The following is a 72089-nucleotide window of genomic DNA, read 5'->3' as shown; positions in this document are numbered from 1 at the left end:
TCACTCCGCACCAAATGATGTCCAAGATCAAGCACATGAGGTTGAGCACTCTCAAGAAATTGAAGGTGCTCAAGTTGAAGGTCAAGATGGGGACCCAAATGATCAAGTTGATCAAGTGACACCTCCAAGGCCTAAAAGAACCAAGGAGGAGATCGAGGCCCGTCGTCTAGCAAGGAGAGATAGGACCCTTGAAATTCGTGGACACACACATGACAAAGTCCTTGGTGATGTTCGTGCAAAGGTCTCCACAAGAAGGCAATTGGCTAACTTTAGCAATCATCATGCTTATATCTCCGTAGTGGAACCCAAGAAAGTGTTTGAAGCCCTTGAAGATTCGGATTGGGTGGAAGCTATGCACGAGGAACTCAACAACTTCAAGCGCAACAAAGTGTGGACCTTAGTAGAGAAGCCAAAGGGGTGCCGCAATGTTATAGGCACTAAATGGATATTCAAGAACAAGCAAGATGAGTTTGGAAATATTGTGAGGAACAAGGCAAGATTGGTGGCTCAAGGTTTCTCTCAAGTTGAAGGAATTGACTTTGGAGAGACTTATGCTCCCGTGGCTCGCCTTGAGTCCATCCGTATCCTTCTTGCTTATGCATCGCATCATAACTTTAAGTTACAACAAATGGATGTGAAAAGTGCATTTCTTAATGGTCCTTTGCATGAAGAGGTTTATGTTAAGCAACCCCCGGGGTTCGAGGATCTCAACTTTCCTAACCATGTCTACAAGCTTGATAAAGCACTTTATGGTCTCAAACAAGCTCCTAGAGCTTGGTACGAGCACCTTAAAGAATTGTTGGTAGACCGTGGGTTTGATGTTGGGTTAATCGATCCCACTCTTTTTACTAAGAGGGTCAATGGGGAGCTTTTCGTTTGCCAATTATATGTTGATGATATTATCTTTGGCTCTACTAACAAAGCTTTCAATGATGAATTTTCAAAGCTTATGACCGATAGGTTTGAGATGTCTATGATGGGAGAGATGAAGTTCTTCCTTGGTTTTGAGATCAAGCAATTGAGAGAAGGAACCTTCATCAATCAAGCAAAATATCTGCAAGACATGCTCAAGAGGTTCAAGATGACCGAGTTGAAGGGTGTGGCCACTCCTATGGTTACCAAATGTCATCTTGCACTAGATCCCAATGGTAAAGAGGTGGATCAAAAGGTATATCGCTCCATGATTGGATCCTTGCTTTACCTTTGTGCATCTAGACCGGACATAGTATTGAGTGTTGGTGTGTGTGCAAGGTATCAAGCTTCTCCTAAGGAGAGCCACATGATGGCTCTCAAAAGAATCTTTCGATATTTGGTTGATACCCCAAGGTATGGTATTTGGTACCCCAAAGGCTCAAGCTTTATTCTCAATGGATATACTGATGCGGATTGGGTGGGTGACAAGGATGATAGGAAATCAACTTTCGGGGCTTGCCAATTCCTTGGTAGGTCCTTGGTTTGTTGGTCTTCTAAGAAGCAAAATTGCATATCTCTCTCCACCGCCGAAGCCGAATATGTTGCCGCCGCAAGTGGATGCACTCAATTGTTATGGATGAGGCAAACTTTAAAGGAATACGGTGTCATTTGTGACAAAGTGCCTCTATTATGTGACAATGAAAGTGCCATCAAGATTGCCTATAATCCGGTGCAACATTCAAGAACGAAGCATATTGAGATCCAGAATCATTTCATTAGGGATCATGTTGCCCGTGGTGATATTGAGCTTATCTATGTTCCTACCAAAGATCAACTTACCGATATATTCACGAAGCCTCTTGATGAAGCAAGGTTCTCTTATTTGAGGAATGAGCTAAATATCATTGATTCAAGGAGTATAGCTTGACCATCTTGCAAACACACATTTGTCTCAAAACTTTATTTGGTTTAGATGTGGGCATGGAAATAGGGGGAGTGCGGTTTAAATTATTGAGCTATCCCTCCCCCCATAATGCCAACATTAAAGATATCATTCTCGTTATATCATATGATTGATATGTGAGCTTCAATGATGAGTATTGGTTTGGACCCAAGATATATCTTCGCGGTGCCATACCATAACACTCATATATGGTGGCCTAGGCCACCACACTCTTCTTTGTGAAGAGTTGGAGTTATTTGGATCTTCATTGGTTTTTATTGTCATCTCCTTGTTTATGGGAAATCACTCACTTTTGGCCTTCATTTGCATTATTTGCAAAAATGAGTGATCATGTACCATCTCACAGTTTGGCGCATCTGTCCTAAGCCTATCTCATCTAAGCCATATTCTCTTCCCTCTCCAAGTGCATCAACTCCCTGTCAAATTCCAGTTTTTGGCACGTTTTTCTGCTTCACCGGAAGTTCCGGTCGTTTCGGCCGGTACTTCCGGCTGGATCCTGTTTGCCAGCATCTGTCCGCTGTTCCTGATCTGTTGGTGGGATTTCTGTGGGACCGGAAGTTCCGGCTCCAACGAGCGGAACTTCCGCCCTTACGATTTCTCCACTTAACAGATCGGGAACGGGGTGGCAGTTCACACCCCCCACTTTCCCCCATCCAAGATCTACTTGCTCTCTCTCTCTCCCGGGTGGCGGCTGCATCTTCCTCCGGCCGGATCTCCCTTCTCCGGCGACCCCCGCCGGATTGGCTCCGTGGATTGGCATCCCCTCCCTCTTCTCCTCCATGGCTCCCCCCGGTTTGTGCCCTCTCCCTCTCTATGTGTGGGTAGACCTCACTAGATGAACTATAGGGCATACTCTAGGCAAAGCTATGGTAGAACATCTCTAGATGCCTTTCCTTGACTAGATCTTGCATAGGATGTTGTGGTAATGCGGTTAGACGAGCCATTGCCACAGATCTGGTGAGAAACTGTGCTGTTTTTTGAACAGCCGGATGTTCCAGCTCCAAAGGCCGGAACTTCCGCCCCGGGCGGAACTTCCGCCGGTTCTCACCGGAACTTCCGGCCTGGCAAGTTTTTCTGCTATTACTCAATATCCTGTGCAGGCTCTGGTTCTTGGCTTCCTTGCTAGTGTGCACTCATCTATCATTCCTATCCTGTTGATTCCATCCCAGGTACTTCCAAGAAGAGGAACAAAGGTCCGGTGGACGAGATTGAGGAAGAACTTGAGCAAACTAGACCATCCAAGCTCACCACTCGTCAGCAAGCTGCTCAGAGGCATAAGTCACCCACTGTTCGAGGCAAGAATGTCCATGTATCCGTGAAGAACTTGCAGTATCTTGAGTACAAGGAGCTCCGTGACATGAACCCTTACCTCACCCCTCGGAACAATAGGGTTGGGTATAAGTGGTTCCACAACAAGACTCAAGAGGAGATTTTCTATGAGGTGTATGTGCCATTCAAGAAGGGGGTAGCCCCTCAACATGCTATTGACACCGGCAAGATGGCGCTTCTAGGTACTTTGAAGAAGCCTATGCTATGTGTGGAGAGTTTGGGCTCTATCCCATTATGGAGCTCAACAAGGATTATGATGTCGGGTTGATCCAACAATTCTATGCCACCGTCCACTTTGATTCAGATGCAGCTAAAACTTTCCGGTGGATGTCTCATGAAAGGCTCCTTGAGTCTAACTTAGCAAAGTTTGGAAGTGCCCTTGGATACCCTCGCCTCCCGGGCGTCGATGCAAATGGTTGGAGGTGCCATGATAGTTCATTTTCTCAACCAAGGGAAGTCTTGGAGAACCTTTACATCAAAGGTTGGGGTGTCCCGGGCAAGAGTGCGGATCTTCTCCCTACTTGGGACATTATGCTTAGAGTCTACCGGGAAACCATTGGACCAAAGGGTGGCAACCTTGATGAGTTGCATTTATATGAAGTGGATCTTATGGCAAACTCCTTTGCTAAGAGGGGCACCGGTGAGAAGCTTGATGTGATGGACTACATCTACAATGAGATGTGGTCATGTGTGATGGAGAAGAAGCTTCCCTCGTATGCTCCGTACATTATGAAGCTCATTGAGGACACTTGGATGGACACTTGTCAGACTTCTCTCGTTCACTCTATTCCGCTCAACGTTACATCCCATGAAGTGAAGGTTTTGAGGACCAAGCGCCACAACGCACCCATTGAAGATGTTCCTCCCATGGTTGAGAAGCCCCCTAGTTGGGCTTCTAAGCTTGCTCGCCGCATGAGACAGATTTTTTGCCTCACCTCTGCAGTCAACCACCGTCAGTATCAGCAGCATGCAGAAGCTAAGAAGTCTCGGGTTCGTCAGAAGAGCATCATGAGGGCTCTTAGTGTGGACGTGTCTCCTCCCGGATCCGAGGAGAACATCACTCCGGAGGCTGAGTGGGTCTCTCAGCACGGCATGCCTCTCCCTCCAGATGGCCTCGAGATCGAGTCTCCTCCGCACACTCCTTCCTACCCCGGCGCTTCATCGAACCTCCCTCCCGGCTGGGCTAACGCCGAACCTTGGGACGTGTAGTTTCTCCTATCCCTTTTTGGTGCCTTGGTGCCAAAGGGGGAGAGTGAGAACCTTATTAGGTTGCTCTCCGTTGGGTATTTGCATGGGGGAGTCACAAGCTCGTGTTGGCTTTGATTTTTATCGCTTGTGACTCTATATTTATCCTTGTGGTGTCGAACTATGTTCTCAGTTTATTTGGCTTGTAAACTCTATCTATGTGTTTGGAACCTTATCTATGTGGATGGTAAACTCCGTATGTGAGTCTTCCATGGTTATCTATGTGTGCATGATCTTTTTATCCATATGCTTATCACTATGTTATATTGCTAACCCATGGAAGACGGATGCAAGATTTAGGGGGAGCTTCATTTGTACCAATGCTCATATCTAGGGGGAGCTCCTCTATATCTTTCACATTGTTGGTTTACATTATTCATTCCTTGCAAATACTTGTGTTGTCATCAAACACCAAAAAGGGGGAGATTGAAAGAACATTTCCCGCCCTTTTGGGTTTTGTGTGTTTGATGTCAACACTAGTCATATTTTTATGTGTGTTGATGTAGACAGGTACAAGTTTTCGAGAAATATACTTGATCGGTGAAATGGTATGGCTGTTATGAAGTTCTGAAGGTCTTTTTATTTCTGGCGGAAGTTCCGGCCCCAGCAGGCGGAAGTTCCGCCCAGATGCTTCCGGCAGAGGCCAGTCAGCGCAGTTATGTTCACAGGTTTTATTCTCTGGCCGGAAGTTCCGGCGATGCTGGCCGGAAGTTCCGGTCAAGCGGAACTTCCGCCCAACTTCCGGACAAGTTCCGAAAGTCAGCGATTTGTGGCTCAGTATGTCCAGTATGCTTTTTCTGGATTTTCGGAACTTAGCCGGAACTTGGCCGGAACTTCCGGTCACCGGAAGTTCCGCCCTAGTTCCACCCCTATCTTTTCTGACAGGTTGCCTGACGAAGAATCTTCCTGGCGGAAGTTCCGGCCCTCCTGGCCGGTACTTCCGGTGCCAGCCGGAACTTCCGGCCCTCCTGGCCAGAACTTCCGGTGTTACGAGAAATGGTCCAAACGGTCAGATCTGAGAGCTCCAATCATATAAATAGCTCTCTTCTCCAAAGGGACAAGTTGCTCAATCATTGCAAGAAAAATCTGCCAAGCTTCACCACCATTAGAGCCACCTCAAGAAACACAAGATTTGCAAGATCTCCTTCCTCCCCCAACCAAAGCTCTTGATCTTTGGAGATTCGAAGGAGAAGCCACCGATCTACATCCTCACCGAAGCGATTTTCATTTCCCCCTCATTTATTTGAGGGATCTCATGCTAGTGTTCCTATTTGGTTCCCTAGTTGATTTGTGTTGATGTGTTGTTGTTGATTGTTGTGTTGTTACAGATTTGGGAGCCTCCAATTCGGTTGTGGATGTGTGCCCCAAGAACCTTGTAAAGGCCCGGTTTCCGCCTCGAGGAAATCCCTTAGTGGAAGTGGGCTAGGCCTTCGTGGCGTTGCTCATAGGAGATCTGAGTGAAGCCTTCGTGGCTGTTGGTTTGGCTTGCGTAGCAACCACACTCCTCCAAACGTAGACGTACCTTCTTGCAAAGGAAGGGAACTACGGGAATCATCTCCGTGTCATCGCGTGCTCCACTCTCGGTTACCTCTATCCCATTCTATCTCCTATATATTGCGTAGCTATATCTTGCTTAGTTGATAACCTTGTCATATAGGTAAATTCACTTAGTTGCATATCTAGAGAATTTACCTTTGTGTCAAGCCTAAATTGAAAAAGAACTAAAAATTGGTTAGCACCTATTCACCCCCCCTCTAGGTGCGGCATACGATCCTTTCACCAAGCTTATTTTTCCATGTGTATATGTCCTAAACAAACCTAAAACAATGAAAAAGTACATTGGTGGAACCTCTCGCGGAGAAATCTAGGAGGGTAGACCCACCGGGGCACACATACCGCTGTTTTTTGGGGGAGGAGGGGGTGAACAACCACCGGAGCACCGGAATCCCACCAAATCTTGCATGTGGACCTATGATATGTGTGAAAGTGTAATGGAAGGTGTAATGGTGCAAAAGTAGCTCCCCGGTGTGACCTTCCTCACATTTGGGCGATAACACTTAGCAGATTTTCCGAAGCGCGGATTGCTCCGAAACTCTGATATATGTGGGGGGATGAAGATGGAGAGTACTTTTGTATTGCACATTGTCTTAAATAACACTTATAAATAGTCATCGAAAAGTAAAACTAACTAAAAAATAAGTATTAGATGAAATAACATAGAAAGAAAAACGAAGAAAATGTCATCACGCACGGCAAAGGCAAAAAAGGCACGGCAAAGGCTACTTTGCCGTGCAACCAAGCTGCACGCACGACAAAGTTTGTGCCACGGCAATGCCCAAAGCCTTTGCCGTGCTGCGTGCTGGGTCATTACCGTCGAGACTTCTTTGCCGTGCGCTGTCTACAGACTTTGCTGTGCGCTCCATTCAGATGTTGCCATGCACATTTTCTTTGCCGTGCGTTCTGCTTGATGCGCATGGCAAAGAAGTCTTTACCGTGCATGGGCGCACGGCAATGATCTGCTGCATGGCAGCCCCTGTGTTTCCCGTAGTGTATAGTCTATGCTGTGACCGTTGATAACTTCATGAGGTTCGTCGATGAGGTCGAAGATGTCTAGGTCAAGAAGCTTCAAGGTGATCTTGGAGAAGGTGTTTAAGAGGGAGCATATCTCGTCACGTGAGAAGACAAGCCACTTGCTGCAGGAACTATGGTTCTGAAAAGTTGGAGCTGCTCTAATTTTTTATTGAAATACGTGGAGTTGGTGCCACACGACCAAAACATAAAACACTATTGTTCTACTTTCTCGTAATGGGAGAGTTCAGTTTTATTCTCTCGCATATGATGGCACACGACATGGATTGCATAAGGATGGAGTATCGGAGATCCATCAAGACGAGAAGTTATAAATCTGAATGCTGTTTCCGCATGCAGCATAGACAAATCCACGTACCGATTGCATGGACAAATCCACGTACATGACAAATGCAGTGGCAATGAAAATTTCAACGACTTACCGATTGCATGGACAAGATCGAAAATTTGAGGAGTTTTGATAAAATTTGAAGAACACGATGGACAAGAGATTCACAAGGTTATGTCATATTTGGGTTCAAACTTGATCTCGCACTGAAGCCGATGACAAGACATCAACCAGCTGCTGATGACACCATCCTTGTTCTTGAAAAAGATTTGGATATGGCAAGGAATTTGAAGTGGCTTGATTTTAACCTGCTTCGAACAAATGTCGGGCATACAAATTAATTATCATAAAAGTGACTTGTTGACTATAAATGTGGAGGATGAAGATTGAAGAGGCCAATCTGTTTGCACATATTTTTGGAGAATGAAAGACTGTTCAGTGATGGGGGGTAATCTGAGATGTCTGATTAGGAGCAGTTGTATATTATTTACAGTCATCCGGAATGCAGGCTGTTTTTGTGGGATATGCTCTTCAGATCCAGCAACTTTTCCCCACTTGGTTATAATTAGATAGTACCTCATTTTGCTTGGTCGTGAGGCATATGACCGTACTTGCTCTCTTCACATAACTAAGAGGAATATAGATTCCAATATTTTGCATATGGCCGTGCTTACTCTCTTCACATAAGTAAGAGGAGTATAGATTCCAATATTTCTTGATAAAATTCAGTAATGTTTGAGAGACCTTCGCCTGTTCAGATGGTGTTGTACTTTATTCTAGTATATCATTCCAAATGAATTTGTCGCCAGATTCTTATTTATGAGTCTCTGGATGTTCATAGTCTCTTTTTCTGTCTCCTGGAAGTAGTATACCTCTTGCTCTCTGAAGTTCTGCACCGAAAGATTTTTTTCCAGTTCGTCATTCTAATGCTTTACCAGTACCAAAACGGTCTCTGACTCATCATGTTGGGTTAATAACAATGCAGATGCTGTTGAATCAGATAAAGGCCGGCAAGGAGGTGGTGTTCACAGGCCACTCCCTCGGTGTGGTGCCATCTCTGCTCTTGCCGCGCTGCACTACCTCTGCATCTCATCGTCAAGTTCAGCATCCGCCCCAGTTCCTCCTGTGCTATGCGTCACATTTGGGAGCCCGTTGCTTGGCAATGAGGCTCTCTCCCGGGCTATCCTTCGTGAGCGGTGGGGCGGCAGCTTCTTCCATGTTGTCTCGCAGCACGATGTTGTCCCGAGGCTCCTCTTCTGCCCTCTCGATGCTGTTCATGTACGCATTATCGTCGGGATGCAGCTGCAGCAACGGGCGCGTGTGGCGGAATCCGAGCAGGAGGCGTTGCGGCAACTGATACAGGCACACATCCGCTCTGTGGCCATGGAGCAGAAGCTGGCAGCTCCAGAGACACGTGGTGGGAGCCCTTACCGCCCGTTCGGGACCTATGTGCTGTGCTCACTAGACGGCGCAGCGTGCGTTGACAGCCTGACCGCGGCGCGGTCCAGATGCTCTATGCCACTTTTGCTGCCAGGTGCATGCCAGGCAGCGTGACGTCCCTGGAGGCTGCACACTCCTGCTATGGTGATCTCGTGCTTAAAATGCCGCAGCAGTTGCTCTTCAAGCGGCGTCCGCACACCATTGACGCACCAGTGATGGTGTTCAATTCCAACTTCGACGCTGGCATCTCCCTTGCGCTCGAGGCTTCCGACATCGACGGCGAGGCAACAGAGGGCACCACGGCACGGCACTGGCTGAAGGCATCGAAGCGGGCTGGCCGCAGCCCAAGCCTGAATTGCGCGGGGCTTGCGACGCGGCTGGGTAAGATCACGCCGTCCCGGGCGCAGATCGAGTGGTACAAGGCGTCGTTCCATGCCGACATGGGGTACTATGACACATTCAAGCTGCAGAGGTCAACCAAGAAGTTCCACCATGCCAACATGTGCCGCCACAAGCTGGCTCAGTTCTGGGATGGCGTGCTGTCCATGCTCGACAACAGCCAGCTCCCCTATAGTTAAACAACGTAAAAGTGTTTAGGGTTTTGCATGGGGCAATGCCTCTCCACGTATATCTTTATATAGATCAGATGTGTACATACATCGTACAAATATACATGATAGGTATAATACATCTAGACCTATTTTAACATCCCCCTCAATCTGAACTTTTACTCTGTACAAGATTCAGATTGGTACTAAAACGGTCTAGCATCTATCGAGTAGCTGGTTTAGTCAACACATCAGCTAGCTGATCACTGGAAGAGATAAACCTAACCTGAAGAGCTCCAGACGCCACACGCTCACGCACAAAATGGAAATCGATCTCAATATGCTTTGTTCTTGCATGGAAAACTGGATTAGCGATCAGGTAAGTCGCCCCTAAATTATCACACTACAATATGGGGATTCGCTGCCGAGATACTCCTAACTCCTTGAGGAGAGACTCTATCCAAATAGCTTCAGCAGCGCCATTTTCCAATGCTTTGTATTCCGCCTTAGTACTTGATCTCGAGACAGTAGGTTGTTTCTTCGAACTCCAAGAGATGAGATTCGGCCCAACAAAGATAACATAGCCTCCTGTGGATCGTCGATCATCCACACATCCTGCCCAATCTGTGTCAGTGAAGACACTAATACCAGTCGAGGTCGACTTGCGAAAAAGCAACCCTGTATTCAGCGTGCCCTTAACATAACGTAGGATGCGCTTGACTGATTCAAAATGAACACCAGTCGGCTGTGACAAAAACTGGCAGACTTTTTTTTACCGCAAATGATATATCTGGTTGGGTGAGAGTCAAATACTGAAGGCCTCCAACAACACTGCGGTATCGGTAAGAATCCTCAATACCTAAAGGAGTGCCAGACTCACGTGAAATATGCTCCGTCACATTCAGCGGCGTAGAAGTGGGTCTACAATTCTCCATACTCACATGGTGCAAAAGATCCAATGCATACTTCCGTTGAGTGACAGTCATCCCCCCTGAATTGTATGACGCTTCAAGACTTAGAAGAATTGTATGACGCTTCAAGACTTAGAAAATATTCCAGTGCGCCAAGATCCTTAATGGGAAAATTGACCAACATAAAGTCGAAACACCAATGCGAATCCTACCTTTATCAGTTTTATCAGTTCCATTAAGCTAATTCCCAAACACATTTATGATATTGGATGGAGGTGGAATATTATATGCAGCAAAAACCACCCGCCAAATAAGCCTAGCAAAAGAACATAAAATAAACAAAGATTCCACTGATTCCTCAGCGTCACAGAAAGAATAGGAAAAACAAATCCTTGAGAATGCTACTGAATGTTTGTTGTTCCGCACTTCTGTACTAGCGTGATACCTCCTCGCAAGACATGATCGACATTTTTGGATCAAACCAGAAACAAGCACATGCAATTTCACTTTTACCCGAAGGCTGATATCTTCTTCTTGATATTAATATTGTTGACGTGTACAAGTAGATTGCCTAGCCGTTTCCATCAGTTCGGACTTTTGGTTCAAGTGGCTAGTGCATGAAGTTTAACATGGTATCAGAGCTCAGGTCTCAAGTTCAAATCTTGACTTTCACAATTTATTCTAAAAATTATCTCCCCCTTCTCGCAGCCTCCTGCCGTGTGGTCCCGGCCTCCTGCTACCTCTTTGCCTCTCTACACGTGTTGACTTATCTTCTCGTTTTCCCGTCACACGTGAGAGGGGGTGTTGATGTGTACAAGTAGATTGCCTAGTTCTTTTCATCAGTTCGGACTTTTGGTTCAAGTGGCTAGTGCATAAAGCTTAACAAATATAACATTATCCTTTATAAAAAATACGCCATATACGAATGGGAGATGTTATTTGAACCGATACCTACGGTCAGTTTCCTGCCTTAAAATGAAAATTAGATGAATTAGATACTAGCACTCTCCGTTGCTTCGAGTCAGTACAACATGCTAGCTTTTTGGTAGATCGAAAATTTGAGGAGTTTTGATAAAATTTGAAAAACACGATGGACAAGAGATTCACAAGGTCATGTCATATTTGAGTTCAAACTTGATCTCGCATTGAAGCCGATGACAAGACATCAACCAGCTGCTGATGACACCATCCTTTTTCTTGAAAAAGATTTTGATATGGCAAGGAATTTGAAGTGGCTTTTAACCTGTTTCGAACAAATGTCGAGCATACAATTAATTATCATGAAAGTGAATTGTTGACTATTAATGTGAAGGATGAAGATTAAAGAGGCCAATCTGTTTGCACAGATTTTTGGATGCAAATTATCTGATTTCCCCTTTATTTATCTTGGGGTTCCTCTTCATTTTTGAAAATTAAGAAAAGAGGTTTTACAACCCATTTTGGATAAAATTATAAACGTATTGCTGGCTGGAGAGGTAAGTTGCTCTCTTATAAGGGAAGGCTTATTCTGTTGCAGGCATGCATTGCTAGTATTTCTATGTATTTACTGTCCTTTGTTAAATTTCCTAAATGGGCTATTAAAGTTATTAATTCTCAAATGTCTCATTTCTTTTGGGACAATATTGGTGATTCACATAAATATTATTTGACCAGTTGGGATCTTGTTTCACAAAAGAATAAGTTTGGTGGTTTGGGTATTCAAAACATCAGGGATTTTAATCTCTGTTTGTTAGCTTCTTGGATTATAAGATATCACATGGATAATAATAAAATTTGGCGTATGATAGTTGACTATAAATATGATTTATCCCCTAATCTACTTAGCGCTAAGCATGTCCTGTGTTCCCCTTTTTGGAAAGGCCTGTTCAAGTCCCTCTCATGCAACGACGATCGCTCCTGCTCCACACTGGCCACCATTATAAAAAACACAAACAAGGAAATTAAACGAGACACGACAACCTTACATGGTCACTAAGTCCATCTCATATTTAGAAACTATTGCACCATTGTTACTAGCTAGTTACCACTAGAGCCCAATTAGTTAAAATACACTTGTTAATTCGCCTCGCGGTGAGGATTACTGAGGACTGGTAGACTGTCCTGGTCGCTCGTTGAATGTAGATTTCGTAGAGTGCACGTCTTCTTATTCTATGATCACGATCTTCCATATAAACCATGTCTCTTCCTTCCAAAACAGCAACAAACTTGGCTAGTGTGGTTGCTTACAGAGCTAGCAATGACACTCCCACGAGCCTGCTTCTTCCTCCTTTGTTTTCACTTACTGTCTCCACTGTTATACAGAACCTCCGGTGCAGCTTTCAGCTCATCAGTTCTCCAAGTTCTTAACTGCTCCACATCTGGTAACTATACTACCAGCAGCACCTACGCGGCAAACGTGAACCACCTCCTCGCCGCGCTACGGGGGAACACCGTCTCCAAAAACGGCGGCTTCTATAACGGCACCGCCGGCGAGGGCCCAGACACAGTCTATGGACTTGCCATGTGCCCCGCCGACTACTCGCGTGCTGACTGCGGCGACTGCCTCACGGCTGCTGCTGGCAGCAACGCTGATGGTCTGACCAATCGCTGCCCCGGGAGCACCACCGTGCTCGCCATGTTCGACCGGTGCCTCCTCCGCTACTCCAACGCCAGCTTCTTTGGTACACCTGAAATAGGTACTATCTGCCACAGTTCTTAAAAAAAAAAAAATCTGAACCAAAGACTTTCAGCCGGCCAGAGAACCCCCATTTTGTTTTGAGATAGGTGAAGACGTTTATTGTTTTCTGGCCTATGCAACGAAATATTCGCGCTGGCCGCAACACTTTAGATGTGTGAATTCTATCAACAAATGTGAAAAGACTATAGTTTAGCGATAAGAATAACCTAAACTACTATTGATTACACAGCCCCCATCCATATCAGAACGTAAATTTCTTTGCAATCTCCTCAACGTCCTAGTCATCCCCTCCCGACTTTTTGCCCACCTTCTTAAATAAATAATGGATAAAAAAATATGTAGTGGGAATTTTCATCGGTCATAAGATGGTCAGGCATCAACTATCTTATTAAAAGTATTCTAAATGGAACACATATTGCAAAGGAAAATCCATATCATGAGCTTATTAGTATTTCAAAGTTCAGACTACTTCATGAGAGAAAAAAAAAATTCTCCTTCACCAAATCCTCCAAAGTTCTTCTCCCACGGAATCTAATACAAAGACAGCCATTACACATATCCTTAGAGACACCATGAAATCCATTTTCATATGCTATCTATCTAGTTTTCTAAGAACTTCCTACATGCCTTGTTTTGAAAAACTGGAGGGAGTAGTGAAGAAACCCTTGTTTTGCTCGTACAGGTATCGTCCAGGCGTTGGGCGGTGACATGGTCAGGACATCGGCGACTTATGGCCAAACGGTGGCGCAGACCCTGAATGACAATACCAATGAGGCGATAACCTCGCCGCAGCGTTTAGCAGCAAGTGCAGGGGCTCCATATGTGTTTGTGCAGTGCACGTGGGACCTGCAGGAGGACAAATGCAAGCAGTGCCTAGACGCACTGTCTGCCAGTGCGACGAACCTGTTTGCCATTAGAACAGAAGGCCAGCCGAAGAGTTATAGCTGCACTGTCAGGTACAGCAACACGAGCTTCATGGTTGTGCCGTTCACTGCTGCTTCTTCAGGACCTACGCCGCAATCTGTAGATCAAGCGGGTACGGGGACGAGTACATCAGCTCCTTCCTCGGGCTCCCATGGTGAGAACTGTACATTTACATATCTGAAGATTTTATGATAATGATATTCTGTAGTGTTAGCAAGTATCCGTCCCGTGGCTATACATTTGGTATCTAAATATGGAACATTTTGAAGATTTATTTACCATGGATATCACCTCATTTAATCCGAATGCTCACCCTGCGAGTAGAATCAGGATGAGCATTCGAATTAAATGAGGTGAATAGTATTTAACAACGTGTGTGCAGATATCAGATATCAGTAGAGATGCTGAAAAGAGCAGAGAATTCATTGAAGAAGTGCATAAAATGGTGAACTCTAGCTACCAATTCAGTGCTTGGGTGTCTACATATATTAATCACATCAGTACACATGATAGCTAGAGACCGAGTCTAACATAAATTGACTATATATGGAACTATTTACGATCGAGCAGATATTTATCAATTCAAATATTTTGCCGGATCGTCTGTGTCCAGCTGGGTCTAGGTTCGACACCGTACATCAAGAAAATAACTTATGCAACTCTTTTTTCTTACCAGAAAACACTAGGTGAGGCTCCTCATGTCATATTATATGAAAACACACAAATATTTTCATAGTTAGGTTTAAACACCTGTTTTACAAGCTTCAGAAGATAAAAAAAAGATAACTAAATGCTCTCTATAAGACTATTGATGGTGTCTATCAGGTTTTGAGGTACATTGAACCTAAGAAGCAGAAGATCAGCTTGTACTCTAACTCGTTTCTCTACCTCAACTGGTTGTTTGTGTTCCTTACAGGTTCTCGAGCAATTATTGTCGCTGGAATTGTCATTGCCGTTGTTGTGGTGTCTTGTCTAGTAGCTTCGCTTTGGTACATGCTTAAACTACGACGATGCCACCATACATTCCGTAGAGGAGAAGGTATGATGTCCGTAATTTGAATTAAACTACACACCCAACTTCCTATACAAACCAATTTAATTCCAATAATATGTTTTACATTATATCCATCTAGTTTCTTCGAGCTGTGTCAAAGTACACGATGGAAGGTTCACTTATCAGCAATTGCAGCATGCAACGAGTAATTTTGCAGACGAAGAGCGGCTTGGACAGGGCAGCTACGGCATTGTCTATAAAGGCAGACTGGAGGTGGAGGGCATAGAAAGGCATGTGGCTATAAAAAGGATTATAGATACGGTGTCAGATCAATCGAGGAAGTACTTTGCTAATGAGATAAGTATCATGAGACGGGTAAACCATAGGAACATTATACATCTAGTCGGTTTGTGCGAGGAAGGTGACAATCTCTTGCTTGTCTATGAACTAATGGAGAATGGTAACCTTGAGAACAAACTTTACCCTAGGAATGGTGCCATGGATTTGGAAGTTTACAGCCAAATGGATCCAGCAACCACACCTCTATTGCTAGACTGGCACAAAAGGTACTGGAGCTATCTGAATAAGCACATGTTTTCTTTTCCTTTTCTGTTGTTTCCATGAATACACACATGCTTATCTAAATTTTCTATCTGCTTCAGGTTAAACATACTAGCTGGAATAGCCTCTGGTCTTGTATACCTCCATAGTGAATGTAAGGAACGCCTCCTGCATAGGGATATTAAGCCAGGTAATGTGATGCTGGATAACAGCTTCAATGCCAAACTATGTGACTTTGGGCTTCTGACGCAAGTGAGCCATACCAAAACATCACGCACCACAGAGCACATATGTGGGACACCGGTTTACATCGACCCAGTATATGTGGACACCAGCAGGGTATGCGAGCAAAATGACGTCTACAGCTTTGGCATATTAATGCTTGAGGTTGTATGTTGTGAGAAACCAAAACTACTTGGTACCAGAAATAGCCTCATTGAAAAGGTCTGGACATGCTATCAGAGTAACGGAATTCTTAATGCAGCCGACCAACGTCTGAGGGGCCAGTTTGATGACCAAATTACACGAATGCTGATGATCGGACTCTCGTGCGTCCAGCCAGATCGCCGTCTACGTCCACATATCAGAAGAGTGATGGAATGCTTGACGAACCAGACGGCTCGGTTACCTTCGGTCTCCACCTCAAGTTATATAACTGTCACACTGTGGGAGAATGGACCAGTTTCCTCAACCTCCGATAACTGTGCTTCAACTGAAGATGGGTACATCACATGTCCCACTGTGCTCCGTGCGCAGCCAGGGATTGTTGAAGACGCTACTGGCACGACACCCTTCCTGTCTGGCCCATGATGGCGTGATAATTGTCGACCATATGCTAAATGGTCTGTCTATATACAGATCTTGTTTTATCTGTTTATGTGCATTTTGAGTACTACTCTGGTGAGATGGTGGAGAGCAAGGAGGTGTTCTCATCGATGTCCTCACGCCACAGTCGAGCTGCACCTTACGGGTGGAGGAGTGGGATGAGCTAAGTTTAGAGACGAAGTCAGGACAACGTCATTGTTTCAGTTCTGAACTTTGCTGGAACATCTCAAGAATTTAAGGTTTTTCCACTCGTTTTAGGTAAATTAGTATAGACATATAGGTGATTGTAAATATGCATAGACTTGCAGTCTGCAGAGGCACAACATTATGATGTACTTCCTCCGTCCCATGAAGCTTGTCTGAAGTTTGTCAAAATTTGGATGTATCTAAATGCTATTTAGATAAATCCAGACAACCTTCGTGGGGCGAAGGGAGTAGTATCTATTCTTTGTCTTGCATCTTCATGCTGATTGACCTAGTTGGTTCTTCATCGTCTTGGTCAAGAGGTTACATTAATCTGCTTGGTTTAGCATCAGGTGGTTGCAGTTGTATATAGCTGCCCTGTATAATCAGTGTGCTGTTGTAAGTATCTTGCATGTTTTTATGATCAAGCAAAATGTTGGATTTTCCGTACAAAAAAGTAATATTTATCATGGCAGCTGAGTTATAGTTGGTTTAGTTAGAAAGACCAAACAAACTTCTAGTTGATCTTATCACAAACTTACGGAAACACAACATATTCTGAATTAAAATGACATATTGGAACACAACATGGGATCTGATTTTGGAACACAACAGAAGTGTTCTTGAGAATGTAAAATCCAAACCAGAGGATCTGATTTTTCAGATTAGAGATGGGCTGCTCAAAGCTGCTCACAGAGTAGCCACAGTTTTGTTTTTTGCTTTTTCGATAAAGGGAATATATTAATATCAAGAGATACAAATTACACCCGGCCTCTGCAACAACGCACCACCCTAATAGCACTACGGATGCACACAACAAAAATAAAGAAAAAGAAAACTAAGAAACAAAAGTCCCGCTACAGTATCTCGGGCCTAACAACAGCAATACATCCACCGCCATGACAACACCTGAATTACAGACTCTTCAAAAAAACGACGCCTCCAAGATGGGAACAGTGCTCAAACACCGTCATCGCCCGATCAAAGATCTTGGGTTTTCACCCTGAAGATAGTCCCCGCTCTCAAAACAATGCCTCCACCAAGGTCATTGCCAGGCACAACCAGTTAAGGCCAGACCTTGGGTTTCACCCTGAAAGGTAGGACTCTGCACTTCACCTGTGTTGTCGCCCCCACTTTCATACCATTGCTGTGAAGCCCGGAACACCAAGCAAGCCCCTCAACAGCGCGGAGACTTGAACCTCCCTTAGCTAGTCCTCCCCTCCGGACTTCATGAAATTATCTTCTTCCGACTTTCATCATGGATCCATAGTCACTTGATGTCAACACAGAAAAAGAGCTTCGCGCCGCTCCCTCCAGAACCAATCGGTCGGAATAAAAGTATGGGTGCGCACGACCGAATACCTCCGATCCAGCAAACTCCAGACAAAGCACTGTTACATTCGCCGGCGGAGCCTTCCGGAACTCAACCCCCCGGCCAGATCACGAGTCCAGGCCTCCGGTAGGTCCTCCTCTTCACGCAAGAGAGGCCCTAGGACCGCCGCCTTTATTCAGGTCGGACCCCCGCGTCGACGACCATCCCGGGCTGGCCAATCCAACCCTCCACCGGCGACACCATCGCCGGCTTCCATGTTGGAGATATGCTCAAGAGGCAATAATAAAGTGGTTATTATAATATATCTTTGTGTTTATGATAAATGTTTGCATACCATGCTATAATTGTATTAACCGAAACATTGATACATGTGTGTTATGTAAATAACAAGGAGTCCCTTGTAAGCCTCTTGTATAACTAGATTGTTGATTCATAGATGATCATGGTTTCGTGATCATGAAGATTGGATGTTATTAATAACAAGGTTATATCATTACATGAATGATATAATGGACACACACCCATATAAGCGTAGCATAAGATCAAGTCATTAAAGTTCAACTTGCTATTAGCTTCCGATACATAGTTACCTAGTCCTTCGACCATGAGATCATGTAAATCACTTATACCGGAAGGGTACTTTGATTATATCAAACGCCACTGCGTAAATGGGTGGTTATAAATATGGGATTAAGTATTCGGAAAGTGTGAGTTGAGGCATATGGATCAAGAGTGGGATTTGTCCATCCCGATGACGGATAGATATACTCTGGGCCCTCTTGACATGGGTATACCCTTCGGGTACCCATTATTGGTATACCTGGATCGGCTCGGCCCAATATGGAGAAGGCCCAACAAGGCAACCCGAATAAGTAGTCGACTAGGACTCTTGTAAAACCCTAGGCTGGTTGCATATATAAACTAGTCAGGGCACCCGAAATAAGGGGACAATAGATAGACAACATAGCTCCGCCTACGACGGCACCCTGTAAATATACTTGTGTTCATATAGTGGATTGCTAGCAGCACGTAGGGATCCTCCACCGAGGGGACCCGAAGCTGGGTACGTCGTCGCTCTCTCCCAAAACCCAAGTCTACAATACGTAGGCATTGGCGAGGTGATCCCTCGTCAATTGGCGCCGTCTGTGGGAATACGCGACGACTGGATTTTGTCATCCGGGCGGGATCCGTCGATTTCTTCGTCAACAATATTCAGTCCGCGAAAGCTGGAGCGCCATCTTCGCCTTGTGAAGACGCTAGTCGCATCAATTGGAGAAGGGCGTCTGATCTATACCGAAAAGAGAAGCACGCGTTTTGTGTCTGGCTGGATCGCAGCAGGAGAAAACATCTCACGATTCTGCTTCTTCATGGTTCTTTAACTACTAGGAAACAACCGCGCGTGTCAGCCATGGCGTGTGCGAATTCTGTCTAATATTTTTCTTTCTAACTTAAACTAATGGTTTCTTCTCTTGGTATTTTGCAAATCTGATCTGCTAGTGATTCCTGGCTGAATCCGTCTACGGTGGCGACACGGAAAAAGTATCCAGGTTGTCGCCTCATTGTCAACCAAAGCTGAATACTCACAACCATCAGAGACTCGGCCGATTCAACGCAGTCGAATAAAATCCAACTCAATCGCCGCTCAGATTTCATCCGACACAACAATCAGGTGATATATTTCTAGTTAACTACTATTTGCAAAATTTATCTCGCCAAATATTTTTTGGCTCGTACTATTATTTGCTCGCGGAATTTTTTGCGCCGTAATATCATTGCAGATCAGAACAAACTTCGACTACTTTGCTTCGACGACCCTATTTGTCATTGCGCACTCGCCACGTTCGGGGGCTCGCCCGCCGTGAACTCGACGATTCTCTCCTCCATGCCGACTACTTCCACCGTGTTGAATATTTTCGGTTAAATACCGCACGGATCTTCCACATCGACTGTGTGCTCTACATCGACTACTTCTGGCCAGGCGCCGTGCGACTGCAACTTCCGGTCAGGCGCCGCCGCAGCCGATAAAAAGCTAAGTGTTCCTCTTCAAAGAGTCAATTATTATTTACTTTCGTCACACCCGACACTCGGGGGCTGTGCCATTACTTCGTTACCACAAATATACTCGGTTACTTGGTGAATTTCTTTTCTTCGGCTCTGGATATATCTTCTCCGGCTCAGTGGAATTATTTTTTCCAAGCTCAGTGGAATTTTGTTTTTCAGCTCTGGATATATCTTTTCCGGCTCGGTGGAATTATTTTCTTCGACTTAGTGGATTTATCTTCTTCGGCTCAATGGATTTATCTTCTTCGGCTTACCGGATTCGTCTTCTTCGGATTCCTCTTATAAGGTTATCATTGATTTCTTATATAATACTACCCGATACACTTCCGAGTCAATGGATTTATCATCTATGATTATTACTGGATTTAATTTCTTCAGGTCAGTGATTTATTTTTTCCGGATTCATCTATGTGGATACTACTAAGTTTACACTTATACAATACTACCCAATGTGTTTCCGGGTCAATGGATTCATCCTCTACGGTTATTATTGGATTCTTCGGGTCAATGTATTCATCCTCTATGATATCGGCGGATTCATCTTCAATATATGATTCATATTTGATGGTGTAACCTTTAATGTGGATTCATCTCAAATACCTCATCTTGGATTCATCTTCGCGGATTTATATTATATTATTATTAATGGCTTCATCCTAAATGGCTTCGCCAAATATGATGCCGCGACTCCATCAACTTAATTCGGCGTCACGCCTAAACGCTCGGGGGCTCGACAACGATTTCGCCTCGGGTCACGACTGCGACACAACAATCATGACATCACCTCAGCAACGCTCGGGGGCTCGGCTATTTCTTCATCAATAATTTCGCGGCCTCCACTTTTGCTATTTGGTGGTTTCTACTTTGGCTAGATTTCTTATCTACACTCGAAGACTTCATCATGCATCGACTTCGTCGTGTCCAAAAAGCTAAGTGTTCTTTTATTTTGCACAAAGTTAATTATCGTTTACTTTCACCGCACCCGACACTTGGGGGCTGCGCGGCATATATTCACTTTACATGTCATCGAATCTGAGCATTTGACACCGCATGCGAAAAAGAGAGTCAAGGAAAAGATAGAAAAAGTTTGTTTATTTGTGCAGGAGAAGGCCCAATTATACAAGTTCTTGAGCCTACGTCCAGATGCGCGCACCCGACCATAGCCTCGGGGGCTACTCCCATCGGGAGCCTGACCGCGCACCCGACAAAATCTTCTTCAGGGAGGAACCCAACGAAATCAAAAGTGCACCCGACAAAATCTTCTTCAGGGAGGAACCCGACGAAATCAAAATAGCACCCGACAAAATCTTCTTCAGGGAGGAACCCGAAGAAATCAAAAGTGCACCCGACAAAATCTTCTTTAGGGAGGAACCCGACGAAATCAAAAGAGCACCCGACGAAATCTTCTTCAGGGAGGAACCCGACGAAATCAAAATAGCACCCGACGAAATCTTCTTCAGGGAGGAACCCGATAAAATCGTGAGAGAACCCGACGAAATTTTCTTCAAAAGAGAACCCGACGAAATTTTATTCAACGAGGACTCGAAGAATTATCTTTAAGAAGGACCCGAAGAATTATCCTTAAGAAGGACCCGAAGAATTATCCTCAAGGAGGAACCGAAGAATTATCTTCAAAAAGGTCCCGAAAAATTATCTTCAAGGAGGTCCCGAAGAATTATCTTCAAAAAGGTCACGAAGAATTATCCTCAAGGAGGACCCGAAGAATTGTCCTCAAGGAGGACCCGAAGAAATTTTCTTCAAGAAAGAACTCGACGAAATTTTCATCAAGGAGGAACCAAAAAAAAAAAGATGGACAAATCTTCGGGTCCATTGACTCGTCATATTCATCCGAGCAAGAGCATCGGTGATGAACCCGACAATATAGAAGAATCCAATATATTCGGCTGTCTCATCAAGCCCGAGAGAAAAATAGAAGAACCCGAAAATGGGTCATTGCATCAGCCGAACAAGGCACTTAACAAAATATTCTCAGAGCGCCAAAATCGCGAATAATCTCTGAATGCCGCAAAACTCTGCGAAGGTAAGACCCCGGGTCCGTCCTGAGCGGCGTGGCACCGTCTCTGACGTCGGTTTGCTACTTTTTTCCGTATCAACAGATACGAAGAAAAATCCTAACGGACGCGTTAGGTACCCGATAAAACAAGACTGGGACTCGACAGAATGGTAAGACCTTAAGCGGCACCTGTCGAGTTAACACCAGTATCCCGGGATCATGTCCAGGGACGTGATCTTGAAGTAGGTTTTTGCGAATTGCCACTAGAGCAGTTAACTAGTACCTGATTCGTCAGATGAACTAGCCCCAATTACCATTATCCCTGTACAATATAGATATGGATGTCAAATAAAAATAGCAACGGCCTGGAGTCGATAAAAAGAGGAGCTGCGCCCAGAAATATAGTCAAGTTCTTTATCGAGTAGTACAACTTGAGCCTATGCCTAGGTGCAAGCACCTGCCCATAGGCTCGGGGGCTACTCTTATCGAGAGTATTGTTCACCCTCCCGATAAGATACAAGAAAGAGGAAAAATTGTGGTGTCGATTAAAAGCAAGTTAAGCCTACACCCAAGTGGAAACACTTGGCTGTAGCCTCGGGGGCTACTCCCATCGGGAACGCTGGTCGCGCACCCGATAGAAAGATAACTTCGACAACATCTATGGCAATTAAGGTTTGTAGACTCAACTCGATTCTACGACTCGAGTGGAGCCTACTCCCATCGGGAGCACATGGATTTCATCAAGTCTTCCAGAAATATAGTTAAGTTCTTCGTCGAGTAGTACAACTTGAGTCTATGCCTAAGTGCAAGCACTTACCCATAGGCTCGGGGGCTACTCCCATCGGGAGCGCTGCCGCGCACCCGATAGAAAAATAATTTCAAGAATCGTCGACATCATCTACGCTACACATGATCTACGACATTGACCTCGCCTTTGGAGATGATTATGCTTGGAGTCTCTACGCAAGTCTTCGACTTCCCTAGACACTCGGGGGCTACTGACATGGGTATACCCTTCGGGTACCCATTATTGGTATACCTGGATCGGCTCGGCCCAATATGGAGAAGGCCCAACAAGGCAACCCGAAGAAGTAGTCGACTAGGACTCTTGTAAAACCCTAGGCTGGTTGCATATATAAACTAGCCAGGGCACCCGAAATAAGGGGACAATAGATAGACAACATAGCTCCGCCTACGGCGGCACCCTGTAAATATACTTGTGTTCATATAGTGGATTGCTAGCAGCACGTAGGGATCCTCCACCGAGGGGACCCGAAGCTGGGTACGTCGTGTGCCTAATCTCGCTCCCGGAATCTCCATCGTCGCTCTCTCCCAAAACCCAAGTCTACAATACGTAGGCATTGGCGAGGTGATCCCTCGTCACCTCTCGGTGAAATGTCGTCTGATTAGCTTGCAAGCATGTGACTATGTCACAAGAGATGACATGCCACGGTACGAGTAAAGAGTACTTGTCGGTAACGAGGTTGAACAAGGTATGGAGATACCGATGATCGAACCTCGGACAAGTAAAGTATCGCGTGACAAATACAATCGGTATCGTATGTAAATGGTTCAATCGATCACTAAGTTATCGTTGAATATGTGGGAGCCATTATGGATCTCCAGATCCCACTATTGGTTATTGGTTGGAGAGGAGTCTCAACCATGTCTACATAGTTCATGAACCGTAGGGTGACACACTTAAGGTTTGATATTGTTTCAAGTAGATATGGAATATGGAATGGAGATCGAATTTTGTTCGGAGTCTCGGATGGGATCCAGGACATCACGAGGAGTTCCGGAATGGTCCGGAGAATAAGATTCATATATAGGAAGTCACTTTCCAAGTTTGGAAATGATCCAGTGCATTTATGGAAGGCGCTAGAATGTTCTAGAACCTTCCGGAAGAAATCACCATGGAAGGTGGAGTCCCGGTTGGACTCCACAAACCCTAACCAGCCAACCAAGTGGGAGGGTGGAGTCCATGGTGGACTCCACCTCCTTGGCCGGCCAAGCAAGGGGGGAAAGGGAGAGTCCCTGTCCCTCTAGGTTTCATCCATATGGCAGTTTTGGAGTTGGACTTCAGATTGGTTTTGGGGCAAACCCTAGGGGGATTCCACCTATATAATGAGGGAGAGAGGGAGGGAGCCAGCCACCAAGTTGGCCGCACCACCCAAAGGGGCATTGAGGCCGGCGCCCTAGAGCCCCCCCTCTCCCAAACCCTAGCTTCTCCCTCCTCCTTCTTCTCCCGCGGCGCTTACGGCGAAGCCCTGCCGGAGATCTCCACCACCACCGTCACCACGCCGTCGTGCTGGCGGGATTCCGAGGAGGATCTACTACACATGCTGCCCGCTGGAACGGGGAGAAGGACGTCGTCATCAACACTGAACGTGTGACCGAGTACAGAGGTGCTGCCCGACTGTGGCACCGTCAAGATCTTCTACGCGCTTTCGAAAGCGGCAAGTGATCGACTACAACAACAACGAGATCTAATCTCGTAGGCTTTGGAAATCTTCGAGGGTTAGTCTCATGATCTTCTCATTGCTACCATCTTCTAGATTGGATCTTGGCTTGTTATTCGTTCTTGCGGTAGGAAATTTTTTGTTTTCTATGCTACGAATCCCATCAGTGGTATCAGAGCCGTGTCTATGCATAGATTAGTTGCACGAGTAGAACATAATGTTTTTGTGGGCGTTGATGCATTTGTTGTCTTTAGTTAGTGTACTTTGCATCTTGCGGGATGGTGGGATGAAGCGGCTCGGGCTAACTTTACATGACCGCGTTCATGAGATTTGCTCCACGCTTGACATGCAACTTGTATTGCATAAGTGGCTTTGCGGGTGTCTGTCTCTCCCACCATAGTGAAGATTCAATCTACTCTTTCTATTGACAACACTAGTATCACCGTTGTGGTTCATGTTCGTAGGTAGATTGGATCTTACTCGAAAACCCTAAACCACGTAAAATATGCAAACCAAATTAGAGGTGTCTAACTTGTTTTTGCAGGGTTTGGTGATGTGATATGGCCATGATGTGATGATGAATATGTATGAGATGATCATTATTGTATTGTGGCAACCGGCAGGAGCCTTATGGTTGTCTTTATATTTCATGTTATAGTATTATTTCAAAGTAGTTGTAATAGTTGCTACACACGGTGAACAACCATGAAGACGGCGCCATGGACCTTGACGCTACGCCGACAATGATGGAGATCATGCCCATTGATGATGGACATCATGTCCGTGCTTTGGAGATGAAGATCAAAAGCACAAAGACTAAAGGGCCATATCATATCACATTATGAATTGCATGTGATGTTAATCCTTTATGCATCTTATCTTGCTTAGATCCCGACGGTAGCATTATAAGATGATCCCTCACATTAATATCAAGATAATAAAGTGTTCTCCCCTCGTATGCACCGTTGCTACAGTTCGTCGTTTTGAAGCATCTCGTGATGATCGGATGTGATAGATTCTACGTTCACATAAAACGGGTGTAAGCCATGTTGCACACGCGGAAATACTTGGGTTTGCTTGACGAGCCTAGCATGTACATACATCGCCTCGGAACACAGGAAACCGAAAGGTTGAACACGAGTCATATGGATGATATGATCAACATGTTGATGTTCACCATTGAAGCTACATCATCTCACGTGATGATCGGTTTTGGTGTAGTGAATATGGATCGTGTACCACTAAACAACTATGAGGGATGTTGTATTAAGTGGGAGTTTATTAGTAATTAGATTAAAACATGAACTAATTATCGTGAACATAGTCTGAATAGTATTTTGAATTAAATTTGTAGAATTGGCATCCGTTATCTACCATGCGCTAGTCTTGTAATTGAGATAGAAATACTGTTAAGTCTGACAAGAAACTTTACGGACTGATACCGAATTGTTAAAGAATCAAGAAATGTTTAAGTCCTATTGCAAACTTTTAGTAAACCTCACATTACTGATTCAAAGAGCAGTGGTTTCAGTTAGTACCTAAAATCATCTTGTCTCAATGAAACTTGAAGTTCAAATCCGTTTGAAAAGTAAGGAGCTGGAAATTTTGTTATCAGAAATAAGTGAGGTATGAGATATATGTGATATCTAAGATCTTATTGCAAGATGATAGAATATAATCTAGTGAGACTACATAAACTCATAAGTTTTATGGGAAGGTACGAAGGTTGAAGACGCTAGGCGTCCCGATCCTCTAACTAGTTGGGCACTAACGATATTCGCATATCCATGAAGTGATCGTCCTTAGTATGCACGGTTGCTAAGACTCGTCGTTTCAAAGCATCACATGATGATCGGGTGTTATAGATTCTACGTGTGCATACAACGGGTGCAAGCCAGATTTGCACATGCGAATACTAAGGTTAAACTTTACGAGACTAGCATGTACAGACATGGTCTCAGAAAGTCGTCATGATTTGATAGATAAAATTATGAGTGAAATTGTTCATCACATTAAATGGTTACTAATAGTGTAATCCGGAACACTTGTCATATGATGATCAACTTCAAAGTAAGAACCTCAAAGTTATTGGTATTTGACCAACAAACCTAGAAGTTATTGATGTTGAAGTGTTTTTCTGGGAATGAGGAAAGCTAAAAGAGAAACTACAAAAGATTATTGGCAGAAAGAAAGAAAAGACTAGAAAGTCTAGCTCAGGTGTATATAGATGATATACATGTTATGAATGTATTGCTAGTTTGGCCACACAATGAAATTCTTGGGTATTTTTACCATATTGGTTGGTATGAAGTGTCATACAAAACAACGCAATACAAGAATACAATGGCCTAAGTGACTGACAAGGAATATGATAGGAATGCACCTCTGGAACAAAAATAAAGTGTTATTATGTTCGTCGTTGGCATTCTATCTAGCCCTTCAGATTTATAATAAAGAACTTCATAATTGTTGTTTTTGTTCTGGTCAAATGAAAACAATGAGTTGTTCAAATTTTGACAGTATTCCATGTATGATGGATAAGTTATTATAAATCTTTATGGTGAAACACACATGCATAACACTGACGCTAAAATGCCATAAGGCAAATGATTTGAATTCCAATTATTTGTGGAACCGCCATTTAGGTCATGTTAGAAAGGAATGCAAGAAGAAACTCCATGCAAATGGATTTTTCGAGTCATTTGATTTTTGAATCATTTGGCGCTTGCAAATCTTTTCTAAAGAGAATGACTAAAATACCGTTCAAAGGCCAAGAGTTGAATGGGCAACTAACTTAGTGGTTGTGTGCGGGAGATTCTTCTACTTCATGAAAACTTCCAACAATGAATTGAGTATATATATGTGGATATATTCGATAAGGAAGAAGTTTGAAACATTTGAATGGATTCAAATAAATTTCAGCATGAAGTGGAAATCATCATAATAGAAAAGTCAAATATATATGATAGGATCATGATGGAAATATTTGAATTACGAATTTTAGCGAACATCTAAGAGAGTTATGAAATTGTTCTACAACTCACGTTTCATGGAGTATCATAGTGATGATGGAGTATCCGAGAGACGTATCCAAACCTTGTTGGATTAATGATGAGATAAAATAAAATGAAGCCATTACATTTTTGTGGATTATGCTTTAGAGACTACCGCTTTTACACTGAATAGAGCACCATCATGATCCGTTGAAATGACACCATACGAGTTATGGCATGGGTATAAATCCTAATAGTCCTTTCTTAAATTTTGGTATAAGTAAATGAGTTTACAACCAAAACCGGGTGAATGTCTTTGTTGTTGTCCCAGAAAACAAATTGGGAATTCTTTCCACTAAGAAGTAAATGACAAAAGTGATTGTTAATGTTACTTGCTTATTTCCAAGAAATTGTTTTCTAGTGAAGTATTTAAGTGGGAGGACAATAGAACTTGATAAGGTTTATGAACCTGAGCATAATGATCAGAGTAGCGCAACATCGGAAATGGTTCCGGAAGCGACCACGACGATCATGGCTCCCATGACTACAAAGTGTTTTAGCCATGGAGATCGAAGTACCTATTGAATCTTGTAGGTATGGTTTACTTTGTGATCAAATAAATGATTTGTGGACAAAGGATTGATTTTGAACAATGATAAACTAACTACATACAAAGAAGTTATGATGGGCCCTGACTCCGTTAAAATGGCTATACGCCATGAAATCCAAGATAGGTGAATACTTTTTGAAAGTAAATGGATCTATAAAATTGATGGACTTGGATGGAATATCCTTGAAGAAGCTCGACTTGTCGAAAAGGTTTTTACGACAAAGTTCAAAGAGTTGACTACGATAAGATTAGATCTTCCGTAGCAATGCTTATAGTCTATGTGGATTATTCTAGTAATCGCTACATATTTCTTTTATGAGATATGATAGTAGGATGGCAGAAATACATTCCTTACCAGAAGCTTACGGCGAAGCCCTGCCGGAGATCTCCACCACCACCGTCACCACGCCGTCGTGCTGGCGGGATTCCGAGGAGGATCTACTACATCCGCTGCCCGCTGGAACGGGGAGAAGGACGTCGTCATCAACACCGAACGTGTGACCGAGTATGAAGGTGCTGCCCGACTATGGCACCGTCAAGATCTTCTACGCGCTTTCGAAAGCGGCAAGTGATCTACTACAACAACAACGAGATCTAATATCGTAGGATTTGGAAATTTTCGAGGGGTAGTCTCATCATCTTCTCGTTGCTACCATCTTCTAGATTGGATCTTGGCTTGTTATTCGTTCTTGCGGTAGGAAATTTTTTGTATGCTACAAATCCCATCATTCCATGCACCTCCATCTCGCTGCCGGATCGTGGTGATAGATCAAGGATCCACCACCACCAACCGCAGGCCGACCCTCTCCGGCGAAGAAGAGGGCCACCTCCTCCGTCGAACCCAAGGCTGCTGCCCCGGGCGCCCTCGTGTCGCGGAAGAATCCCGAGATCGCCTCCACGCATCGACGAGAGGCGGGGGGAGGGCATGGCGCAGACCGAGGGCCTGGCCGCCGCCCACCACCAGCCCCTGCCGGAGTGCTGCGGGGGAGAGCCGACGGAAGGAGGGAGACAGGCCGCCACCGCCCAACCCACCCGCGCCGGCCTGTCCGGCAGGGGACAGCTGCCGGGAGGAGGGGGCCGCAGCGCAAGCCGCCGTCGCCCATCCCATCCGATCAGCGCCTGCTCCGCCATGCGTCGAGGAGGTGGGATCCGACCGCCGTTCATCACGCAGCGACGAGGAAGGGCCCCCGCCGCCGCCACGCCCCGTGGGTCTTTGCCCCGGTGGCGCTACCGGCGGCGGTGGCGGTTAGGGTTGGGAGGGTGGGGTGCGGGAGGGAGGGAGGGAGGGTTGGGAGTTTTGTTTTTTGCTAATTCCTTCTTTGTTTCTTTTTTGCATGGCCTGGCTTTTACCATTGTAAAGTTTCCCCCCATTCTTTAATGAAAAAGGAGAGGTCCTCCTGTTCCCGTTAAAAAAAATAGAACACACCATGGGGAATATATGTGGACGATATATAAGGGATCATTCGGCGGTAATCAGCCACTGCGTTGCGTCTAAGCTACATTCTGATCTGATCTTCATATGACAGGAACATTTTCATTTCAGACCCGATGGAAATGAGATATCGCTAGTGCTTCCTTGCCCTTGCACGATCATCTGGGAAGCGGTGAGCAGACCGATCCATCACTCATGTCGAAAATCGCATATAAACTCGGCGCTCTCGGCGCATGCTTCCATTACCAGTCGCAGCGACCATTATCGAGGAAGAAGATCCAATTCCCCTTTAGATTGTACTGAGAAGCACGGACGGACTTGGAGCATCTTGGCCCAAGAAACATAACCTGGTCATTGCTCACGCTCGTCTTCTCAACCCAAAGTGACACTGAAAGTTTGCCTCACACACCTCGAATCCGAACCGTACCGCCCTGATTTCGAACCCTGAGTGGTTCACTGGCGGCTTGATGTAGATTGTTCCATGGATCAGCATCAGGGCGCCACGAGATTCAACTAGGTATGTGTCAAATATAAGGATGCCACCTGGCTGGATACTCTCAAAGACCAGGGAGAGTGTTGATGATGCGCTCGATCCGTGAAATCAATAATGTATTGCTATCATTGTCCTCTTCGACATCGATAATGTAAAGGTTCCTCCATCCATCAACCATGTATAACTTGTCTTAGGGCTTGTTTGGTTACAAGGGGCAAAACACCCCGGGAACCATACCCACAACCCGTATTTTCCTGGCCGCTCGGGATCCCCTCCGATATGGGGAAAATGCAATATGCCATTTGAATAACCAAAAGGAAGGGAACGGAAAGGAATGGATGGGAAACTACAAAATCTAAAAATGCAATATGCTTGCAACCGAGGAGGACTAGAGGAGGCATCCGGAGCCGGGCAAATCTTGTAGAAGGAGATTGAAACCGACGGAGAAGAGAGGGGAGAGGCGAGACACGGGAGAAGGGAGAGGTGAGACGCAAGAGAAGGGAGAAGGGAGAGGCGAGATAGGGCAGATGCAAGAGAGGTGAGGCAAAGGGGAGGAGGACTCGCTCCAGCAGGTCCGAGCTCTCCGGCGACCGAAGATGGAGATCGAGAGCGCCGCCTCCCTGTCGCGAGAGCTCGCGGAATTTCATCCCCACCTCTCGAGTGGTGGAATTGTTTCCCCGGGTTGAAGGTGGAATGGAAGAGGAAAGGACGGCTCGTGGACAACCAAACGGCAAAGTGGGCTTGCCCCGGCCAATTCGCCCCGGGGTTTGTTTTCCCAGGGAAAACGAGGGGAACCCCCCCGGGATGGCCTGTAACCAAACGAGGCCTTAGTGGAAAATTATGTCAAGGGACCTGTCGTAGCCAAACGCACTAACAAACCATTGATCACCTCCCGGTATTAATCCGAAGGAAGGTAAGGAAGGTGTTACTTTTGACCAAATTTATAACTGTGTGGTCTAATGCACACTAAGTAGCATGTTTCGACAACTTAAAAGCTTGAAAGTAACAACCGGGGCTTCACTTTTGCGATGAAATATGCCTCAAAGCGTACCTGCCAATTAGCCGTGCCAAGGAACTTTTGTTTGTTTGAACCCCTGATTTCCTATAAACTGATACTCCCTCCGTCTCATTAAAGATGTTGAATGTTTGTCTAAATTTGATTGTATCTAGTCACTGTCACTAAATAGTATCTAGATACGTCCGAATCTGAACAAAATTCCGACGTGTTTCGTGGACGGAGGGAGTAGATGTTTTTACTACACTTACATACCAAGCGATAATGATAAGTTGAAAGTTGATTGCAGTTTTGATCAACGTTGCAATGGAATTCATGACCTCGTTATAAGCGGGAGCGTAGTCCAAAACGCGCACACTCCAGGTCCGTATCCATCTCGAAATCAGTTTGTGTCCGATTCCGACGACCACTCCACCTGAGGAAAACATGGCATACTCCAGCATCGGACCATCATCATCGACGTCCAATCTACATAAATAACAAGCACCGATGAAGACGACGCTCACCACCTACTCCGCGCACTATGGCATCGCAAGAGGCGTGCTCCGCCGCCGCACCATGCGGGCCACCGGCCTCCAGCATCGGGATCCTCCCCGCCGACGTGCTCTACGACGTCCTTCTGCACCTCCCGGCGAAGACGCTCTGCCGCTTACGCGCCGTCAGCCGGTCGTGGCGCTCCCTGCTCACCGCCGACCCGCACTTCGCCGAGGCCCACGCGTCACACCACCCGCTCGTCGTCACTGCCTTCTTCGACGAGGACCGCAGGAGCCACGCCGACATCTTTGACCTGTCCGGGAACAGGCTCAGACGGGTGACCCTGGAGGAACCGGCCTTCCTTATCACGGGCCTGTGCACCCACGGCAATCTCGCCTGCCTCACGCAGACTGGAGTCGGCCCGAATAGAGTGTGCCTGATCAACCTCGCGACCGGCGTCGCGTCTGTCTTGCCGGGGCCAGATGAGGCAGTCAACGCCTTGTACATGCTTGGGCAGGTCGCCTCCTCAGGGGAGCACAAACTGCTCTGCGTCGACGTTATTCACTGCCACGTATTTGTCCTTGGCCTTGGCGGCAGTCACCGGCAGTGGAGGAGGAAGAAGAGCCCCCCGGTCCGCGTGGCGGGTGAGAGCTACCGTGCCGGAAATGCAGCAGTCGTCCAAGGCACCGTGTACTGCCTTGTTAGTCAGCACACCGGCGATGCGGCAATCTATAAAGACTCCATGGTTTCCTTCGATCTGGAGACGGAGGAGTGGGCGCCGACATTCCTCCCGGCCGGGGCCCCTAGGCGACGGCCTAAACGGCCTCAGGCGGCCGTGCTTCTATCTCGACATTTCCTTGGCAGAGCTAAGCGGCTACCTGGTTACAGCCCACACCGACCATTACACTTGGTCCATGGATCTTTGGTTTCTGGTGGAAGGGCAGTGGTGCAGGAGATATCACATATGGTTGAACGTTATTTTTTATTCGCCTGACATGCGCACGGAGCCATTGTTCGTGTTTGACGACGGCAGGATTGTGCTATGGACGTATGATGTGTTCAAGGAAAGGACGGGGTTCTGGGTGTATGACACCAGAAGTAAGGCTAGAATCGGAGAGATGACGGAGATAAGAGATTCCGATAGAATTGGGGTTTGTACAGGAAGCTTGCTGTGTCCATGAAGCAATGTGGAATATTTTACTCATTTACGAGTAGCTTCCGGTCTCACTTGGCTCTGCTGGCGCTCATGTCTACAATTTTGTTTTTTCACACAAAAACCACTTTTGGATTGCTCTACGGCAAACGACGTTGTAGTGGTGACTTTGTTCTTTGGTTATTTGGATGGCGAGGAGCAGATAATGGAAGATATGATGGAGTTGCCAGCGCTTCAGCACTGGCTACTCCCATGCCGCCATCTAGATACTGGGCTTAGCGATACCAGATATCTGGTGTATGCGAAGATTTTTTCGAGCAAAAGCTTAACGTTTTAACATCAAAGCTGACGATGCTTGCGGGTGTTGTATCCATCTTGGGAGCGCTGTTGTGGATACCTTTCTCAAGTTAGAGCTCTGGTGAAACCCTTGACCCTCGGGCATGTGCATCGTTTTCATCTTGGGATCGTCATCTTGGAGCTCTGACTTTTCTGGGTCTCGTTTCGGTGTCTTCGGTGGAAAATCTTGGTTCTTTGTGTATATTTTTGTATATCTTTGATCTACTATGTAAGAGAGTATCCTCATTGCCTTGTAGTAAAATATCGCGTGACAAAGGGAATCGGTATCGTATGTAAATGGTTCAATCGATCACTAAGTCATCGTTGAATATGTGGGAGCCATTATGGATCTCCAGATCCCGCTATTGGTTATTGGTCGGAGAGAAGTTTCAACCATGTCTGCATAGTTCGCGAACCGTAGGGTGACACACTTAAGGTTTGATGTCGTTTAAGTAGATATGGAATATGGAATGGAGTTCGAAGTTTTGTTCGGAGTCTCGGATGGGATCCAGGACATCACGAGGAGTTCCGGAATGGTGCGGAGAATAAGATTCATATATAGGAAGTCATTTTCCAAGTTTGAAAATGATCCGGTGCATTTATGGAAGGTTCTAGAAGGTTCTAGAAAATTCCGGAAGAAATCACCATGGAAGGTGGAGTCCCTCCGGGACTCCACCTAGCATGGCCGGCCAACCAAGGGGTGGAGGAGTCCCAGGTGGACTCCACCTAAGGTGGCCGGCCACCCCCCCAAGGAAGGGGTGGGAGTCCCACCTTTAGTAGGAGTCCCACCTTGGGTAGGTTTCCCACCTATGGCAAGTTTTGAGTTGGGGTCTTATTCGAAGACTTGGAGTCCAACTCTTGGGGGCTTCCACCTATTAATGAGGAGCAAGGGGAGGGGGCCGGCCACACCAAGCCACCTTGGCCGCACCCCTTGAGGCCGGCGCCCAAACCCCCCCTCTCCTCAAACCCTAGCCTCTCCTCCTCCACATAATATTCCCGCAACGCATAGGCGAAGCCCTACCGGAGTTCTCCACCACCACCGCCACCACGCCGTCATGCTGCCGGGATTCCGAGGAGGATCTACTACTTCCGCTGCCCGCTGGAACGGGGAGGCGGACGTCGTCATCAACACCGAACGTGTGACCGAGTACGGAGGTGCTGCCCGATTGTGGCACCGTCAAGATCTTCTACGCGCTTTTGCAAGCGGCAAGTGATCGACTACATCCACCACAAGATCTAATCTCGTTAAGCTTTGCGATCTTCGAGGGTTAGTCCCTTGATCTTCTCGTTGCTACCGTCTACTAGATTAGATCTTGGCTTGTGTTTTTGTTCTTGCGGTAGGAAATTTTTTGTTTTCTATGCTACGAATCCCATCAGTGCTACCAGCCCCGAGCTTGCTTTGGGTTGCCTCTTTGGGCTCCGACAAGGACGATGATGATGAAGAGTTGGCTCCGCGGTCGCCGTTGGCTGGCTCGGTACATGTTGAGGAGGCACCTGTGGAGCCCTGCAGTGGCATCTCAGTTGTTGCTGACGCTCTTGGTGATGACGACAACTGGGTGCAGGTGGGTCGAGGTGGCCGTCCGAGCCGCGAGCCATCGTCTTTGCTCTAGAAGGAGAGCCTCGAGCGTAGTCTCGCCTTCAAGCATTGGGCTCGGGGGAGATGCTTTCGGTTCCTCGAGCGTGACCACCAGGTCAGCTCATGCTGTGCGCCCTTCAAATGCATCTGTTGTCGTCGTCCTGGTCATCGGGAGCGATTCTACCGTGCGCGCTTTCCCGCTGCTCGTTCTCGCTCTCCGGACGCTCGTGCACGTTCTCCGGAGGCACGTGCTCCTTGTCAACGGAGCCGCTCCCCGCCCGCTCAGCCACGTCGTCCCTCGGCGTCCCGGAGTTGGGCTGAGGTCGTGTGCCACTCGTCGTCGCCTGCAACATCGCCGCCAAGCCCCTCTCCAAGGTGTTGCGAGGAGTTCAACGGCAAAACATGTTTCGACTCTCACCTCCAGTGTCAGTTTGCCTTGCTGCGCTTGGAGCTCGCTCGGTTGGTTGCTAACCGCGTCGAGGAGGCGTCTCGCCCTCTTCGTGAAGAGGTGGCAAGTCTCAAGCTGTTGTTGGCACGTGTTGGTGTTTCTTCGGAGCCGACGGAAGCGTGCTCTTCTGGCGGACAGGAGCTTGCCACCGTGCAGGCTTCGTTTCTGGTTAGCTCAACAGAGCAAAAGTCGTCGATGGTTGAGATCACGCTAAAGCTACATGAGTTGTGTGCGGAGTCATCTGTGGTGCCAGAGCTCCTGGAGTTGGGTGGTGCTGAGGCATGTGGTTCCTATTGATGTTGGGGTTGCGAAGTCAGGCTTGCTGGCAACGGTGCCCGGAGGTGTTGTCGCTAGAGAAGTTTGCGATTTTCTTTGCTACCTACCCAGGATCCGCAGTTGATTGATCGGTGCCCCCATTGTCATGGCATGTCTTTGTCCGCGCGGTGTTGGAGTGTCGTGCTTGGAGTTCGTTCGCGTCGCAATGTGGTTCTTTGTGTGTGCCTAATGTGTGTGCGGCTCCGTTGTTTGGGTCTTTGTTAGGCTTGGAAGACATACCTGTTCGCTCTCGGTCTGGCGACTTGAGGCGATCTAGGTTTTCTCCTCCGGCGGCGCTAGGCTCTGCCGTGAGTTCTCCTCTTTCCCTCCAGTTTCCGACTCCCTTCCTGCTCCGCTCGCGCGGGCACTCGGGCTGATCAAGGGGGTAGCCTGGCTACCTGCCCGGCCTTGGTGTGTTACACGAGTAGAGGTCCGGGGGTTCTGGATAGGCTAGGATACATCCAAATTTAAACAAATCTAAGACAAGTTTCATTGTACGGAGGAAATAGTACGTTTAAGAAGCGCATCTCGGCCTGACGTAAGTTTGCCAACTGCTTCACGGCTGACACCTTCAGAACACACGGGAGCATGTTCAGAAAATCAGCTATAGATATTTTGACCAAAGCATATGGAGACGACCATTCTAATACATAATTGAAGTACGATCTTGTTCTTATTCCAACCAATCGAGAAAGGATGCTTGAACTGATTACTATAGAGAATGTGGCTTACATACATCTAGCTGTACAAGATAGCCACATCTCTATGTAACAACAGTGTTTCAACTTGTTATGTCCCTCTCATGCAACGATCTCCGTGGCTAATAATAACCCGGCATCCATAAAAAACAACAACTAGTGGAAGTAAACTACGGAGACGCGAAAACTTTAGTACAGGCTGATTAAGTCGTCCTCTCATTGTAAAGGAGCTAACACTATGAACTAATCTAGCTTTTGCTACCACTAGCCAGTTAGTTCAATTCCACATTGCGTAGTTAACCTACCTCCTGATGAAGATTACTGAAAATGAATTGTAGTACCAGTTCATCGACCTGGTCTCAATGAATATAGAACATGTCTTCTTCTTATTCTATGATCTCAATCTTGCATAAAAACGCACTTGTCTTCTCGCACCAAAACAGCAAACCAAACAAAATTTAGCGTGAAAGCTTATAGAGCAAGCGATGACAGTCCGACGAGATTACTCGTCTTCGTTCCTCTTCCTCTGTTTCCACCTGCTGGTGGCATCCAATGCAGCTATGAGCTCATACATTCTTCAAGCCATCAACTGCTCAACATCAGGCAACTACACTGACACCGGCGCCTACGCCGCCAACGTGAACCAATTCCTCGGTGAGCTCCCCGAGAACACCGGATCCAAGAATGGAGGCTTCTTCAATGGCACGGTTAGCCTGGGATCAGACACTTTATATGGCCTCGCCATGTGTCCCGCCGACTACTCGCGCGCTGATTGCAGCGACTGCCTCACGGCCGCTGCTGCCAGCAATGCCGATGGCCTGCGGAATAGCTGCCCTGGGAGCAGAACCGTGCTCGCCATGTTCGATCGATGCCTAGTCCGCTATTCAGACGTCAACTTCTTTGGTACACCTGAAATAGGTGAGCGTTTTCCTGTAACCCAATAATCGTTTTCTGTGATTCAAAGGTTTTCAGCCAAGTAGAGAAGAGTAACTTTTACACTTTGCACTAAGAAAAAATTATACCCCTGCTATATTTCTATCACATTATTCATACTAGCATTGGCCAATAGCACGAATGTGCTATACGTCAATACATATTTAATATTTTAGTGAAATAGCTCCTGGCATAAGAATTAGGATAACAATATGGAACCACACACCACACATCTTATAGATCCCCCATCTCCTGTTCTCATCCCCTCTCCCATCCCTTGTTGCTTAACCGACAATACGGGGGCCTCCTGATTGGCCTCCGATCCTATCACCAACGCTGACAAGTGATGACGTTATCAACATCTTAAGGTTATCCCTAATGAGTCGTTCTCTCATCATATGTACCGGCTTCACGCTAACCTTTTTTAACAGTATCTTACCAACCCTGGCATAACATAACAGATATCTTTGCAACATGTTCTCTATGATACTGTTTATTAGGTGTATAAGGTTTGTCAAAAGTCAACTATTGTAAAATTTTACCAAGTTTATAGAAAAAAACTATCAACATATACAGTACTATATATATAATACAAAGTATAGTTATTGATGTATTTGAAGATGTTGATTTTTGTTGTAGATACTTATAGTTTGATCTAAGAACTTGGTCAACCTTTACAATGATTGACTTTGGAATTTTATACACCTAATAAAACGGGACAGATGGAATCTGATGAAACGGCCTCCTCCTTACATACTTGTAGGAAATATCTAAAATCATACATTTATACTCATTTCAGTTCACAAATGACGATGTACGCTTTGATACGCCCTTCAAGATATGCGCAATAACCCAGAATATATATATATTCTAGACCCGGGTGTAGTTACACCCACGCGTGTTTCTCATAATCTAGAGAGTATCTATCATACCAGGAAGTATGTACATGTAGTATGAAGTATATAAGACTATTTTGGTAGTATATATATAATACTTTGTAGGCAGTATGTACATTTTTTTACGTAGACTCATTTTTTACGTGTACATATGCATGTATTTCGGATATGTAGTGCAAACTACATGTTCAAATACATTTTTTTCACCAAACTTGATTTGAAGTATCTTAGATATGTTGTATGAACATACTCAAATAGATAAAGTATCATACATACTTCAATATGGTAGTATATTAGACATGGGTGTAGTTACACCCAGGGGTAGGAGTATATATATATATATATATATATATATATATATATATAGAGAGAAACTCTATTAAACCCCCTGGGAGTAGAATAAGCAATTCTACACCCGGGTCGATTCGACCGAGCCAGGCCACATCTGGCTCCGTCACACCCGGTGCGTTGCAGCCAAAGTTTCCCTGCATCGATGTAATTTTTTTTCCCTTTTACATCGACAGTTTCCTCTCACCAATGTTACGAGCTAGCCCACATTCTAATCGAGGGCATCGTGTGCAGCCGGCAGTTTCTGGCTGCGACTGCAATGGCAATTGTGGCGGGCAGCGAGCGACTTCCATTGGCGATTGCTGCTTGCGGCTGCAGTTGAGACTGCGGCGGGCGGCGGATGGTGAGCGGCTGCAGCCGTGTATTGCGGCTGGTGGCGAGCGGGCTGCAGCCGGGAATCGCGGCGGGCGGCGACGTGGTGGGCGGTAGGTGACCGCGCGTGCGTACAGGTCCGCTCCTCCATGGCCATCGGATGAATGACCTCAAGCTCGCTGCTGTCTGCGTCGGATCCAGCGCGTGTCGCTACCAACACTGCACCCGGAGGAACAACCCGCTCCTCAAGGACCGCAGCTAAGATCTGGGGGAGACCGGAGGCCACCAGCTCACGTACATTAGTAATTCAATTCATCGTCCTCCTGCCGCTACTGTGCCCCAATTGTCTACTTGCTTAATTGCTTGCTATTCTTATCCTAATTTCTTGCTGCGCCCTCAATAACTTCGATCTGTTCAAGATTCGGTCTGTGCGAGCTGCTTTTGCTGATTATTATGCTGCCTTGGATCTTTGAATTGACATGCTCTTTCGATGTAGCAGGGCAGAGCAGCAGCCACATCCTGCTCTGGTCCAAGAATTTAGTAGTTTTAGGAGATGAGTTGCTTTATGTTTAGCTCGTGGAGAGAGCCGGTAGACCAAATTATGGGGGTATTTCGTTTATGGACACCGATGGTGAATTAACCATCTGACCGTAAAACTGCATCTAAACAAATCTCTGAATTTAACCTGTTTTGCTTAGTACAAAATGATGGTTGTGGTCGTCCTAGAGAGAATCATGGTACAATCCGATGCATAATGGATGGACCCATTCTAGGATGAGGTGGTACATCAAACGAAACACCATACAAGATTTGGTTTACGGATGCTTGGAAATCTCAGGAGAGTTGAGAGGTATGATGGGAAAGGTTGGGTATTAAAGGGAAGCTGTAGTGCTGTTGTGTTTGAGATATGTCGTTTATCTCAGGGTGTTAGCTGTTTCTTAACAACTTTACTTGCTTGTAGTAATTTTAAACAGCAATCGGTGCATCCTTCTACTAATTAGTCCTTTTTTTTTTGCATTATCCTGGTCTGTAATTGTTAAATTTTACTAGACTTAATTATTGTTGCTGTAAAAAAAGAATCTTTAGATAAGTAATTATGCATCTTTTTAATTTGTTGGCTTCAATTGTATATAAAATCTAGTGCTCGTGGGCATGCTCAGCTAGGTTCTATGTGAAAGTACCAAATCGAATGAAAATTATACTGGTTCTATAAATGGCATTATGGAATACATTCTGGTTAGATATGTGAATTAAATGAAGCTCACACATGGTTTATATGATTATTGCAATGAATGCTCAGAATGAGATAGAGAGAGTGTGGTTATTTAAAGAAAATAGTCAGATTCCATATGTTGTAGTATTTGTAATTTTTCTCTACATGGTCATTTTTGTATTAATAAAGCCTCCACACAATGTTAATCTTGTTTTTACGTTCTTCGCCATTATATATTTTTCAGTCTATGCTGCTGCATCCTCCTGCTTTCGACAAGATTAACCCATCTAGCCGATTTTGTCTTACGGTTACTATCTCTCTAAATGTCTTAGAATTACTTCCTTATTTCTAATGCAATTGAACTTCATGTTGCCTTTTTTTTCTTCAGGAATATATTGAACCTGTTTAGGAGGTAAATATTTTTCTGATCCACCTATAAGCATTTGACTAATTTATCGCTAAACCTTCTTATTTTAACATGGCTGGGTTTTATTCTTTCATTGATGCCAACAAGGTTATTACTTTTTTTTGGAGGAACAAGGTTATTACTAAGTGTGCAACTTTTCATTTAAAAAGAAAAGAAAATATTGGCTCACCTTCTACACGCCGTAATGGAATAATTTCTGATCCTTCATGGAATGAATTTATTATTTTGTCTCCTTGTCGTAGATACATCAGCCACTTATTGGTGGAACAATAGAAAATCAGTTTTATGTTCTAATCTCTTCTCGAGCTTACAGATTTATCATATGTGGCTAATTCTTGAAACAAACATTTTTTTATGTTTGCTCGGCCCAGGCTTTGATTCCATATTGGAAGATCCATATCACCCCTTTTTCTTAAGATTCATGCCTCATCTTTAACCTTTTTTTCCTGTCTTTCAGAGCTAGATGTTTACCACTGCATGACTTCCATAGACATTTGTTTATTTACTCTCATTTGATATTGATAAAGATCATCTACATTGTTATCTCCATGCTTTTCCATTTATTGCACACCCATTATGCTATTTGAACATTTCCATTTCGCAATTTTGGCAGTAGGCCAATAGCTACAAGCGAGACACTACTTCTAAACTTTGCTCGATATTTATGTCTAGTTGGACAGCGGGCGGCGGATGGCTTTGGCGCAACACAAAATGGTATATTGAGAGCACAGATGCTGCCTTAATGGTATTTCTGTTGATTTATTTGGAAGTGGGTATATGTAGACACCTAGAAATAAAGGAGTACATCTGTCCAGCTACCAATAAAGGAATTGGTATGTGTGATGGACATCCCCCTCGGCATGTTCTCTGTTGGCTTCAACAATTTTAACGGCGGGTTCAGTTTTGTCCATTGCTGCACGTCCAAGGTCATCGTCGAGCAACTTGCTTCCCCAGTCACTAGTAATTACTTACCGATTGATATTTCTAGTTTGAGTCAGTGTTTTGCTTACTGGTTGGGTAAGCGATCTAACCCTGCGATGACATTATCCTAGACTGACAGTGGGAAGAGGGATGCAGCAGAGGATCGGAAGATGCAGTACAATGGTCAATACTGGAGGCTCCCGTCCCCACCAAAGGCCTCAGGCACCCAATGGCAGTGGCGCCTTAGCTCTTATCGGTGACTCCAGCAGTAGCGCCTTCGTATCGGATATCAGCTCCCTGGACAAGTCTCTCCGACACTGCTTCCCTACGGGACTAGCTGGCTATCACAATTCGTCGGAGGAAATTCTAGTGACTGTCAAAGGATAAGCTACGACATGAGCTAGCGTGCAAGACAGTGACATAATTGTGTTGGTCAGGTGTGGTCTTTCCCAGGTAGATAAGCTATGGGAGAAATCAGCGCCGGAAAGCAAACTGTAATTAGTGGCTCTAAAGGCCTTCTTTTCCAAAGATGGAATTTCGTGGTACATGAGTGGAAATTATGGTATTTGCTACGGAATTCCTACGTTATAGACATCCGATTCAATTCAGTTTGTACTAAATCCTTCTGTGAACCCCAGCTGTTAAAATTAGGTCCGCTTGCCTAGGACTTGATCTTGGAACAATATATGTTTCCACAAATTTGATTATGCCTAATTAAATTCATTGTGCACTATTTGGAATTTGCAAGCTCAGCTAATTAGCTAGCCCTGCATATTTGTCGACCATACAAGCATGTGCATATACTTGACCACTAAGCTAGCTACATCTACCTACGACCCTTCAGCTCTAAAAATAAAAAAATTAATCTGCTAGCTACAGAGAGATCTGTTCAAATTGGCATACATAAGAAATCAAGGAAGTAGGACCTCCAATTACATCAGCTATTTCTTGTAAAGAAATTATGTTGACGCACAAGTCAACACACCATAATAAATATGGTAATACAATGGGACATAAAAAATGTGAATTACAAAATGTCACGTAGGTGACATGTATCATTCTTGCATTACAACAATTCCAGATATGATTTGGTATGACACCAATAGAAGGAAGGATTCATAAGCCACATTACATAGACAAGACACAAGAATAAAGATATTCAGCTATATACAGAAGTGCAATTTGTTTTAGGGAGAGTATGCACAAGGGGAGCTTCAAATCAAGTTTTTTAGATATGAATTTCACGGGTCTAAACTGCTCCAAAGAATCAGGTAAAGGCCCAGTTTCATTCAAATCGTTCAAGATGACGCAGGAGAGCTGTGCTGATTCATCTTCGTCTGCAATAAAAAAACACTATTGATGAAAATTCACAAGAATAGAAGGATAACATCACAAGGCATTAAGTGAACTGAAAGACGGAGCCAAAGTCTGAACATGTGAGCACTTGCTCACGACATGAAAAATAACACGTGAGCACTTGCTCACGACATAAAATTATGAGAATGGTATTATTATGTTCCCATTTTTGTTTAAAAATATGTACCTGAGTCACCTAGTGTTATTTCTCAAACAGAAGCATCCTATGTAGGGCACGTTATGTTAGTGAAAAATTTACAGTGAACATGAACTAACCGTGAAGCAATTGCATCAGTTCTAGGTAATTAGAAACCATTTAAAAGGAAAACAGCTACATGATTCTCCAACTGTAGTTGTTAAATAGGTGTTGCATCTTGTTCGGGTTAAGTTGGAGCATGTCTAAGACAAGTTTGTGACTAACAAGGATGCACTGTAATATTTTACACAACTCAGAAACTGCTAGTATTAAGGCAGAACTTTCAGAAAGCATTTAAGTCTGACAAAAAAGGGGTATGAAGCATTAGAGAATCGGATTTCTGGAAATATGATTAATTTTCGGAGTGTCTTGTATAAATGGGACAGTACCACTACCACGGCTACCATGTTCGGTTTCAATAGAGGAGTTTTGTTCAGCATGGTAAATTGTTAATACAGATACAATGTCCTCAATTGGACATTTATTTCTCAGCTCCGTTCCATGTTGCCTAAGTAGATCATACGAGTCTGATTGGAAAAGGCATTTTATTGCCTGACATTTTTATGTGTATTACTTGGATAGACAACCTAAGAAAATGAAAATTGTAAAAGTACTTTTTTTGGGCTCACTTTTGATTCATTTTTACAAACCCGTTTTCTCCTGTGCAGAATGCAGAAAATGTTAGGATGACAGATTGTGCTTTCGAGTTCCACTGGACTTGCTATTTGTTCTCTCTAGATCCAACTTCACTCATCCCTGTGCAAGAAAGAAAACACATCCAGCCTCTCTTGGCTCTCGTATTTTTTTCAGAGGTGTTTAATCTATATTGGTTACAGGGACTACTCATTCTAACAGGAATAATCTATCAATCCTAGAGTTTAACCTCTGAAATATGACATTTGCAAACTGTTGAAGATGGGGATGACAGAATAATGGCTGGTAGTTTAAACCTGAATCAGCTGCCTACCAGATGAACTGGCCGGAAAGAGGGCAAGGGTAAAATTAAGGATTTTCTTTGCATATTATGAAGATTGAAGTGTATCATGTAATTGGCATCCTACTATGTGATTTAAATGCAAAAACTTACACAGTATGGAATGGCCAGCTACCGTACCTTACGTCAAAGCCCACCGACGTTCTCCGCTCGCCGTGAATCGACCCACGACACAGCTAAGAGGGCCTTCTGCTCACCACGATGCATCCCGCAGCTGCCACACGCTCTTCTGATGCCGAGGCCACCCTCAGCCACCACCCGCCGTGCGGCCCGATCAGGCAGCTGACGCCGCCACCACGCCGTCATTGCCCTGAGATGACATGAAACCTACATACATCTAATAATGCATATGTTTATCATCTGAATCTTGTATTGCTTAGTCTAATAGTGAACATTTGATTGGGTTCAGAACAGAAAAAATGGAGCTGAACCTGACAGAATCAATGAATTGTAGACACACACAACATGATTAGTAGCTCTGTTTATGGAAGGCACATAAAGAATAGTAGCAGGATTTGAGGCAGCCGTAGGTCTAATCTGCGGAGACATAAGTTCTTTTTAATTTATCCCTGACATCTTATCTCACCTAGCGGACCAGATCGCCACATCTAGGCAGAAAAAAATCAGTCTCGGCTGACATAGGAAAATGCGCACATATCAGATCTTGCGGAGGCCATAACGAAATTCACGCACGCCGATTGAAAACAAGCAAACCTTCATGTACCTTGTAAGGGGATGCGACAGCACGCACAGAATCTAAGGTTGAGCCCACCGAAGTCACAAGTTGCTGCAATCCAACAGCCGCCCGTCCCCTTCCGCTCCGATGGGAGTCGGTCTTGTTGAAGCCAATCACACCACGCCGCCACTGCTGCCGCTTCGGACGACCGACCACGAGGCTGCTTATTTCACCCGTCGACGACGACGCTATCTGCCGCTTGCTTGGTCACTTACCCCGGCCACCTCTCGCCGCCGGACGCGCACCCGATGGCCGCTGGGCAAATTCCGAATCCCCAACTGCTCCCAGGAGAAAAAAAAGGTGCGGCTGGGTAGTGGGCTGAGTAGCTCGGACTCCCCGGTTAGATAAGAAACTGTCAGTGCAAAAAAATTATTACGGGAGGTGTACGGTGCCGCGACGTGCGAAGCCACAGGAAACAGGTCGGGTGGAACCGGGTGATGCATGCCGTAAAATTATACTCACTCCCAAAACGGCCTGGTGAGCGCGAACTGGTGGAGCGCTCGGCGCGCTTTGGATGGAGCCGCTCGTGCATAGGCCGACCCGGGTGCAGAATAATATTCTGCCCCCAGGGAGTCAAATAGCGCTATGCGCCCCAAAATTCCCACGATCTAATCCTAGAGTCCGCCGCCCCAACCCAAGTCCCGCTCCGCCTTCTTCCCGGCGGCAGCCGGCGTCGCCGCCCCGACCCGAACTCCCGCTGCTCCTTCTTCCCGGCGGCAGCCCGCATCACCACCCATCCTTCTTCCCCGGCGGCAGACCGAATCGCCGTGCGCCTCCTTCCTAGGCAGCAGCATCGCCTTCTTCCCCTCCGGAAAAACCGCATCCCGCGCCTCCACCTTCTTCCCCGGGCTGCACTAGGGCTTCACCACGCCGCCCAGGCTTCTGCTGTCCTAGGGTCGCCTTTCCCCTGCAGCCCAACACGACGCCTGCGGGGAAGTGGGTCACGTGCCGCCCATACCTCCTAGCCTACGCGGCCCCGACTAGGACGCATCCGCCCATGCCTGCCCTGCTCGCCAGAGAAGGAGAGCAAGGCAGTGGGTCTCGCCTAGGTTCCCCTCCGATTTGCTACAAGATGAGAATGCATCTGCAGCAGTTCGCTGGAAGTCTTTTCTCAATTCAAATCTTCCCGTATTTGTAGTTCGTTTTCTTATGCAATGAAGCCCCCTTCATAGGTACAGACTAAGCCATCGTAGGTGAGCTCAAGATTTTCCAGCCCGAGCTGCTGTCAAATTATTAGGTCTGAACTTCATTGGTTTGATGTCTGAACTCGTATTTTCAGGGTAAAGCATTTCCTACGATTTGGTTTGCTGCTTGCGTACTGCTTCAAGAATTTTTGCTGGCTACTTATGGGTGGCGCGTCCTAAACTCCCTCTGTCGTCGGCCTGAACTCTTGCTGGTGCATGCCCAAACTTTCTGAAGGCGCTGGGTCTTGGCTGGCCAAGTAGAAGCTCACGTCCGGGCGCATATGGTCGAGTCTAGGCAGAATCTCGTTTGGCAGCATCACATGCGTGAGATGAACTATACCGAGCACATATATGAACTCCGGGTAGTGCGTCTGAAATCAACCGCCAATGGTTGCTGTGGAGCAGGCAGTCCGGTGGTGTGCGGTCAGGAAGCTAGTTCTGGCTCATGGCCGGTCTGGTGAGACTCTGGTCCGTCATGTGACCAGTGAGCTCAAATAATAGATTTTGGGGAAGTTCAGATTGTTACGGACTAAAGCCCACTGTGCAGCTAACAAGTAACCAAAACTTGAGCGTGATTCTTTGAGTAGAATTCTCACATGGCATCCCTGCAAAGAAGGAGTCATGGGTAATTTCTCCTACCGGTAAGAAGCTAGCTTCTGTATGTCAATTGATGATTTTTGTAATGTTTCGTAGTCTGCTACGTGCCATACTTGTATATACATGTGTGCCTGCCTCTTTTTTAAATTTACTAGCACCACAGATGGCCCTAGACATCAACAACTGGACATGTTGTATCTTTTAGCACGTATCTAGCTGTAGTTCAGTTTATTTCTTGGCATTGTTCAGATCTTGGGTTCTTGAAGTTCAGCTTATAGGCTCTTATCGCCACAAAAGTTTGTTTTGTTTTTTTAATACTACTTTAGTTAACACAAAATTCACCTCTGACACAGAACGTTCAATAAGTCCATAATTAAGGATAGAATATGATGTTTAATAAGTTCACTTCTTCTAATCCGTGAAGCTCACTTGTCCTAATATGTGAAGCTCACTTCTCTTAATTTGCGAAGTTCGCAAGTTAACAGTGTGTGTATGGGGGCATTCATTTTTTAGATGAACTCATAGGCTTGATTTTCTTGTGATCTGTTTGGGTAGTCATGAATCATACATGGTAATCTGGAAAACACTTTCTAGAGATTGTGTGTATTTTTTAGACTTGTGATGTTAAAATGTGCATTATCTTGATGTGAACTTTCCCCTCTCATTTTTGCGAATTTCTTCCTGCAGAGGCAAGCGTCATGGTGGTCGCTTGCACTACAATCATTGCTAAGGCTGTGGCGTCCTCTTTGTCAGCCAAGTACTGGTGCGCCAACTAGTTCTTCAACGAGAGACGGTGTTGTTCATGAGGATTAAGAAAACACACACCAAAATTGGAACACCATTCTTTTCTTGTCTGGAGTTCACTTTCTATATGTGGGGAATTCAGTACAAGTGCATCTAAAAAATGCAATAGAAGAGTGTGGTTCTGAAGTTCACTATTTTATGAGGTAAAGTTCACTTCATATATGAGATAAACTTCGCGTGTTTTTTTCATGTGCTGAAACTTAAATATATCTTGTGACTCAACTATGATAACAATGTTGCTGTGCGAGTGTAACCCTGAATCTAATTTATGCTATTCCATCATTTATGTAGATCATTAAAACGAGCTATAGATGATAAGCTATCTTTGTATATATATTTTTTGTTTACTGTGGGAGAAATTATCAGGAATCAATTTAATAACATCAGGAAGTCCATTTTATTTACTAGTAGAGTTCATTTTTTTACCAAACTGGGTAAAAAGAGCTGCCCTACACTCGTATTTTATTCAAATGCTTATTCTTTCATTTTCGAAAGTGCGCTTTCTTATTTACGGAAGTTCAATTCTATTGGTAGCAAAGGCTATTTCACACTGTGCGTTTTCTGAAAGAAATTTGTTTCATGATTATCTTTTGGTTTTGGGAGTTGGAGATCATCAGATTGCCCCATGACAACTTCACTTCCATGTTTACCGAAGTTTCTTCTTCCAGAAAGATATCTAAATTTGTATTTCCTCTCACAGGAAGGTAGTGAAAATTATTTCTCTTATTTTCTGCAGTTGGAAGGTGAAGAACTTCCACGTAAATTTGATTAGCAAAATTCCTCAATACACGGCTGTATTTTCTGCAGTTGGAAGGCGAAGAAACTGCAGGTAAATTCGATTAGCAAAATTCCTCAATACACTGATGTATTTGTGTTCTCTGCTACAGCGGGAAGCTCTTCCCCTCTGTTGTACTCTGCATCTTTTTCTTTGAGCCAAGTTACTATTGCTGCTGTTAACTTTGAGCGAATGGGAAGTTCAGTTTTTAACGTGCTGAAGTTCAATTCATTTTCATCTGCTCCAGACTCGCTAGTACTTCGCCGCCTTAGAACTTCCATAAGGCCAGCAAATGCACTACCCTGAAAAGTCTGAATGGTTAACAAATCATGTGCGTGTGTAGGGAGTGCAGGATACATGTTAATTCTACAAGTTTATTTTTCAGGAAGTTCCCTTTTTCCTGTCTGAAAGTTCATTTTCTGTTGGCAAGAACATAGTTTAGCGTTTAATCTGTTTAAGGAATTACCAACTAGAAGCTTATCATTTTTTTGTCATTCTGTGGCGATAGCATTTGTGTTTGAACTAGGAGTGTTTGTACTATATACTGGACTACATCTGAAACTATCACCTTGATAGGGCATTGAGTACTCATTTTATTCCCGTTTTACATCAGGTGATTGCATCTGGGCAGTTCACCTCGCCCCCATCAGGAGTCCACCATGAATCACACCAGAGTCCACCAAGCTCTGAGCTCGCTCGCTGCCCCTGCGGACGCACCAGTCCCACCCCCTTACTGGAAGTGCAGGTGCGTGTAAACTAGCAGAACGTTGTTCCTATATCAGAATCACACAGTGTTCAACCATCAGCTTGGTTTAAAAGTTTGCTGTATTTAATTTATACACTGGACATTTATCCTCTGCAGCAGTGCACTTGTTTCACGAGAGAAGTCCACATGTATATATCAGGAAGGCGTCAGTTCTGCATCTGAGGATGCTACCTCTATCTCCAATTGATTTATTGTCTCTCTAGTTAATTTATACACTGGACATTTATCCTCTGCATCACTTTATTATGGATAAGTTTGATAGCTTTAAAGATAGAAGTTCATGTCTTTCACATTTGAAGTTTACTTACTATTGTTTTGGAAGTTTCCTTCATCCACTAGATTTGATACAAAAGCACACAACAGAAAAATTGCGAAGTTCACTTTTAATTTAGACACAAGTTCGGTCCGTCCACTACGGGAGTATACTCTTTTATTTTCTGAAAAGAGTTCATTTTATCATAGATGAAAAAGAAAGAAAATCACTTTATCTACCGTAGACGTTCACTTTTATTTTTCATCCAGTTCATTTCATTTTATCGAGTGGTTCAGTTATTTCATAGTTCACTTCGTGCTCTGCTGCCAGCAAACATGAAGTGCATAGGCTGCATGGTAGTTCGGTTTTCATAGTTTCACTGTGAGTGGTTCAGTTATTACGTAGTTCATTTTTTTAACAGTTCGCTTCAAACATGAAGACATCTCAATTTATACTACATGGTAGTTCATTTCAGTTTTACATGAAACAGATCAAATGCTCATAGTGAGTTCATTGTTGTAGATTGAAGTTCACTCCGTGATAAAGTGAAGTTCAATAGATACAAAAATACTAAAGTTGGCTTTGTACGTACTTAAAGGCAATGCTCGAATAATTTGTGTTTACAGGCGAACAATTATTAGTAAAGAGTTATGTGACAGTGACTAACAACATCTTGTTTTGTTAGATAAAAACTAGGTAAATACTATGGGGCTGCCTATCTCCAGCCAGGACAAGGATGTATTGTCTTATTAGAATAATCGAGAGTCCACAAGCTATCTTCTATGGTGTCAGCAGGCATCCTCCTCCTGGGCGCTGGACTCGCATGGACTTCCTGCTGGTAAGACCCGAACTTATGTCAACGCTGTAAATGTGACTTGAAGCGGCAATTCACATAGTAACTCTGTGCAGTTCGCTAGTGGTGAACAATGAAGTTTAGAAAATAACTATTATTCGCCAGTTCACTTCGAGCACATGCAAACTTTATTTGTTAGTGCAGTTCACCAGGACTTTTTTTATATTTTGTCTAAAAGTTAGACAAAAGGATTAATTCTCCTTTTCAGGACATTCACTCTGTCGGGGCAAAAAAGGTTTCACATTTTATTGTCTTAAAGTAGGAAGTTCATTCGTTATTTTCTAGAAGTTCGAATCTTCTGTTCGAGACGTTCACTTATGTTTACTGCAAAAATACTTCTGTAGGCCAGTATTTCTTTTCCTGTTTCTGGATATGCACCAGTTTTGTGTAAAGAGGATTGCATTCAAAAAACTGATCATTGCACAGTACAAATCATCTGCACTTGGGAATAAAAATTCTTTTGCTTCACAGCAACATAAATTCACTTCTCAGTCTAAACCATCTCACTACATTAGACTATCACAAACAAATGTTGGTACTGGTATGTTTCACCATGTACTGGTAGTTTTGGGTAGGTCTAACCAAAGTAATCTTCCTTCTGTTATGTAGCTTTTGTCTTTATGTTGACTATTTAGAGGAAATTGAACTATTATGATCAAAATTTCATGATCAGCAATTCATTTTGACTATTTAATTGTATAGGTGTGCATCTTCAAAAGGAACTTACTCTCATTGTGAAGATTATTTAGAATTTGCACTAGTTTATGAGCTTATGGAGGTGAATGAAGATTCTGGACAACTTTCTTCAAGGAAACTTTGCGTTGTAGTTGGAGAAGTCGTGATGCCGTGGTCAGCATTCGAGGAGTTGGCGACTTCCCAATCCCGCTGCTGCCCCAGATCTCTCACTCCCAAGCTTAACTCAGTTGGTCTTGGGTTTTGGCATATGAATACATGCTTGTCCAGGCCATCAGGAACACACACTTGGTACTACTGGTTTATGATATTCTCATGAATGCCATATGTTTGTTGAAAACGCTCCTGTGCGCATAGATACATGTATGTGCGGCAACGAGGATGGATGCGCTTAGCTATGTGATCTGGACAGTCCACTTTTGTGTAGCTCGGCATTTTAGTTGTATGTATATAAGTATTTGCTCACCACAGTTCACCTTCTTTTTATTTTGAGAAAATGACTGTTAACTTCTATCTATAAAGTTTACTCAATTCAGGGAGTTCGTTTTCTTCTGTAATGCAGTTCAATTCCTATGCACTTGAAAGTTAACAAAAAATTGTGTGAAAAAATACAACTGATGATATACTGATATACTCGAGAAACTGTAGTTCACTTCTATTTTATTGGCAAGTTCAATTTGTCAAGCACTGGTTTCACAAAAATTATTGGCAATATTCACTGTAGGAAAACCTCATCAAGAAAAAACAGCGGACAGAAGTTCACTCGGTGAACATCATAAGTTCACTTCTAGAAAATTTAGAAAATAAGCTGGAAATTTATTTTTTGTTAATATTAACTTTGAACATGGGGAAGTTCACCGTGAACATACCGGAGATTTTCTTTTGTCAAACTTCACTTTGTATCAGCGCGAAAGTTCACTTTGCACATGTAGGAAGTACATTTTGAGCATGCTTGAAACTTTTATACTTCGATCGGAAGTTCACTAACATATATCGAGAAGTTCACTTCCATATTTGAGCACTGTATTTTTTTGGACGGAAATCATATGCATAGAAATCGTTCGAACAACCTCTTATTGGACAAATTGACCGACGCCACGTAAAATTAGCACTAATATAACCCTATTAGTACTCCAACACACCGCAATGCCTCACCTAATCAATCTAGATGAGCCAATATCAAAATGTTGCCGTGTCGGCGTTATCTCCGATTTTACATATCTCTGAAATTAAACTTTAACCGTTTAGAATTTAGAAAAATGTTCAATATGAAAAAGCTGCGCCTAATCAATATCTTTTCAACGCAATATCACTTGGAACATTCCGACGAGTGGTTCGGAAAAAAAATCCCCAACAAACATTACGAAAAACTGAGAAGTTTGAAAAGCGGAATCACGTATTCTCAAATCTGCTCTTAAACTGTAAAGAATTTGGAAATGTGTTCTTCATGAAAAAGGTGCGCCTAGTCAGCAGCTTTCCAACGGCATATCACACGCATCAATCCGATAAACGGTTTGAAAATCAGAACACAAAAACTGCACGAAAATAGAGAAATTCGTGAAAACGTTGTTTTGTATATTTCAAATTAGTTTTAAACAATACAGAATTTGGGAAAACACTGAACACAGAAATGTTGCGAAATTTCCGTACGAATCCAACGGTATATTATACGCATCAATCCGATAAGCGGTTTGAAAATCAACATGAAAATACTGTCCGCACGAACATGCAATTCTGGTATTCCGTCGAGAAGTTCACTAGGAAACACCCGGAAGTTCACAAGTGGTTCCAGAGAAGTTCAGATGAGACGAAAGTTCGCTATATTTTTTGAAGTTCACTTCAAACTAGACTGAAGTTTCGGAAGTTCGCCCTGTACAATATTAAAGTCCGTCGGGAAGTTCAGATTCAGGGAAGAAGAAGTTCAGATCCATGTACCGGGAAGTTCAGAAAGGGTTCGAGAATAGTTATTCTCGAACCGGTTCGAGAATAGCAGACCTATATATATATATATATATATATATATCCATAATAGTGGGCTACCATGGTGGCTAGCTATGCACACCATGGCAGCCGTCTGATGTATTGCATATTACACCAGATGTACAATGGAGAGCACAATCTCCAAACGGATCAACCCAACGCTGTTACTCACACAGCTGGCCAGGAGCACACTTTTCAAATTTTGATTCCACAACAATATGTGCAATACACTTTGCAATACACTTTGCAATACACTTTACAATACACAGACTCATCACTTCTCAAGTAAAAAATACCGCTAAATCAACCGAACAACACTACGAATTACAATCGACAGATATGCCGGCCTTATCCCAACAGCGTGCATGTAGCCACTACTCACAAACTTCTCTCTTTAGAAAATCCTGGTGACGCATTGCAACAGGCGATGGTGCAGGAGCAGGAGTCTAGTGATACTTGGCTGCAAGGCTGCAGCTTGCTCATGCGTGCGGGAAACCAGAATGGTGAGTGGAAAAGGGCCAAGGGGAGGGGCTGGAGGAGCGGACTGCTGCTATTCTTTCCAATCTGGATAACATGTGCTTTAAAACGCACTGAGTGTCTTTAAATTTTTTTGTAGATCATGTCGTTCATGCATGCAGTTGGGCGATCATTGCACATCCCAAGATGTGGAGGATGAGTACAGACCGTGTCATCCAGGTTCGATCAAGGATGGGTTGCTGCACCATGAGCCAGGACAGCCTCATCGATCTGCCATACTCCGTGGCCTCCTCCTTGCTCGTCATTAGTACACGGCCAGGACAGCTTCGTCGATCTTGGCGATCTCGGCGGCGCATCGACCTCCTACCAAGGCCACGCCTGAGCTCCGTGTCATCGATGACGCGCCACCGCCATCCGTCGGTTGGAGCAGAGGTAGCCAGGAAGATGGCGAGTTGCGACCGAGAGCATGACCAGTACCGTCATGGAGGCGCTAGTCAGCACCACGGTGAAGCCATGGACAACGGTAACATGGTCGGTACAACGAAAGGAAGCAAGCAGTCTAAATCGCATGCCAAAACGAACGCCAGCTATCACTGGAATTTCAAACGCAGTTCCGGCTGTAATGCCATGCTTTTTTACTTGCAAGCGTAGTCATTTTTTCACAGTATTGTACTATTGTTCTTGCAAATGTAGTCGTTTGTATTTTTTGAACTGGGAACCATCCTTCTGTCGGTTGTCAGTTTTGTAAGTGCCTAAACTCAGTGTACAAATACAAGTCCATGGCATTTCAAATACACGGACGAAAGTCCTAGACAATTTTTCTTCCAACTCCATGATCTCATTCATTTTCTAGGCTAGCCGAACCAAGCCAATCTGATGTCTAACGAAAGTGCAGTTTTACAAGCTAAAATGAATGCCAACTTCGTTGTATACATGGACCAGACGAACTGTTGTTTGCATGGACCAGAGAACACTGCACCACCAGGGCAATCGATGCATCTATCGACGGTAGGAATTATGTCCCAGCGAAACATCTATAAAATTGCCGGTTCAGATGCCAGTCAAAAAAAGGACCCAGCAGGTTCAATCTAATTTCAAACGCATTCGCAACTGTAATACAATTCTCGTTGCTTCTTCCTTTTCTTTCTTACAGCTAGCAACACGAAGACTTATCAAATACGCCATGTTCATCTGTACAAAGGAATGTAGAATGCATGCATGTTCAACATGGGAAAACGAACGCCATTTTCAGTATGGTACATTCAAATGCATTTGCAACTGTAATACACTTCTCATTACTTCTTTCTTTTCTTTCTTACAGCTAGCAACACCAAGTCTTGTCAGATATGTCATATTCATCTGTACAAGGGAATGTAGAATGCATGTTCAGCATGGGAAAACGAATGCCATTTTCAGCATGGTATTTTCAAATGCATTTGCAACTGTAGTACACTTCTCACTGCTTCTTCGTTTTCTTTCTTACAGCTAGCAACACCAAGGCTGCATAACGCCTCTAACGGCAGCTTGACAACCGTGAAAACTTACCAATAGCCAGCTTTTTCCATCTTGGACCATACAAAGATTATGCTCTCTATATCAAGCGGTCAAGAGGGCGTGCATAGCTAGCCACCATGGTAGCAAATCCGCGTCGATATATATATATAGGAAGCTCAATTGTATATATATATATATATATATATATATATATATATATATATATATATACATTTTAAAATATTAGTAACAATTTTGAGCATTGGAATACATTGAATATATGCGTAATAACTTAGAAAATATAGTACATAATTTTGAGGAAATATTTTCAGGAATAGTTCTATACATATGCTTTTCAGCTTTCCTAATATTTAACATAATATTGCTGGTCAAGTTATAGTACTATTTTTACTAAAGTATGTCCAGAACAACACTAACTTGTGAACATTTGTGTACTCGTGTCTGTCACTTTTCGGAGCAAAGAACTTGTATAGGAGTTTAGGCAGTAAAGCTCAATAGAAGCCATAAAGTTTGTCTAGGACAATCTCAAAAAATATGGACGTAGACATACCAATATAATTCTTATGTGATCTAATATTAGTTTTCAGGTAGTACTTGATCAATTTTCCTTGTTTTTGGTATGTTTCCGTACATATCTTCAATACATAAAACATGGGAAACGTCCTTTGATCCTTAAACTACAAGATTGCATCCACCACTACAGAAACTAAAGACACTACACTTTGAACCTTATTAGAACTATAAGACAATGCAAAGACACTCCATTATATATCAACAAAACTTCATGAGACCAAGAACTAGGAAAGACAAAGAACTTTTAACATCCAACAGTATTCTGCCTCAAACTACATCCTCATCACTGGCAATCCTGAAAATCATGGGATCCCAACCCTCCCTCAAGAGAAAAACCTCGGTGGCCACCAGAATGCGTACCTTTGCCCCTCCGAACTCCAGGTTTCAGAGGTTTTGCTTCTATTGACCAGACCATATAGAAATATAATGAGCGACAAAATAAACTATCCTGGCAGGATCTCAAACTGAAGAAAGCACACTTTACAATATTCCATATATACCTAGCTACTGGACAATGAATGAAAAGTGTCTCTACCTATGCACCATATACTACTACAAAACATACATTTAGCACTACAAATTCATCGTCCATGTAGAAAAACATTCCTGGTCAAAATACTTTTCATAAAGGCTAACCACGAGAAGACTTTTCCCATTCAGACACCAAATTTTCTTAAAAGGGCAACTAACTTGTCTATCTTTGAAAATAACATACTCCCTCCGTCCATAAAAGAATGTCTCAACTTTGTCAAAATTTGCATGTATCTACACACTAAAACATGTCTAGATACATGCATATTTTGACAAAGTTAAGACATCCTTTTATGGACAGAGGTAGTACATAGAATGTATACTAAACACACCAGAAGAATTCAGGGTCCATTTACACCTATGTTCCTTGTACGGAAGAATTACATTAGTGCATAGATCAACTAACTTATACCAATAGACAGTCTGATCTCCCACATAGTCCTTCTGAATCTCAAACAACCTTAAGCTTCAGACATGACCCTACGGACAGTTATATTTTTTCTATGGGTAAGATCATGAAGTATGTGAGAATTAAGACATCAGGATTTATCTCCTATCCACCAGTTCTCCCAGAAGTCCTTCTACCATTTTCGTTTCTATTACATATTTATGACTGTTTTCTTAACTCAAAAAAACTTGGGAATTTTTTTGTTGCCAAGTTTATGATATCAGGATCTACCTGCTATTTCTTGGGGCAGGTGCCATCTACGTGTCGAGTGGTGAAAGTGTTTCCGCCAGTTGGAAGGACTACGCGGACGAAGTGCAGCCTAGCTTGTCTGAAGCGACATCTGGTGCGGAGATCTCACCGCAGCGATTCGCAGCCAACGTGGGGAGGCCATATGTGTTTGTGCAGTGCACATGGGACCTGGCAGCAGACAAGTGCATCTCCAGCGGGGCGACGCATATTTATGTCCGTTTGCGTCGGGTACGGACATAAAAAACGTCCGCATGTCCGCATGCGTCTGCCCCTTCTCCAGTGGCAGGGACGCATTTATTTGACCGCATGCTTGATTAGAGAGGAGAGAGAGAGAAAGATTCTGTTTGTGTGGCTAGGAATAAGCGCATACGTGATTAAAGGAGGAGAGAGAGGGCTGCATGCAGCCCAACCGGACACAAACGGACGCGCGGACGCGTCCGCAGAGACGCATTCCTGGCGCATATTTGGTCCACGTTTGCGTCAGGACTGACACTGCGAACGTTTTGCGTCGCCCCGCTGGAGGGCGTTTTTTGTCCGCGCAGATGCGTCGCCCCGCTGGAGATGCCCTGAGGGCATCTCCAACCGGGCGACCCATCCCGCGCCCGCGCGTCCGGATGGGTCGAAACGGACAAAAACCCGGCCCAACGCGGGGACGCACCGCAAAAGCGGACGGCCGCGGCGTCCGGAACGACGCAAACCCGGCCCAGATTTGGGCGGGTTTTGCGTGGCCGCGGATGGCACGCGGCGTCCTCGCGTGTCCGCCCTGTCCGCGTGGCTGGCCCACTGTCGGTGCCCGGTCCCTATTAAATGTGGATCGGGAAGGGGACTGTCCCTATCCGGTCCCCACTTTCCACTCGGCCGCACGCGCGAGCTCGGAAGCTTCCGCGCCGCCATGGCCCCGAGCGCGAGTTCGAGCCGTCCGCCAACGACCACGAGGCCGGCAGCAGCCGGCAAGTCGCGCCGCCGGCGTTCGCAATGGGGCCGCCGGCGCCTCCCCGAACGCGACCGGATCTACGTCACCGTAGCGGTGGCGCGGATGTTCGGGACGCCGGCGTCCCAATGCCGTGGGGGACGTGCACCTCCCCACGGGCGCACTGAGCCCGGATCGGGTTCCGGTGCCGCCCATCCCGAGCTCCGGCCGCGCCCGCTACGCCGAGATCCGGAGCGCAGCGCTCGGTGCCGGCGGACCTCCGGCGAGACCCGCGTACGGCGACGCAAGTCCCAAGCGGGACTTGTGGTTCGAGGTGGAGCACGATGCGCGCCGGCGCACATGCTTCACATCCGCGACGGCGCGGCCTCGCGCGCGACCGGCCACACGCTGGCGGGCTGGCCGCCGCCCCGGCGGGCTCTACATCAACGAGCCCGCGCCCCGGCCCCGCAGCGGCCCCGGGAGGAGGAGAACGACCGGAGCCGCATGCGGCGCTCGTGGCGTCCCGCGAGCGACGAGGACCTCGACGAGCTGGCCAAATGGCCGCACCTCGCCGAGGCGCTGCGCACCTCCGCGCTGGAGGAGGCGGCCAGAAGGCCCGGGGAGGACGCCCGAGCGGAGCGTGGGCCTTCCTCGAGGGCGCGCGCCATCGGGGAGGAGGCTACGCGTCGGGCGGCGCTCGGGAGGAGGAGGAGCGCCGGGCAGCGCGCACAGCGGAGGAGGAGCGCCTGGCCACGCGCACAGCGGAGGAGGAGTGCTGGCCACGCGAGCCGCGGCGGAGGAGCAGCTCCGGCGGAGTCCGCGCGGAGGGCACGGGCTGCGCGGGCCGGCGAGCCCGCCGAACCCGCACTCCGCAGGAAAGGGCGCAGTGGGAGCCCTGGCCGGAGTCCCCGGTGCCCTCCGGCGTGTCGAGCCGGAACAGCGCGTCGCCGCCGGGGAGCGTCGTCGTCATCGACGCCGACGATGACGAGTACTACTGGGGGTAGTACTGCCGGCGGCCACCGTGCTCGCAAACCCTGTCTAGGGTTTCTTTTTTTTTTTAGTTTAAAGCCCATATAGGGCTTTCTTTTGTGCAAAAATTGCCGAAAATAGGGCTAAGTTTAATTAACCACTAGTTTAAATTTATTTTTGGCTGTTTTCCTTTTTTATTTTTATTTTTGTTATTTTAATTACATATGCGGTGCGTCCGCGCGTTGGGCGCAGCGTGCGACCCAAACGGACACGCGGACGCGGGGCGCTGTCCGGGTGTCCGTTCGGCCACCCAAACGGCCCAAAACGGACGGCCCAGCGCGTCCGTTTGGGTCGCCCGGTTGGAGATGCCCTGAGAAGAGAAGGGCAGCAGAAAAGCTACAGCTGCACTGTTCGGTACAGCAATACGAGCTTCATGGTTGTGCCGTTCACTGCTGTTCCGGCACCTACGCCGCAATATGTATTCCCAGCGGGCAGGTCATCTCCTGATCCCGCGATCGCCAGTGGTGAGTTCTTTGCATGTATGTTAGGTCAATCCTTCTATGAAAGTCTCAGTGCCACCTTTGGAGAGGAGGCAATATCCTTTTTGTTGCGAAGATCCACCATGGTGGTGCTAAGCATATGTATTCTAAATGCACGTACACTTACTGTTGCACAATATTTTCATTATGTTTCTCAATCCTTCCCCGTCACTCTTCCTCCTCCTGCAGCTTCTAAGGCAGCTAAAATCGGTGCAATATTTGGAGTGATTTGCTTGGCAACTTTGATTTGCAATGTGTATAACTTAAGACGACTACGTAAAAAAAGAGGTATCATGTGACTTTCTCGATCCCTGAATAAATTCTCAATGTGCATTTGTTGCTAGCGGTTTAACTGTTTAAATTAATGAAACCAATCTTAGAAGAGCTCTAAGCTCCCAGGTTCCGAAGCCTTGTGGTTGCTCCACAGGTTTTACATGTTTGTAGTCGTTCGATCAAGATCGGACGAGTGTCAGGCATACATTCAGTCGGTTCAGGCTACACGTAAAAGCTTCTGTCCGTTTGGTCCACCCTTGCTTTCCATCACAAGAAAAAAGAAAAAAGAAGCAAAATCTTCCGCTCAGTCCGCAGGTCTGGCCGCCGGCGCTGCAGCCTCCTCTTCCGCTCCCACAGGTCTGGCCGCCGGCAGACCAGCCTCCTCTTCCGCTCCCCAAGGGAAGGGCGCCATCTCCTCCTCTTCTACCCTCCCCCCTAACTACTGATTGCCGCCGCCACAACCATCCAGCCACTCCCGTTTGTGGAGGTGGCGGAGCCGCGCCTGATCTGTCAAAGACATAGGCGAGGCCGTGAAAGGCCGTGCTGTTGCCGGAGCCCCGGATCCACGAGGAGGCGTGACCGAGCGGCAACGCACCGGTGATAGCGATCGCAATCTATCCAGAGGCAAAGCCTCTCCGGTGCCGACGTCTCTAGCCAATTTTGGGAACGAGGTCGCGAGGTTGTGCATCCTTTGACTACGCCGGCGACGATGAGCAGCAAATGGATGCCGGGGACGGTCTGTCACGGAGAAGATGAAGGAGCAGTGAAGCGAAGCGAGTAGGTGATTCTCACATTCTCACCTTCTTCCTATCTTTCATCTCCTCTCTGGCCACAGACCTTTACCAGGTTTTGTTTTGCGTTGGAAGATAGAGCTTCGGTGGAGTAGAAGAAATTGGTGATGTTTGTAAATGCGTTACTGAACTTACATTTTTTTCAGAATGGATGATGGTACACTAACACCTGGTGATTGCGGGCTCTTCTTCCACTACCATGGTGAATGATTGGTTTATTTTTCTGCTCATATCGGTAATTTGTGAGATATATATGGGTTGCCTTGTGACCTTTACTTGGATTATCGATGGTTTTGCAAGTGTTTCTTATATGGGAGACACTCCCATACATGTACAAAATTGTTGGTATATAGAATTCGTGATAAACATTTTTGCAATCTGCACTAATATTCAGAAATGAAATGCATGTTTCCTTTACTTGGAATCAGATGAATAAATTGTTACCATATAGGGTTGTTTGATTCTCTAAACCTGGTTGTTTTTTCACCAGGTATAGTACTATTTAGCAAGCAGCATTACTCAGTTATATATCTGTTGCACCAGGCAAGGAAATTAAAAGTACATGTTGCTATCTATGTAAATACTAATCTTCAGTACATAATCGGTATTTAGTTGACCGATCTTTCAGAATCAAGTAGTTATGTTTTTTGAGGTAGACCGACATTTTTATCATGAGTAGTGTCTGGATCCTCACATGAATTTCATACTATTTTTTATGTGCTACTGAATCTATTCATTTATTACAGATCTATATTCAAAGTAGACTATTAATGTAGTGCATACTGATTCATACTGATTACTGAATCACAATATTTTTCTAGAAATCTTCATGATTTTTTCACGGGTTCTGAATTCCTTGTTAAGTAAACGTTGTCTTGCAGTTCACTTTGATACATTTTTATGTGCTTACTGCAGTCTTCCTGTTTTAGCATATGTGTTAATTGCTTGAGGCCTAGGATTATTCTTTTGTTGCAGTTGTGCTTGGAAAATTATATTTGCAACATTGTCAAGGGTTATGAACCATCGCCGTCTTCCAGTTTGTTAGTCTTGGCTCCTTCTGCTGTGTTCGTCTGAGCTGCTGCCACGCTAGCGCCCCATTTTTATCTGGTCTATTTTCCTGTTTTGTTATTTCCTCCTCTAATTTATCTGCAATACTATGTTTGTATCGTACCTGCTGAATGGAGGCTCTGGTGGTTACACCAGTTTTGGCCATGATTAGGGCGCTTTGGAAAGTCGGTGTTATTTTTGTTTTGTTGAGAAGGTGGTGGCTGCCATTGTTGAGGATATGATTTGGGTGCGATTGGGGAGGCGGTGGACTGCTTTGTCTTGGGATGCTATTAAATTTGGCTTTGCTCCTTTGTGTGCACTCGGGTTGGTTGTTGACGTGGTGCTTACTCTCATTATTTTGTGTGTGTTTTATTTTCTTTGAAACTTGAGCTCCTAACAAGAGCATGATCTTTCTGTGCGTAGGAAGCATAACCTGCATTTGCACCAGTGAACATGATCATGAACAAAGCCATCAAGCACTTAGTCGGCCAGGCACCCCTGCAAGAAATTGCAAAAAAATCTTTTAGTTATGCACGATTTCTGTTGATCAACGTTTAGGCATGACTTCAAACAAGCTTTTGGCTGTAGATCTTACTATGATCTGTATGTTTATGCTCAGGTGAAGCTGCTGCCGGACACGCTGGTGTACCAAGACAAGTTGGCTTTGTGGACTGGAAAGGAACGGCATGGGAAGTAATTCCGCAGCGTGTGCTTGGTGAACATCATGTATGCCTTCCACGGCGACGAGGCCCACGATAGCAGCCCCGGCGCAATAAGTGCTAAGAATTGAGAGGGTGACAATCCAGCTGCTGGAAGATCCTCCAATGGTTGCAAGTATACAATTCTCAGTTTGATGGAGTGTCTTCTATTATTTGAGAATTTTATTGTTGCTTCTTGCGACTATAGAGGTTATACTGGAAGTCTGCATCGCCATTGCCATAGGTAAGTCCTCTGCTCCTAGCTAATATGTTGATTTCAAAATAAAACGGCTTGTGGTCATGTCAATGGTTTCTGATTGTGTTTGTGCTGCTTTGTGAGCTGGCTTCTACGAGAGTGTAAGAGTGAGTAGAACAGGGGGCCATTGTTTCTAAATTCTGATAAAATTCATCTATATTTCTGGTACTGGAACATGTAGTCATCTACTACTCCATGACATGTACTGTTTCCTTAATTTTGCATCAACTATCTTGCCCATGTATTTTCTGATGTTTACCATGCGCACGTGTGGATGGTGAAGAGTACTATATGTTCCAATGGGCTATCTTGAAGTACATGTGGATGTCCTCTCATTTCCTTGCTGTAGCCAGTTTGGCACTTTCTCATACTTAAAAGGTATGCTGGATTTGCATCGAGTTGGTCTCTTTAGTTTAGGAATGTTTTTCTATCTATCAGTGATGTTAGGTTGTGGCTGATGAAAAAAAAACATTATTGTAGGATGTCTAATCCCTTTTGAAAAACTACGCTCTCCTAATTTAGTTAATTTCACATGGTACGAACACACTATAGGTCACATGGTCGCTTGGTTTTGTCTCAGATCGGGTATGGTGTCAAAATATTTTTTATGAACACAGGCCTTGCATTTTCTCATAGGTAGAAACAAAAGAGTTGTTCATACGTACGCCATCAACTTGCTGTCCATGGTGTAACAATCATTCTTACAAGGCGTGCGAAAATATAGGGAGACATATGTGGTTGACTTCATCCATCATGAATACATCGTTAGCACATCTATGTGCCTTTTTGTCTGCTAAATAGTTCTACATGTTAGAGAATCAGCGATTTCGGTTTGTTCATTCATTGCTGGATTTCACTCCGCTAGATAGCCACCATGGTCGATAAACTGAAAGTATGTATGTTTCTTTCTATGCATAAGGAGGGTATGCTCCATCTTTCATGAGCCTTCCACCCCGAGGTATGAGTTGTTGAGTAGGCCGCGACAAATCTACAGGGTTACAATCAGGTGATGGTTGATCCAGTACATGCTATTGTTTAGTATATCATTTGAATCTAGCAATGGATGATTCAGCACATCATATTACTTTGTAAAACAGCTTGGCCATTTCCTTTTTTGAAACTTTCCTCTCATTTATTAGATGATTTGTGGCAAGTATAGATTGGACATAACAGATCTACATGTTACTAAGCTAATTATAGACTGATAGTTTGTTCCCAGTCAAGCTTTACATTCTTTACATCAATTATTTTTAATCTCGATTTGTTCAAGCATTTATTTTTCCAAAACGATACATAGCGGTGGATGTACATGGATAGTGACCAATGAAATAGTATGATACATCAAACACAACTCATGTGCTCCTAAGAAGACAATTATCTTGACCAGGACAGTGTTGTAACACCAAATAAGGCTACAGAGGAAGGGGTGGGAAAAGGAGGAGCCGCTTGATCGTTTCTGTCGAGCTGTCATTGATCTGATCGGTTGTGATCGCCTCCAGTGCTCTACTTTCCAGGGCCACAACGACCATTGCTGGTTCTACTGTGGGCTGATCCATTCTGTGCTGATGGTACCTCTGAACCCCATCTGTTGTTTCCTAATTTTAGCGTCAATCGATGGATGGTATTTCCTGGTCTTCGTAACTACTATGTCATTCAGGTAGAGTGATTATGCAGTGCAGAAGCCATGTGAAAATCGATTACTTCCCTTCACGGATGGTTATCATGCAGTGAGCTCCATAGCATGATTATTTCTTAGTATCTTCATGTTGACGAGTTGCTCGACTGTCCACGGGAAATATAATTCTTTGATTACATGTAAGATACAACATGGTTCAGGCCATGGGAGTGATAATATCTGTTGTTTTTATATGCATATTTAGGCAAGAATATTTTCATATGATTTATGTACATTGTAAATTTGTCATAGACGTTATCAGTTTAGTCATGTAATGTCCAGTGAAGTGCCTAATTCTTCGGCTTCTCAGTATAAATATCAAGTTTGTACCCTTCATCCGCTAACACCCCAATAAAACAATTGCTCGAAAGAAAAAAGACATCAACAAAACAACGGGCGCGGCAGAGCGCGCCAGGTCCTTCTAGTTCAAGCTAAAGCAGATACCTTTCATACAGGCCATGCACAAATTTATGTCGATGTTGGTTGCTAGCTCTGTGTCTTGGATTTTTTTATTTTTTTTTAATAATTTGGTTGTGTGCATCATTGATATCTTAAAATTGCTCTTGATATTGATTTGTTGCTGAGGCTAGGTGTATTTGGTATCTATTTAGTATTATATATTACCCCTTATCGAAAAATGCATTAAATTGATGTTATTGTAGTAGATGCCCAAAGGTTCTCTTTTGCGCAATTGGCGAAATCAACATCTAACTTCGCGTCAGAAGAAATACTTGGAGCTGGTGCCTTTGGTACTGTATATAAAGGTAAACTGAATAGCATGGATGTTGCTGTAAAAAAGATAATTATGCCAGATAATAATGAGGAACAAGGACAAGTGAGGAAGGACTTTGATAACGAGATTAACGTTATGAGGCCGCTTCACCATTGCAACATTATAAGTCTTGTTGGTTGCTGCAAGGACAAAAAAAATCTAATTCTTGTGTATGAGCTAATGGAGAATGGGAACCTCGAGGACCAGCTTTACCCCAAAGCTGGTGCCATGGATTCGGACCTTCATGGTGTAACGGTTCCGGGCACTAATCTGATGCTAGATTGGCCAAAAAGGTACGCGCACGCGCATGCTCTCTAGCTATATTGCTTCCGTACGTGTAGAACTAATTTGTCTGATAGAGAATTCATCGCACGTGTTTCAGGAACAGCATACTGATTGGAGTAGCCACTGGTCTTGTATACCTCCACTGTGAATGTAAGGAAACCCTCCTGCATGGCGATATCAAGCCAAGTAATGTGATGCTTGGCAAAAGCTTCAATGCGAAGCTGTGTGACTTTGGGCTGGTGAAGCAAATCAGCAATAGTAAAACCTCACGCTCGACGGACAGCATCCGTGGGACCAAAGGCTACGTCGACCCGGCATATGCGAACACCGGCAGGGCATGCGAGAAGAACGATATCTACAGCTTCGGCATAGTGATGCTTGAGGTTGTATGCTGTGAGAGACCGTCCGTGACTCAGCATGGTGATAGGATTATGAACAACCTTGTCGAGAAGGTGCGGGCATGTCATCAGAGGAATGCTATTCTGGATGCAGCTGACGGACGGCTGAGGGGTCAGTCTGACGAGCAACTTAAGCGGGTGCTGATTATCGGGCTCTTCTGTGTCCATCCGGATCCCGATCAACGTCCACATACCAGGAAAGTGCTGGAATACTTGACAAGCCGAGCCGTTCCGTTGCCTTTTCTCCCTACTAGTACAAATTATACTTTTCCCATGATGAATGAGAGTAGATCATATCCGTCAACCTCCCATAACCGCAGTGTAAGTGAAGATGAGTTCAGCACGTCTGCCACTGTGCCCCCTCGGCATGCACGAAGAGATGAAGACGCTGGTACGGCAGCTTTCCTGACCAGCCAGAGCTGAAGTTCATCATTAAATTCAGTCTACTTCCTTGCTATTGTATTATCAATCATATGCTACCTATCTGTCTTGTACCCATGGTCTACACGGCCCGCGCTTTTAGTACCTAAATGGCTCTGTATCCATGTAATCAACGGAACTATGTCTTCGATATTTATCTTGTGATTCCCTAATTGTTGACAAGGTTTTTTAAATCTCTGTCCGCGTTTTATCTCTTCAAAATGTTTTTAACCCGCACGTTCCTAGGAAAATACAGTACAACGTAACTTTAATGATCAAATTGTCCTAAGCATAAACAAGAAGCACCACCATAGACCCACAGTAGAAACAAGATAGTACTAAAACAACAGGGGCAAGTGGAAAAACAGCTAGCAGGGATACATACATTTCTTATTGTTGGGAAGGAGCACGGTCGCACACCTCTCACGCCATCTTCAACACGCTGCCGGCGCCCATCGAGAGGACGTACGATAACCGCTCCACGACCTTTGCAAACTCGGGCAGGCCCTGTCTCCACTTCTTCTTCTAGGACGCGTATCCTGAGCGCGTGCGCAACAATCTCACCGTCCTCAAACTCGCCTGCAACCTCCGCGCCTTTTGCGACGCCGACAGGTCCCCAATGGAGAGCCACCGCGCTCTGGACAGTTGCAGCTGGGCTCGAAATTGGAGGTTGCCACCGAAATATTCTGGGTTGGGCGGCGCCAGCGAGGTCGAATCGAGAGGGGAGCGCCGTGGCGCCGCAGTCAACATTGATTGGCTTTTTGGCGGTGGCTGGAATCAAGAGGCGGCCGAGCGAATGGCGTCGTTTGCGGTGGTCGATTGCAGGTTTGGCGGCGGAAGCGACACGAATCGGCCGATGAGTGAAGGGGAACAGGGGATTGACATACAACGACCAGCGCAATAATCCTAGACCTACGGACCCTTTTAGTTACAAAATTCTCTACGGGCTGATGTGGAGTAAAGTGGTTGGTTCAGTTTTGATTCCTCCCGTAAAAATCGGAAACCTCCTCCCTGGATGCTGCGCACGATGTGAGTCCGTAGATGATTTCCGTAAGTGAATTCCGTACGTGTAGCATTACTCCGACCAGCGTGCCTGCCTAGCAAGGCCAACTACAGTTGGGCGCGTAGGAGGCCCGCGCCCAACCATAGCTGCGTGGCTATGCCCATTTATTGTCAAACCCATAAGCTGTGTGCATCATATACAAATTTTTCTTTACTAAAATATAGAAATTTCTTTTTTTGTCTATGAAATAGCAAACAATAAAAAATATGGGGCCTATAAAGTAGTCCCTCATTTTCATAACTCTTGTCATAGTTTTAATTTAAAATTAAACTAAAACCATGGCAAAAATTATGAAACATAGGAAGTAGTTAAAGATAAAATATATGTGCTAGAAAATCATTTTCATTTATCATGTGAAAGAACATTCTATTCTGTTATTTTCACATACATTTACACTATGATAAAAAATTGACAAAGGAAATACATGTTAATATCGCGGAGATACCAATTGCACACAACCTCTCCAACAACGCAATGTCTTACATATATGCACACAAAAAAAAAAATCCCGATACAGTGATATATTCCTTTTATCTACAGCACATTCACCACCAAGACAACACCTGAAGTTCAAATTATCAAAAAACGAGGCCTTCAAGAAATAAACAGCGCACAAGCGCCATCCGTGCTCTCGAAAAGAATATCTTCAACAAGGAAATTGCCAGACAAAACCATTAAGGCCAAACCTTGGATTTTCACCCTGAAAGAGAAGACTTTGTAATCCTCTTGTGCTATCACGCCCACTTGCCGATGTCGTTGCTACGAATCACAAATCACCAAGCAAGTTCCTCATCGTTCCGAAGACTCGATCCACCATTACTAGGACTCGAAACCTGAGCTGCCATGACATTCTCCGGAACTGACTTCATCATGGGACTCAAAAGATATCGCCCATGCTAACAACAGACAACAAAGCTTCAAGTTCCACCCTCCTGTAACGGTATGATCAAAAAATGGGTGCACAAGATCGAATCCCATCAGATCCAGCAATGTACAGGCATCAATGTACATGCATCAGACGCCCCCAATGGAGATCGCTAGCGGAGCCTTCTGGAACTCATGACTGACTAGATCAACGAGGGCAGGTATCAAGCAAAACATCATCTTTGCGTGAGAAGAAATATAGGACCACATCCTTTATTAGGAAGAATGGCATGCCCCCCACAATGCTGCCTACCGGCTCCCAACAACATATCAGAGATCTAAGTGGGCATCGCTGCAACCACCGCATCACGCGAAGATGAGGAGATGAGCCACACCGAGTCCCTCGAACCAGGTATCATTTTTCCCATGCAGCGACAACGGTCGCTAAAGTCGCCAAATAAGTTGGAGGCCGCCGCCCCAGTGCCCATCTCCGTCGGACGAGCATCATCGTCTAGGGCCTCCGTGAATCTCCGACCGGAGATCCCACCACACGAGGAAGGATAAACCCTCAACTCTTCAAATAGTGCTTGGGGATGAGAGATTGCCACCACCGTGTTCTGCGTAGCCTTTGGCCGGCGGCATCCTTCGATGGGTGGGGCGGGGGAGAGGGGGTGTGAGGTGACCCTGCATACCACTGCATGTTGTAGTATGCCAGTCGTTGATATAACATTCACGAAGTACCATTCCGCAAATATTACATCCCTCAGAGTAGTACAACAGAACATAGCAGGGTCCATAACTCATTCACATATTATTACAATTAACATACACAAGTCGTCTCGGAGCTCCTCTTGGGTCCTAAGAGGATAACTCCTGGGTTCGAGGCGAACCCAACTTAACTTACAATACCATAGTCTCATTAAACTAAACATTATTTCCTCGAGCAGCTAAATACTAAGAGTTCGGGCTGCTCGGTTACTACTACTAGCGGATATCTCTAGGCTTGATCTCCTCCGGAAGCCTCCCCGGATCCGTAGACTATGAGATAGTCTATGCCTTCAACTCCTCCTGAGAGGTCAGGTTCATCATAGCCGATAATCTCGGCTCCTTCATTGTTGTCGTAGTCCTCCTCCAGACGATTCAGACAATCTAAGCAGGGGATTTAAGAGTGGTATGAGTACGAGCGTACTCAACAAGTTCATTATAGATAAGAGGTGTTTAATGCACTAGCTACGATATTAGACCAGAAAGTCTAATACCAATGCAAGTTTTGATAAACATTTCTTCAAGAGATTGCTTTTATTTCAAAGAGCTATGTCCGTCAGCCTTCACCGGTTTACTAGAACTTCATGGAGCTCCTTTCCGGCCGCGTTCGCAGTTCCTCAATCCCGGAACAGGGAGTGACAGTCCACGATTCTTACACTCTGCAGAGGTGTGTTGCTTTACCCATAACAGATCTTAACCTTGGTGCCACACTGGCTTCTTTCCCGTCCACACTTCCTTCGGTGTGAGGCCCGGTATAAGGTCTAGCCAATCATGTTCCTCCGCTACCTCGAACACCCGCCCTTTGTTGCATGCCCCGACCCTGGGTCCACGCCGGTCCCATTATTCCCGTAATTTCAGGGTGGACCCCGACCACGACGACGATGCAGGATCGAACCAAACTCCTTCGCCGGTAGCTGCAACCCATCATAGACCGCAATACCGTGGGGACTTAGAATGGGTTCCCCACCCACAAGTTGTTCCGCAAGCCGCAACCGCTACGGTATGCACAGCATAACCGTGGGGACTTAGAATGGGTTCCCCACCCACAAGTTGCTCCGCAAGATACAACCGCTACGGTAAGCGCATCCGTTGATGAACGAGAGGTGGAAACACTTTTGACTACTCCGTCCCACTCCGGATCTTATGGTTAACACGGATATTACGGCACAAGAATCACTGGCGACATTTGTTGTTTAATCCTAGATGGTTATAACCCATGCAATGGAACCTCCACCATATCAACACAATCCATGGTTCCATTGCCCACCACTTAGTCATATTCATAGTTATGAAAGTAGTGGTTTTGATTTTTGTGCAATAGTGATAACCATAATACTTTGCAAGTAATTTGATAAAAATACTCAAATGACATGAGCAAGTGATGAACTTGCACAGACAACACAAAGTTTTGCAGTTGGAAAGTGTGGACTGATCCTTGTCCTCTGTCTCTGAAAAATAGCATCATTGTCCGATAAGGGCAATGGTTAAAGAAGCAATTATGCATGATTCCATTTTTAGGGTTTGTTCCCCCCTTCCGATGTCGTTATTATTTTATGTAAGAGATTAATACTAAGAATAATTTGAGGATACTTGATTTAAAGTAAAATACAACCTTGAAATGTTGTCAAGGTGTTTTTTTTAAAGTCCAAAAAAACAACAATGGACTTATTTTCATTATTGGAAATAATATGTGTGATTTAAATTATTTTTTAAATCCTTAAAATAGGACTTATTCTTAATTGTCTTCAAAAATTCTCTTTGATATTTTATTTAAATAGAGAATTTTATGCTGATCCTTTTTCATATTTTTAAGTTATTTTTAAGAGCTTTTAATAATTTTCTATTGAATTTTAAAGTTTCATGTTTTTATTAAATGGTGAAAAGTCCTTTTTGCCCCTGGGCCCACCTGTCAGGGTGGCCCAGTGGGTTGGGCTAAACCAGCTCGGGTCCAACCGACCTGAGCGGTCGCTCGCTCACTCTCTCACCTCGCGCCGCTCGACCTAACCCTAATCCTCTCCCGTCGCTCTGGCGATCCGTGGTCGCCGCCGCCGTCGCCGAATTAATCCGGTCGTCTCCGGCCATCTCCGGCGGTGAGATCGGTCGCATCTGACTCGCCTTTCGACGGCGCATCAGATGGTCCGCGTCGATTTGCGATTGGAGGCCCTCCCTGTTCGCCCCCAACCCTATCGCGACTAGGGTTGCGCGGTTTCGCGGCGATTCGCCGCTCGCCGACGTCCCGGCGTTATGGTGCCCTCCGTGGTCCCGCCGCGGTGGTGCTGGGTGCTGCAGCGCTGGTCCTGGCTTGGCTTGGCCTGGCCTGGCGCCGCCGTGCGCCCGGCGTGTGCCGCCGTGGTTGCCATGGCCGTGTCCTTCGTCTGCTCACCTGTAAGTGCTGTTTTCTCTCTCTCTTGCTTCTGTTCCTCCTCCTTCTTCTAGCTAGAGATGCGGCTGTTCCTCCTTATGGAGGGCCATGCCATCTTTGTTACTCTTGCGCTACTAGGCTGCTTCTTTGTGTTCTTTGTTGCTATGCGTATCTTCTTTGTGCCTTTTCTTGTTGCCATGAATTGCTAGCTGCTGCTTTGCTCTTCTACTTTGCTCTATGCACTTTTGTTGTATGCTATACTCATCACCTTGTGGCCCTTACGTGATTGCTCTTGAGCATCCGGTGATGCTCATGGACTCTTTGGATGGCTCTGTGATACTTACCGCCACTAGGATATCCTGTGTGTGCATAATCTTGTCCCTGGCTTGATCATTATGCATGATCCTTGTTGTATGCAAGTGCCAGTGTCTCTGTTCTTGATGTTATCCTCACCAATTACTCAAGTGTATTCATTTTTGGTGTTCTGGCTTGTTTGCAATGTGCAATTCTTGTAAATTTACAAGAGCCAGTGCCCCAGAGTGCTCTTCTGTGTGCTTAGTGATGCTCTAGCATGCCTTAGCATGCTATGGCAGGCTCTAGTGTTCATGTGATCATTAACTGTTGGTCGGTGTATGGTTTAATTGTTGCACGTGCCTTGCTTTGTTACTTGACTCTATGTATATGGGTGGCACAGATTAATGCAAATGCTTGCTCAAGCATCGGTGACACTTGCGGTGATCCTTTGGATCATTAGCATGTGTCTGTTATTGTTTACTTGTTAATCTCAATTATCTATGTTGCTTTAATTGATGGAGTGGATAATTGATGTGAACTATACAGTGATGATCATCACAGTTGGTTGGATTAGGCTAGATGGATGCCCACAGTGATTGGGAACCCTAGCCCTTCTTTGAACCCAATCAGGGTGATGATATATGTATTTGGCTTGTTGGTGTGGTTGATCTAGGGTTTGAGGTGACCCTGGCAGTAGTTATGTGCTGCCCTAGGGTAGCTCCTATTTGTTGGCTTCTTTGTTGCTTACCAAATGTTTTTACGGGTGATCCATTTATTGGATTGCCGGTGACTCTTGATGTTGAAATCAAAGCAGACGATGTCTGTCTAAGTCTGATGGTCAATTAACTGTAGGTGCTAGGTGTGTGGGCTAGGCTAGTCTATGACTTCATCTTTTGCTGGATTTCTTCAGTTATGCACTGTTTTGCATGACTGATGTTCCCATAGGATGATTTCCTAGAGTCTTTACCCATATTTGCTTGCACCAAATGGCTTTGTAGCCAGATGATGACACAAACAGGTTTTTCTACCCTTCTGTGCTCCTGTGATGCATTGTATGCTTATTTATGAGCAAAACCTGGTTTTGCTCAGGTTGATTTGGTTTATACCTCACTCCAGCTCCTAGATTGTTTGTTGGTGTAGAGGATTGCTTCAGGGTTGAGCTTGTGCTTGCCCTGCTCCTCCTTGCAATCTTGTGTGGCTTGATTCAGTGCTGTGGTGAGTTAAGCAGATTGAACAGCAGTGGCTGTTCTTGTGTTCTTGTGTTCTTGTGTTCTTGGTGACTTACCCAATGAAGCCTGCCGATGAATGAGCTAGGGTTTGGCTCAAAAAGGCTATATATATGATGCCCTCTTGCTCTCTCTGGTCGACAGCTCTTGCTTGTCACTTTGGTGACTCAGTGTGTGTGTGTGCTGCATGCACACAGCCCTGTGAGCAGGCTGTGTGTGTGTTTAGGCATGTGCGGTGCACCTTGACCTGGAACTTGGCTGTGGCATGGATCAGCTCGGCAGCTTGATCATATCCCATCCATTCCCTTTATTTGTTAACCTGCCAAGTGGCTTTGCCACTTGGCTTAATTCTGGTTTTGCTTTGGTTTGTGCAGGAATTCAACAATTGATCAAAAATGCATATGGAGTTCTTCAAATCCAAGATCAAGTGAAGATGATCTTGTAGTATTTAGACTAGGGTCATTACTTGTACTTTTCTTTTTATTCTCTTTTATTTTTTTTTCATTTTCACCAATTCTTGTAATATGTTGTAATCCATTTATTTTACTTGTAAATATTGTAATGACAATGTAATTTGTGTGATGATCAATAAAGCTCAAAGTTTTCCCT

General features: G+C 45.0%; 2 protein-coding genes, 2 long non-coding RNA genes, 1 other non-coding gene and 1 pseudogene across 14 annotated transcripts; 5 read left to right on the top strand and 1 right to left on the bottom strand.

The window, feature by feature from the left end:
• Nucleotides 1-8346: 8346 nt before the first annotated feature.
• Nucleotides 8347-9385, top strand: LOC127347475 (lipase-like PAD4; annotated as a pseudogene).
• Nucleotides 9386-12476: 3091 nt separating this feature from the next.
• Nucleotides 12477-16299, top strand: LOC127294828 (cysteine-rich receptor-like protein kinase 19). Its single transcript, XM_051324724.1, has 5 exons — nucleotides 12477-12941; nucleotides 13626-14021; nucleotides 14784-14906; nucleotides 15001-15427; nucleotides 15524-16299. The coding sequence occupies exons 1-5, from the start codon at nucleotides 12503-12505 to the stop codon at nucleotides 16230-16232; spliced, it is 2094 nt and encodes a 697-aa protein (XP_051180684.1). The 5' UTR covers nucleotides 12477-12502; the 3' UTR covers nucleotides 16233-16299.
• Nucleotides 16300-36328: 20029 nt separating this feature from the next.
• On the top strand, nucleotides 36329-36787 carry LOC127347476 (cysteine-rich repeat secretory protein 8-like). The gene has a single exon (XM_051373657.1). The coding sequence runs from the start codon at nucleotides 36329-36331 to the stop codon at nucleotides 36785-36787; it is 459 nt and encodes a 152-aa protein (XP_051229617.1).
• Nucleotides 36788-38111: 1324 nt separating this feature from the next.
• LOC127294832 (uncharacterized) lies at nucleotides 38112-41525 on the top strand. 2 transcript variants are annotated; one of them, XR_007847072.2, is made up of 2 exons: nucleotides 38112-40898; nucleotides 41025-41525. It is a non-coding gene; the product is annotated as an uncharacterized lncRNA (long non-coding RNA). The 2 variants fall into 2 exon arrangements; XR_007847073.2 differs by having other exon boundaries at nucleotides 38112-40932.
• Nucleotides 41526-41869: 344 nt separating this feature from the next.
• LOC127294831 (uncharacterized) lies at nucleotides 41870-44597 on the bottom strand. Of its 3 annotated transcripts, none has more exons than XR_007847070.2 (4): nucleotides 44164-44596; nucleotides 43871-44072; nucleotides 43560-43776; nucleotides 41870-42230 (listed from the first exon to the last, which is right to left on the bottom strand). It is a non-coding gene; the product is annotated as an uncharacterized lncRNA (long non-coding RNA). The 3 variants fall into 3 exon arrangements; XR_007847071.2 differs by having other exon boundaries at nucleotides 43560-43766; XR_007847069.2 differs by having other exon boundaries at nucleotides 43560-44072; nucleotides 44164-44597.
• A 14109-nt stretch (nucleotides 44598-58706) lies between these two features.
• LOC127294829 (uncharacterized) lies at nucleotides 58707-63301 on the top strand. Of its 7 annotated transcripts, XR_011742905.1 has the most exons (5): nucleotides 58707-59345; nucleotides 59502-59557; nucleotides 61022-61344; nucleotides 62276-62362; nucleotides 62749-63301. It is a non-coding gene; the product is annotated as an uncharacterized protein (transcript). The 7 variants fall into 7 exon arrangements; XR_011742902.1 differs by having other exon boundaries at nucleotides 62276-63301; XR_011742906.1 differs by having other exon boundaries at nucleotides 61022-62362; nucleotides 62744-63301.
• The last annotated feature ends 8788 nt before the right edge of the window (nucleotides 63302-72089 follow it).

This window comes from Lolium perenne, chromosome 4 (assembly GCF_019359855.2).
Source record: "Lolium perenne isolate Kyuss_39 chromosome 4, Kyuss_2.0, whole genome shotgun sequence".
Lineage (NCBI taxonomy): Eukaryota > Viridiplantae > Streptophyta > Magnoliopsida > Poales > Poaceae > Lolium > Lolium perenne.
Note: the sequence above shows the minus strand (reverse complement) of the source record. Positions and strands in the feature narration are given on the sequence as shown.

Coding starts and splice junctions, on each gene's coding strand:
- LOC127294828 (XM_051324724.1), top strand. CDS start 12,503: ATGACACTCCCACGAGCCTGCTTCTTCCTCCTTTGTTTTCACTTACTG. Junction 14,022..14,783: donor TCCTTCCTCGGGCTCCCATG/GTGAGAACTGTA, acceptor TGTTCCTTACAG/GTTCTCGAGCAATTATTGTC. Junction 14,907..15,000: donor TACATTCCGTAGAGGAGAAG/GTATGATGTCCG, acceptor ATATCCATCTAG/TTTCTTCGAGCTGTGTCAAA.
- LOC127347476 (XM_051373657.1), top strand. CDS start 36,329: ATGACAGTCCGACGAGATTACTCGTCTTCGTTCCTCTTCCTCTGTTTC.